This window comes from Cornus florida, unplaced genomic scaffold (assembly GCF_030987335.1).
Source record: "Cornus florida cultivar Cherokee Brave unplaced genomic scaffold, ASM3098733v1 CherokeeBrave_3.0.0_Hap2_Chr09, whole genome shotgun sequence".
Lineage (NCBI taxonomy): Eukaryota > Viridiplantae > Streptophyta > Magnoliopsida > Cornales > Cornaceae > Cornus > Cornus florida.
The window spans coordinates 60,625,370-60,697,458 of NW_026775579.1; the positions used below are offsets into that span (position 1 = coordinate 60,625,370).

General features: G+C 38.3%; 2 protein-coding genes across 2 annotated transcripts; both read right to left on the bottom strand.

The window, feature by feature from the left end:
* Positions 1–818: 818 nt before the first annotated feature.
* On the bottom strand, positions 819–1,853 carry LOC132272683 (uncharacterized mitochondrial protein AtMg00810-like). Its single transcript, XM_059773783.1, has 4 exons — positions 1,756–1,853; positions 1,535–1,596; positions 1,359–1,435; positions 819–1,175 (listed from the first exon to the last, which is right to left on the bottom strand). Exons 1-4 carry the CDS (start codon positions 1,851–1,853, stop codon positions 819–821), a joined length of 594 nt encoding a protein of 197 aa, XP_059629766.1.
* Positions 1,854–14,916: 13,063 nt separating this feature from the next.
* On the bottom strand, positions 14,917–16,275 carry LOC132272684 (uncharacterized). The gene is made up of 2 exons (XM_059773784.1): positions 16,045–16,275; positions 14,917–15,864 (listed from the first exon to the last, which is right to left on the bottom strand). Exons 1-2 carry the CDS (start codon positions 16,273–16,275, stop codon positions 14,917–14,919), a joined length of 1,179 nt encoding a protein of 392 aa, XP_059629767.1.
* Positions 16,276–72,089: the final 55,814 nt, after the last annotated feature.

Sequence of the window (72,089 nt, forward strand, 5' to 3'; positions counted from 1 at the left end):
GTAGAATGGTTCTCACACTTCCAGAAGGCTAAAAGAGTAACTTTACCAGGACCCTCAACAATTCTACCTCATAAATGAAGAGATTGGAGAGAGAACTTAGAAAGGAAGATCCTCTATTAACTTTCAACAAGTTCACTAGAAATGAGTAGAAATATAAAAAAGAAGAAAAATGAGAGAATTGTGTTAAGGCTTGAATGAGATGAATTACTCATTCATAACTTTACTATTTATAGATAAAAAGAGCACATGCTCATGTTACAAAAAAAGTAAACTAAATCAAATCAAAATCAAATCACAGCATATTCTATAGCATAATAAAATTTCTGTTAATATGGTAAGTCATTCCATAAATCGTGGCTATCATATATATGCTAACATATGCATAATCAAATCTCTGCAATTATGGTTAGTCATTTCATAAATCGTGGCTATCATATATGCTAACACTCCTCCTCAAGTTGGTGCGTGGATATTTGAAACGCCCAACTTGGACAATGCAATCTCAAACACAATCTTGTTGACGCCCTTTGTCAGAATGTCTGCAAGCTGCTGAAAGCTTATGAAAATGGAGTGCAAATTTGACCAGAGTTAATCTTCTCTCGGATGAAGTGACGGTCCACCTCTATATGCTTAGTCCTATCATGTTGAATGGGATTTGCTGCTATGTTAATGGCAGACTTGTTGTCGCAGTAGAGTGAGAATGGAAGCGACATTGGAAGGCATAAGTCTGTTATCAAGGTTTTCATCCATAGCAACTCACATACCCCAAAAGCCATGGCCCTATACTCTGCATCTGCATTAGATCGAGAGACAACATCCTACTTCTTACTGCACCAAGTAACCAAGTTACCACCAATAGTGTTACAATAACCCGAAGTTGACCTCCTATCTGAAGCCGATCCTGCATAATTAGCATCTGTCCAAGCCTCAACACGTAAGTGACCATGATTGGCAAACAAAATACCACGGCCCGAACACCCTTTTAAATAGTGAAGGATACGAATAGTTGCATCAAGGTGAAGGGTATGAGGAGAGTGCATGAATTGACTCACGACACTCACGGCATAAGCAATGTCAGGTCGAGTCATGGATAAATAGATGAGTTTCCCCACAAGTCGCTGATACTCACCAACATCTGACAACAACTCCCCCTCAGAATCAGCCAATCGATGATTCTACTTAGTTGGAGTATCAGCAGGATAAGCGCCAAGTTGACCAGAAGCAGAAAGCAAGTCAAGAACATACTTGCGTTGAGAGATGAAAATGCCAGCCTTGGAGCGAGCCACCTCAATGCCCAAGAAGTATCGTAGGGGACCAAGATCCTTAATCTCAAAATGACGTCCAAGATAACTCTTAACCTTAACAAGTCTGGTAGTATCATCTTCGGTAAGAACAATGTCATCGACATACATAATGAGAGCAACTGTCTTATCACCTGAATGACGTAAAAATAAGATATGATCTACTGCACTTTGATGGAAACCAAACTTGAGCATGGCAGTGCCAAGTGATCGACAAAGACGACATACCATACCAGAATGAGCAGGAGAACGAAAGTCCGGAGGAGGAACCATGTACACCTCCTCCTGCAAATCGCTATTGAGAAAGGCATTCTTAACATCTAACTGAAATAAAGGCCAAGATCGAATCGCAGCAACGGAAAATAATACACGGATAATATTCATCTTGGCAATAGGGGCAAAAGTCTCCTAATAATCTATGTCATAAGTCTGAGCATAACCCTTGGCAACCAACCAGGCCTTGTAACGAGCAACTGGCCCATTTGGAGTATGCTTAACTGTAAACACCCAACGATAACCCACATCCTTTCGTCCAATAGGAAGCGGAACCATGTCCTAAGTCTGATTTTTTTCAATTGCTTGTAGTTCTTCTGTCATAACATCATGCCATTGTGGTTATGTTAGTGCATCTGCAACACTAGAAGGAAGAGGAATCAAGGCAACAGAAACAAGAGAACTCCGATAGGAGGGTGAGAGAGCACAATCAGAAACAAAATTAGAAATAGGGTATGTACAAGAACATTTACCCTTTCAAAGAGGAATGGGGCGATCATTAAGCGAAACAGTAGCTTAAGAAAGCGGAGCTGGGAAAAAAAATTGTATTCTTGACAATTTTTTAAAGTGTATGCTATGTTTGACTTTTCTCTCTTCTCTCTCTTCTCTTTTTTCTTTCTTTTTACGTCGGAGTCTTTCACTCCGGTGTCAGCCGTTTTCGTTCGAGTTTGAGCTACTGGATTTCCGATTTGTTGGTAAGGAACCGTGATATGCATCGATCCTATCTCAGTGTTGCGACTTTACCACGTCCCAACCTTCATGGAGAAATCAAAAGCTGCTCTATAGGCAACGATTTGGTTTTTAGGGTTGATCATCAATGCATCAAGGAGCGAGAATCTGCCTTGCGATCATGTCTGGTAGGTCGCTTTGATAGATACGTGGGGGTACTGATGGGATTGAGGCTTAGGCGTCGAAAACTTGGAAGGTATCAAGCGGGGTAAAAGTTTCTCCTTTGCCCGATGATTTGCTATTATTCAGGTTTCCATCGGAAGCTGAGGCCTTAAGGGTTTTGGATGAAGGGAGGAAGAGATGGGGCGAAGCTTTGTTATCCATCGACATTTGGTACTTCGCGGCTGGATGTTCTGTTGTAAAAGAGAGAATAATAGGAAGGGTGATCTTGTTTGGTTTGCCTCTTCATCTTTGGTGTAACAAGCTATTTGAAGCAATTGGGAACTTATGTGGTGGATTTCGAAGAGTCGAGGCAGATGTTTTGGGGAATGGACAACGAATCCTCCTCTATGTTTCCATTGGAAAAGTGATACATGAGTATGTTTTTGTTGAGGACCAACGTGTGGCCTTCAGGGTTAATCTGATAGAGGAAATCACACCTCGCATCCTTCTAAAATCCTGCTATGGTATTGGAGAAAGCCCTCACATCCTGGCTGTTGCAACTAAAGGTAGTCGCCGGAAACCATAGAACCACCAAGGCGTTGAAGGAAAGAGGCGACTGCCTTCTCACGTGCTTCTAGCCCTCAGTCATCGCCTTTTGTTCCCTCGTAATATCCGCGCTAACGGATACCAACCACGTGGCCATAATCGTGGCATTGAAGGTGATTTTTATGTTGCAGATTCAGATGGGCCTAAACGTGGATATACAAAGGTCTATGGGCAAAACATGACAAGTGGGTCGCTAATTAATCACAACCCACAGGAGTTTAAGAGGGCTGTTCAACAGGGGCCTGTTTCCTTTCAAAACAAGCCCAGCCTACATTCTTTAAGCAACTTGAAGAGAAAGGTTTTACGGGGGCCCAATAATAAAATCTTAGTTTCTCTTATTAACTCCAAGCCTAGCCCACCTACTTCTACTGAAATAAGCCATTCACAGAGCCGTCGTCTCAACGAAACCTTTGCAACTTTCTGGAATTCACCGGAGAAGAGATGGAGGAATTTATCTGTTGCCGCAACTGGTGGAGGTCTTATTAAGAAGGGATCGCGTCACTCTCAGTGTTGTGCAGGTATCTCATCTTCATCCCTCTCTGATTCTACATAGACGAAGGAACGAATCTTTGGATCTTCTTCTCGAGACTTTCACAGTGGTGTTAGATGGTCCCGAAAAGAAAAGCAGAAGTGGACTTCTTCTCTCGTTCCAGGTATGCCTTCAGCTTCACATTCTCAGAGTTTTAATATTCCATCCTCTTCTTCTACCCCTTCTAGTGAGGTGTCGAGGAGTGTCGGCGTTGTGATTGAAGTGGAAAAGAGGCGTGGGCTATCGGTAACAGACATTGGAAATGGCCTTTTGCATGGGCCGAATACAGAAGGAAAGGAAGATAGTGTTTCTGGTGTTTCTAGGCAGATGGAAATCACTGACTGTGCAGTCAAGAAATTTTATGAAGGGGTTACAGTCTGTAGCTCTGTTCAATGGGATTCGATTAAATGCAGCTTTGAAAGGCCTTAACTGCATGCCTTTTGCAACGGTTGAGGGGAATGATTTTGCTACAGAATCATATTCTTTTTATGAGAATGACAAAGAGTTTGAAGAGGAGGCGGTTGTTGATTCTGGATTTCTCCAACAGGTTAGTTCCAAAGAGCTTGCACCCTGGATGGAGAATGGTTTTGAAATTCTAGAGGAGGAACCACTGGCCATGGTGCGACCTGATGAAAAGGTTGCTGATTTGGGGAAAGATTGGGTAGTTGACAATATTGGAGCCACTAGTGAGCTGTTGGGAGTCTCTTCAGAAGGTAATAAAGATCAGATGTTATCTATCCTTGAAGCGATTGTGGAAGGGAGAGCGGTCGTAGTCACCAATGAAGTTATGAACATGAGGCCTTTATCGTCTTGGAAAGGGGCAAAGGAGATAAAAAATCTTATTTCTGAAGTCAACTATGAAGGGAAAAGAGGAGTGGTGAAGGAAAGGGGAAGGACCAGGAGTAGAGTCTTAGGAAGGGTGGAGGGGAGATAATGTTATCAAGTTTTTAATGAAACTACGAATCATTACATGGAATGTTCGAGGTCTCAATGATCCGAACAAGAGAAGGGTGGTGAAGGTTGCGGGTGCCCAGGTTGTTTGTTTACAAGAAACCAAGCTGGCATCCATTTTTGATGGGGTGGTTAAGAGTTTGTGGGGAGGAAGGTTTGTGGAATGGGAGGCTTTGAATGCCATAGCTACTTCGGGTGGGATCTTAATCATGTGGGACAGCAGATGATTATCTAGAACGGACGTGTAGATTGGGAGATTTTCTAAGTTTTGTCTGTTTAATATGTAATAGGACAGTTTCAGATGGGTCTTTACTGGAGTCTATGGACCGGTTATTGATGATGAGCGACCCATCTTTTGGGAGGAGCTTATTCATGTCCAAGGATTGTGGTCTCTCCCTTGGTGTTTGGGAGGAGATTTCAACTCTGTCAGGTCCCCGTCAGAGAGGTCTACAGGGGGAAGAATGTCATTGGAAATGGATCAATTTTCTGATTTTATTGATGGGCATCTTCTAGTTGACTTACCAATGGAAGGTGCAACCTAGACTTGGTCGAATGGCAGGGATCCAATCACTCTTTCAAGACTAGATAGATTTCTAATTTTTGGGGCGTGGGAAGAGAAATTCTCGAATGTCATTCAGGCGGTGTTAGCAAGGGTTATCTTTGATCATGTTCCTTTGGTCTTGGATTGTGGGGGCTTGTGTTCTCGAAGAACCCTGTTTAGATTTGAGAATATGTGGCTACGTGCAGAGGATTTCCAAGAGCAAGTCAGATCTTGGTGGGAGGGAGTCATTGTTTCAGGTTTGCCCAGTTTCATAATAACAAAGAAGTTAAGAGCTCTCAAATTCGCTCTTAAACAGTGGAACAAGGTTGTTTTCGGGAATCTGGAATGGAGGAAGAACATAGTCCTTGCTGATTTTTCCGAGATTGACCGTCTTGAGGAGGCGGGTGGGGATGTGGAGTCTTGACGTTCTAGGAGAGTCTCCTGTCAGGTGGTTCTTGCTGAGATTGCTTGTATGGAGGAGATCTCATGGAGAGACAAATCTCGAGCTCTTTGGCTAAAAGAAGGGGATAGGAATACAAAATTCTTCCACAGATTAGCTAACGCTCATAGGAGGATTAATCATATTGGAAGAATTCGGGTGGAAGGTGTGGAGCTGTGGAGAGAGGAGGAGGTGCGTAACGGGATTGCTTCTTTTTATCAGAAGCTTTACACCGAGCCTTTAGTTTGGAGGCCCAAACTTGATGGTCTCCATTTTGAGGCTATATCTGAGTTGGATAGATATAGGATTGAGAATCCTTTTACTAAAGAAGAAGTTTTAAAGGCTTTATCAAGTTGTAATGGGGACAAAGCTCCAGGCCTGATGGTTTTACTATGCGTTTTTTGTTGGAAAGTTGGGCGATAGTAAAATACGAGGTAATGGGTACTTTTCAGGAATTTCATTCTTCTGGTGTCTTTGAGAAGTCGCTTAATGCTTCATTTATTGCCCTTATCCCCAAGAAAGGAGGCGCTTCTGACATAAAGGATTTCCGTCCAATTAGCTTGGTGGGTTGTATTTACAAACTTATTGCTAAGGTGCTTGCTCTAAGGATGAGGGAAGTAATGGATGGGATTTTATTTCGGACTCCCAGAACGCCTTTGTTGGAGGACGACAAATTCTTGATTCAGTTCTTATTGCTTGCGAATGTGTGGATTCCAGATTGCGAAACGGTATTCCTAGAGTTTTATGCAAAGTTGATATTGAGAAAGCATACGACCATGTGAACTGGAATTTCTTACTTTATTTGTTACAAAGAATGGGGTTTGGAAGCAAATGGAGGAAGTGGATCGAGACTCGTCTTTCATCTGTTAAGTTTTAATTCTTGTGAATGGCTCTCCCGCTGGTTTCTTTGGTTGCACCCGGGGCATAAGACAAGGTGCCTTTGTCATCTTTCCTCTTTCTTCTTGTTATAGAGGGTTTAAGCAGACTTATGTGCAGGGCAGAGGACCTTGGCTTTATTAAGGGATTCAGAGTGGGTAGAGATTTAGTCCATCAGATGGAGATTTCTCATTTACTTTTCGCAGACGACACCCTGGTTTTCTGTGATGCTGATGTGTCTTAACTTCGTTATTTGAGGTGCAACCTAACTTGTTTTCAGGCGGCTTTCGGGCTAGAGGTCAATGTGGCTAAGAGTGTGCTTGTCCCAATAGGGAATGTTCAAGATATCTCCTCCTTAGCTACAGTTCTTGGATGCAGGGTGGGCTCTTTCCCTATTTCTTATTTGGGGTTGCCCTTAGGGGTCTCTTCAAGGATAGTGGGGAGTTGGGATTTAGTGATTGACAGTTATGCGAAGAGATTAGCAGAATGGAAAAAGCAATATTTGTCCAAGGGGAGTAAAGTTACTCTTATTAAGAGTACGTTATCGAGCCTTCCCACTTATTTTCTTTTTATGTTCCAGACCCCTTGTTCTGTTGCAGATAGGATTGCAAAAATTCAAAGGGATTTCCTATGGGGAGGAAGGGGAGATGAGTTCAAGTATCACCTTGTCAGATGGGAGCAAGTTTGCAAGCCTGTGAAATTGGGTGGACTTGGCATAAGACGAATAGGTCCTTTCAATCAAGCCCTCCTGGGTAAATGGTTATGGAGATATGGGAGGGAAAGACACCGTCCTTGGCACTGGTTAGTTTCCTGTCAGTTTGGGGAAGAAGATGAAGGCTGGTCTACACGTCCGGTTACTCTTGTAGGAGGAGTAGGGATGTGGAAGTCTATTCGGAAGGGTTGGGACACCCTTTCTGCTCATATCAGATTCAAAGTTCGTGATGGATGTCGCTTTCGGTTTTGGGAAGATCTGTGGTGTGGTGATCAGCCACTATCTCATTCATTTCCTAGATTATTTAGTATTGCAGTTGATAAACACGCCTTTGTAGCTGATTGTTATTGTCTTGATAAAAATGACTAAAACGCCCCCAAGATTAAACTACGTCAAAGAGATAAAAACATGTTATAAAATGTCATACATTCCATACATAAAAAGTGTTTGGCCCTTGGCCTCATTACATACAAATTAAAGTAGCATTAAAATAGAGTACTTAATTTCATATTACACATCCGAAAGGAAGCAAGGCATGCTTCTAAACAAGTTATACATAAACAACTTCCGTAGAGAGTTAAATCATGCCAAAACTTGCATGTCAAAAATATATAAGAAGTCCAAATGAAACTTAAGCCAAGCTAGGGATGTTGAGCATCCAAATAGAGAGTCTCCCTGCCTGAAGAACAAATATCAACTAAGGTAAGTAAACGAATTACTCAGTAGGATGAAGTATGCGTATACCCTAAAGTTTCAATGGTTTTTGTAAGTGTAATATAAACCAAACACATGTCGATCATGCCTCCTAATGTCTAGTTTCAAGGGGGAAGCTAAGGGATCATCCTAAGCTATATTTGAAACATTTTGAAAGCAATCCACGATAGATTATGTACTTAACAATATTGGAATCTCCAATGAAATACAATAAGTTACAAATCCAAAGTAATGTCAACTTATAGATTGAACGCGAAATCAAACAATAGGGAAAACTTGGAAACGGCGTCCGGTTATAACCTTCAGAACGCAAAACAAGTAGTTGTTTCGGACTTTTACCCCACAAGAATCACTAGAGAATTTAATTCTCTACTAAGTGAAACAACAACTACACAAGAGATTAATCATATACAAGTCTTGCACAAAATGAAACCCTAGGTTAGATATAACAACATTCATCTAAATACAACCCTAGAACTTTATATAACAAGCATAATGTATATCAACCTCAAAGAACACAAGATACACAAAGAATATAAACATAAGGCAACCCCTACCTCACTAGAGAATTGTATCTCTAGAAACCTTAAGGAAATGGATGCAAAATGGGAAGCCAAGCAAAGGTGTGGTAGAGATGGATGTGAGGAAGCTTTTGTATTTAAAGTGGAAGACCAAAAGCCAAAGGGAAGAGGCTTGAAAATGAGCTATAAGGTCTAGGTTTTCTGTCATCAATGGAGTTTTGGTGAAGAAGACAACAACTTTTCTCTAACTTTCCACTAACTAAACACGATGTCCATCACATATACTACGCTAACACTATCTCATACACACTCACACACACACACACACACACACATCCACCCTCCACTTGTCTCCATCCTAGGCCTCCTCACAAGGCTTTAATCACAACCTTACACTTATCAAAATCCTAGGCTAACAAGTGTTCCAATGGAAAGTCAATAAATGGGCCAATGACTTGTCACATTTTCTCAAAATTGTAAGTTAGTCCCTCTTCTAAATATCTCAAAGAATAATTGCAAAAAAGTCCTTAAGACAAAATATTTCAAAAACATAATTACGCAAATAACCCCGAAAAACGAAAATATTTCCGAAGAAACTATGCATTCGTACCCCTAGAATTTATAATTAAACGAGCATGCTTTTCTATGAAATTAAATTATGCATTGACAGTAAAAAATAAAATATTGCAATGCGCGTGGTGCCGAAAATCGGTTCCGGACACCGAACCCTACCTCGGGTTTGACAAAACCTTAAGGCTACGCGAAAAAAGAATAAAACAAATAAATAAGTAAAATAAAATAAATAATGGAAAAAATGAATGTGGAAGAAGGGAAAAAGGAAAAAGAAGACGCGGTCTTCACAACAAATATTAAAAATTAAACACACTTTTATAAGGGGTATAGATATAGGAACGTGACGTCATATTAGCTTCGCGAAAGGCAAGCGATACATGCATCAATACACACACTAACGATTGACCATCGATGAATGAAAACTAGAGACCTTAGTTTGATCAGAAGCTAGTTCATTGACTTTTATCAGAATCTTTTTGCTAAGAAAACAGAAGATCTTCCAGAGGTTATTACCACTACTAAAAAGCTGCAGACTGAAGAAGTTGAGGCTCTTAACAGAATAGCGAGTGAAGAAAAAATTAAGAGTGTGGTAATGGGTAGGGGTGCACAAAAGAACCGTGGAACCGGAACCGTGGGAACCGGAACCGAATTTCTTGTTCCCACGGTTCCGGTTCCTAAAATAAGGAACCGTTGAGACCGGTTCCGGTTCCGATTCTTGGCTCACGGTTCGGTTTCGGAACTGGAACCGATATATATATATATATATATATATATATATATATATATATATATTATAATTACACTTGTGGGCTACTAATATTGGACTGTGGAGTCAGGAATGTGGGCTGTGCTTTTTCAGATTTTAGATTATCAGTTTAAGCGATAGACACTAGACAGATATTGGATAAAATGTAAAAAATTAAAATCCCAAAACTCAAAACTTAAACCTAAACCTAAGTTTACCAATTTACTTAACCTCTCAAACTCACTCCGCGGCTTTGCCTCCCCTCCTCTCCTCTCAGCCTCTTGGCTAGGGATGTCAATTTTTACCGCCCCGCCGAGGCCCCGCCCCTTTAATAACGGATATAGGAACACTTGTTATACTATTGGGGCGGACATGGATACAAATTTTGTACCCGTCGAGGGTCACGGGGCGGGTAAGGGTTCAATATACATATCCTAGGGGCCCCGCCCCGCCCCGCCCCGCATATAACTATATTTAATATATATATATATATATATATATATATATATTAATAAGTTATTTTAGCGGCTTACCCAATTACCCATCTCTTACAATCCTAATTTGGGATGTAAACTTGGTATTAAATTTACTTTTGTTTTGGTTATGGTGGAAGTTGGAGCTTAGAACTTTTTGTGATTTGGTTGTATTAAACTTTTATTTTTGTTTATTATGTTCTCTGAATTATGTTATGTGCATGTTATTTTTTTTATTTTTATTAGGATACATAATTTTATTTATATTGTGTCATTCCTAGGCTTTGCACATTTAAATAGCTGGAGTTTAAGTTCCAAAAAGTGGGAGAAAAAAATTTGTTAGTGGGCCGGGCACGGGGGCAGAGTATTTCCTAACGGGGCGGGGTTGGATATGAAAATCCAACCCGTCGCGGATCTCGGGGCGGGTATGAACTTGACAAAAATTAAAAGGGGTGGGGCGGGATTTAGGGAAACCCGCGCCAAACCCGCCCCGTTGCCATCCCTACTCTTGGCCCTCTCAGTCTCTCTCTCTATCTCAAGTCACTACTTTCTATCTTTGATTCTTCTCAGAACTCAGAAATCTCTTCGGACTCGCCTCAGATTATAGTCTCACGACTTTCGTGGCGCAGAATCTGATTTAGTGATTCGTGAATTCGGTCGGATCGGTCTCTGTCTTCTCAGATTTTCGGCTTCTGGTCTCAGTTTGGTAGGTATTTTGTAGCTCTCTTATCTTCTCAGATCTTTTTCTTTTAGATTCATGAAAATGGATTGTGGATACAAATTTCTTATATGTGACTGCTCTACTTGGGGGTTTAGGGTTTGTCATGAATGCAACTCGCTTGTTTGTTCAAGATACAAAGTAATTAGGAAATTTAGAGCTGTTTTGTTTAAGTAAGCTACTTATAGAAAAATTCATGTGTTTTCTTTCGGTAGTTAAACGTTCGTGTTTTAGTTTGCCAGGGTCAAACAATTTTGTGTTCTATTTTACATAATTTATAGAGATAAGATAGAAGCCAAAAGAAGAAAGGAAGATAATAATTTGTGTTCTTTTGTTTGATACTTGAAAGAGAGAAATTGGAGAAAAAAATAAAATAAAAGAAGAATAAAGAAGGAAAAAAAAGGGAAGTAAGTGTGGAGGGTGGTTTAAAAATACTAAAGAGAAGCTTGCAAAATATGTAAAATTCTCATTACCTAGTATGCATTTGACGGAAGCAGAGAGCGATTTCACTGCATCTTTATGGGTAAATAAAGAAACTAACAGAATAGCATCTCTTGATGAGTTGATGATGTTAAACTTGATACTTTTACAAGACTAATAATGCTCTGGAAAAAAAAAGATCCATATACAATACAAGTATTATGGGATAGATTTGATAGAAAGGTACTTCAAAATTTATGTTTAAATTGTACTCGGTTTTACTTAACACATCACAATTACATACACAGGTACCGAGTGACACCCACGTCCAGAGAGAAATCTTTCAAAGAAGAAGATAAAACCCATAAAATCTTAATACTAAAAGCAATGTCATTAAAATCATACACCAACAATACTACAACACACCCCATTTCAAAAATTCATATTCTAAGCTATTAGCAAACGAGAGCACGGCTGGGTTAAAATCTAAAAGACCCAGGTGATAAAGAATGTGTGGCTTTTGGAAAAACTAAAACCACTTCTTTGTGGTATCTCTATGAAAAGTGTATGAATCGTTTTAAGGCTCCAGATATCGCTGATAAACATAATAAAAGTTCACAAGAAAAGCAAAATAGCATTCACATCTACAAGTTGATATCAAACATACCCTTTTCCCAACCTCTCTCCAAGCCATTCATAAGTATGTCAAGCCCTGCATGATAAAAAGGAAATATTAAAGCTAGTGCCAAAAGGATAATATTTGCATAACAATAACAATAACAATATAAAGCAGTGCTTAAATTGAAATTAGGGACACTATGCAACTAATTTTTCATTTTATAGTTACCATTTCATTTTAGAAGTCAACTCATGTATACCAACATTCTGTAATATGTTGCATGCTTAGAACAATTTCATTTCGAAAGAGATGACATTAATATTCTTGAGAATTCAACACCTTATATTCCTATCTCAACAATATATATATATATATATATGAAAGGAAAAGTTTTTTTGGCTGGTGACAAGGTCAAAATTTTGTGTGAAAATGTGTGTGTGAGTGTATATATATAATGTAACTTTTGGGGACCAGATTTCGCTACCTAAGAAGAAAGGTCCAGGAACTATAAAGCTCAGGCTTAAGATAAATCAAAAGGCCAGTGTGATGCCAGTACTCGATTTTTGAGTTCTACTTTATATACATTCTAGTTACAGAATGTATCAAAATTGACATTCTCATAAGAAACTTTGAACTATCTCTCAAATCATAAATGTAGTAAATACTCTAAAAAATAAGTACGCAAAAATGGAAAAAATATAAAAACTAAAAAATCTATTAGAGCAATTCATTGCTTACTTGTGTCTTAGACAACAACTGTAAAGAAAGAGGGATGAAAACTGCCAATTCCTAATCAAAAACCCACTTTCGGAGAAATTATACTCGAAAACAAGTAGTCCCATATTGATATTTACATATGAATCCATGTGGGTGCGTTTTACTTTGACAAATTGAGCAATATATAGACAACATATTTCATAGATAATAAAGATGACGAAAAAAAAAAAAAAAATGGAAATGAGAGAAACCCATCAATAAAATAGAAATTTAAAACTACTTTTGGGTAGAAGAGTGTACCTTCGTTTTTTTCCTAACAAGTAGAGAACTGTGAGGAGGAAGAAACTGATCTCCTTATGGGGTTATAGGTTTTTGGGTACGTTGTCCATACAAGCACGTGAGAGGAGAGATTAGGGAAGATACAGAGGCTACTTTTATGGACCCGTACCATTGGCCCATACTCGACTCGTTCAATGAGAAAAGCCCTTAAAATTACAATTCGTGAAATAGGGGGAAGATTGGGAATTTGGGAGCGGATTCCCAGAGATACGTGGACCTCAAAACGGTAAGTTGTATTTAACTTGCCTTGTAAATATATTTTACATACATTATAAGGGAATTAAAGAAAAATTCAGCAAAAATGAATTAATAAATTGATATAATTATATTAATGTAAGATAAGTAAATGCTAAATTAATAAAATTTTATGAATGTAATATAAGTCCATGCTAAACATATATATAATATATAAGCGATCTTTACGGTTTTCAATTAATTTTCATCATTCTATATCAATGTTATCAAGAATTTTTTTTTTTCTTTTTTTATGACCACTTAATTATTTGTATTTATCAATCTAGCAACTCTCAAAAACTAATTGGATTGATTGACAATTTTTTCAAATTAATCACAAGACCAACAACTATCACTGTTCACAAAAATTCTAGGTCCAAAATATTCTTCTAAACTTTTTAAGTCAAGTACTCCCCATGTCCTAATTTATTAAAATGCCCCCAAGCAGCCCAAAATGCAAAGACTCATCTTTACATTTAATAACCGTTACGAATGCAACTTGGGCTAAATAACCCGAACCTAACATAACCTGAGCCCTCAATTTCTCGTAGGCATTAACAACTTTTTTTACAGTTAGGTTGGGTATGAGTTGAAAATTTTCGACCCAAACTTAATTGGGGTGGGTTTGGATTGATGTGCTAGCAACCCGAGTCAACTTGAACCCAAATTCTAATATAATTTTTATATAATCTAATATTCAAGTTATGATCACTTTTTTTCTTTTCAACTTACTTTGTTTAAATTTTAATTGATTATAATATGTTGAAACTTTGGAGAATTAATTTTCTAAGAATTTGTTTATAATTTACTAAAAAATTGTAATAAGTTTTTAAATCTTTTTATGTCTAAAGGTCACGTTAGGATTGAGTTATGGTTGAACATGTCATATATAGGGTTGTGCTGAAGTTTACCTCGCTTGAATTCCAACCCTACTATAAAAAATCAAAATAACCTATATCCATCTATCGACCAAACAACGTTCGGTTACTCTCTCTTATACTTTTTTTTTTCTTTCATAATTGTGGTTGTATAAAAGAAGAAAAAAATATGTACAGGAGCACAGAGGGCATTCCCCCAGTAAAGTAAAAAGCACCTAATAGAGCTTGGATACAGGCATCCAATCCCTAAATCTTAAAGTTAAAAAACTAAGGACGGTGAAACAAACTCCAATACCCCAGCAAAATAGGAACATAGTAATCTAAAGAGCAATAGAAGCATTGTGTATATCCAACATCTCTAACAATAAATTTCTTGTAACCACTTCAGGTTCAGTGTCATGTCCATAAAGCCTAGCATTTCTCTCATGCCAAACACCCCAAAGAGCAGCAGCAAACAGAGTCGTAAGATATCACACAGCATAACTATTTTTAAACCAGTTAAACAGGTCATCTGTATTTTCTACAGCAGCAAATTGTTGCATATTCCATTGTAACAACTCCCCTAACCGGCTCCAAAATTGTTGAGAAAACCTGCATCCTAGAAATATGCTCAGTTGTATCAATAGCATTGTGACACAGAGTACACCTAGGCACCAAGCAAACCTTTCTTCTCTGAAGATTCACCATGGAAGCCACTTTGCTTAGAAGAACAAAGACAGCAGTAACAGACCATCTAGGTCCTGTTCTTCCCCAGCATAAATTATACCAAACAACTTCTTCTACCTGAGTTTTACACAACTGCCAAGCTTTTTTGAAAGAAAATTTTCCTTTATCCCATAAGAATTTATCTATAGAATCATGAACAGGCACTGAACTCAAAAAATTTCCTTCTTGCTGCAGGTTTAGTCAATTCGAATCCCAAGTACCATTTCTCAGTAACCTGCTCAATGTAGCAGTTTTAGGAGTATTTAGAGACCTTAACACTCTATGTCCAAATCTTTGAGAAAAAGTCAGACCATCACACCGAGGATCTTGCATATTAAACATCAGACCATTCCCAATACAGAAATTGACATGCTGCAACATAGGATCTCTAATCTCCAGCATAGCTTTCCAAATAACAGAATGAGTGATCTTAGGAATGACATTCCAGTAATTTGATTGAGAAGTGTATTTATTCCTGAACCAAGACACCCAAAGTCTATCTTTACTTGTCAAAAAATCCCAAGTAAGAACAACTTTTGAAGCAGACTGAATATTCACAAGTTTTCTCAACCTAAGCCCACCTTCAGCCTTATCTCTAGTAATCATATCCCAACTCATGAGATGTAGTTTTTTGGAATGATCAGTACTACCCCATATAAAATTCCTACACATTTTTTGCAGTTGATTGATCACAAAAACAGGAACAGTATATATACTGCACCAATACAGAAAGATAGGATTAATAGTGGATCTAATAAGTTCCACCTTACCAGCAACAGAGAGCATCTTGGTACACCAGCAGTTAATCTTCCCTGAGACTTTATCAATTAAACATTGACAGTTTGCTTTCTTCAATCCATAAGGGCTTAGAGGCAACCCCAAATACTTGATGGGAAACTGTTCTTCAGAGCATTTCAAAACTCTAAGCAATGTTTGTTTCCTTCTCACTGCCCTTGAAAATATAACAGTGCTTTTCTGTTGACTGATTTGTAACCCTGATAACTCCTCAAAGTTTTTAAATAAACCAACTAAAGCTTTAGCATTAGGGACAGAAGCTTTATAGGCAATCAAAAGGTCGTCAGCAAAGAAAACAAGATTCATTGTAGGTTGAGTTTGAGCAGCAGCATGTGTCACTGAAATTTCTTCTCTCTGAACAGCAGTATTGATAATAGAGGAAAGATGTCATGTAACTAGTGTAAACAACAGAGGGGACAAGGGACACCCTTGTCTAAGTCCCCTACCTGGCTGAATATAACCTTGAGGGGAACCATTAATCAAGACAGAATACCTAGTAGAATTAAGAATTGTGGAGATCCAGGAAATCCAAACAGCACTGAAACCATACCCCTTCAGTATCTTTAGCAAAAAATCCCATGAAACTGAATTATATGCTTTCTTTATGTCCACCTTTAAAGCCATGGAGGCATGTCTTGGTCCTTTAAAGTCCTCAATCATTTCATGAGCCAAAATTAAAGCATCTTGAATTTTCCTATCTTTCACAAATACACTTTGCTTAGGACCAACCAAAGTATTTAGCACCAAAGACAATCTGTTAGCCATTATTTTAGTAATGGCTTTATATATCAAATTACACAATGCAATTGGTCTAAATTCCCCAAGTTTTTTGGCATTACCCACCTTAGGGATTAAAGTGAGAAAACAGCTACTAACTCCAACTGGCATGATGCTATTTGAGAAAAAATATTGCACTGCTGCAACAACATCCTTGCCCACAATTGTCCAATTAGAATTGAGAAGGAAAACCATCTGGCCCAGGAGACTTATCAGGATTGAAACCCATCAGTCACTCGGGTTGCTAGCACATCAATCCAAACCCTACCCCAATTAAGTTTGGGTCGAAAATTTTCAACTCATACCCAACCTAATTGTAAAAAAAGTTGTTAATGCCTACAAGAAATTGAGTTTGGCTCAAGTTATGTTAGGTTTGGGTTATTTAGCCCAAGTTGCATTCCTAACGATTATAAATGTAAAGATGAGTCTTTGCATTTTGGGCTGCTTGGGGGCATTTTAATAAATTAGGACATGGGGAGTACTTGACTTAAAAAGTTTAGAAGAATATTTTGGACCCAGAGTTTTTGTGAACAGTGATAGTTGTTGGTTTTGTGATTAATTTGAAAAAACTGTCAATCAATCCAATTAGTTTTTGAGAGTTGCTAGATTGATAAATACAAATAATTAAGTGGTAAAAAAAAAACAAAAAAAAAAAATTCTTGATAACATTGATATAGAATGATGAAAATTAATTGAAAACCGTAAAGATCGCTTATATATTATATATACGTTTAGCATGTACTTATATTAAATTAATAAAATTTTATTAATTTAGCATTTACTTATCTTACATTAATATAATTATATCAATTATTAATTCATTTTTGCTGAATTTTTCTTTAATTCCCTTATAATGTATTTAAAATATATTTACAAGGCAAGTTAAATACAACTTACCTTTTTTAGGTCCACGTATCTCTGGGAATCCGCTCCCAAATTCCCAATCTTCCCCCTATTTCACGAATTGTAATTTTAAGGGTTTTTCTCATTGAACGGGTCGAGTATGGGCCAATGGTACGGGTCCATAGAAGTAGCCTCTGTATCTTCCCTAATCTCTTCTCTCACGTGCTTGTATGGACAACGAACCCTAAAACGCATAACCCCATAAGGAGATTAGTTTCTTCCTCCTCACAGTTCTCTACTTGTTAGAGAAAAGACGAAGGTACACTCTTCTACCCAAAAGTAGTTTTAACTTTATTTTATTGATGGGTTTCTCTCATTTCCATTTTTTTTTTTTTTTTCATCATCTTTATTATCTATGAAATGTGTTGTCCAGATATTACTCAATTTGTCAAAGTAAAACGCACCCACATGGATTCATATGTAAATATCAATATGGGACTACTTGTTTTCGAGTATAATTTCTCCGAAAGTGGGTTTTTGATTAGGAATTGGCAGTTTTCATCCCTCTTTCTTTACAATTGTTGTCTAAGACATGAGTAAGCAAGGAATTGCTATAATAGGTTTTTTAGTTTTTATATTTTTTCCATTTTTGCGTACTTATTTTCTATAGTATTTACTACATTTATGATTTGAGAGATAGTGCAAAGTTTCTTATGAGAATGTCAATTTTGATACATTCTGTAATTAGAATGTATATAAAGTAGAACTCAAAAATCGAGTACTGGCATCACATTGGCCTTTTGATTTATCTTGAGCCTAAGCTTTATAGTTCCTGGACCTTTCTTCTTATGTAGCGAAATCTGGTCCCCAAAAGTTACATTATATATATACACTCACACACACATTTTCACACAAAATTTTGACCTTGTCACCAGCCAAAAAAACTTTTCCTTTCATATTATGGGTATGGATCCATATCATTTCTTCCTTTCATATATATATATATATATATATATGTTATTGAGATAGGAATATAAGGTGTTGAATTCTCAAGAATATTAATGTCCTCTCTTTCGAAATGAAATTGTTCTAAGCATGCAACATATTACAGAATGGTGGTATACATGAGTTGACTTCTAAAATGAAATGGTAACTATAAAATGAAAAATTAGTTGCACAGTATCCCCAATTTCAGTTTAAGCACTGCTTTATATTGTTATTGTTATTGTTATGCAAATGTTATCCTTTTGGCACTAGCTTTAATATTTCCTTTCTATCATGCAGGGCTTGACATACTTATGAATGGCTTGGAGAGAGGTTGGGAAAAGGGTATGTTTGATATCAACTTGTAGATATGAATGCTATTTTGCTTTTCTTGTGAATTTTTATTGTGTTTATCAGCGATATCTGGAGCCTTAAAACAATTCATACGCTTTTCATAGAGATACCACAAAGAAGTGGTTTTAGTTTTTCCAAAAGCCACACATTCTTTATTACCTGTGTCTTTTAGATTTTAACCTAGCCGTGCTCTCGTCTGCTATTAGCTTAGAATATGAATTTTTGAAATGGGGTGTGTTGTAGTATTGTTGGTGAATGATTTTAATGACATTGCTTTTAGTATTAAGATTTTATGGGTTTTATAATCTTCTTCTTTGAAAGATTTCTCTCTGGACGTGGGTGTCACTGCTTGGTACCTGTGTATGTAATTGTGATGTGTTAAGTAAAACTGAGTACAATTTAAACATAAATTTTGAAGTACCTTTCTATCAAATCTATCCCATAATACTTGTCTTGTATATGGATCTTTTTTTTTCCAGGGCATTATTAGTCTTGTAAAAGCCTCAAGTTTAACATCAAGAGATGCTGTTGTGTCAGTTTCTTTATCTACCCTTAAAGATGCGGTGAAATCGCTCTCTGCTTCCGTTAGATGCATACGAGGTAATGAGAATTTTATATATTTTGCAAGCCTCTCTTTAGTATTTTTGTGTTTCTGTTTGGACTATCACCTGGGCTTACAGGTTGTTCAACATGTTATTTTACATATTTGTACTCGAAACCATCCCTTTATATGTCAAATTAGGGATGCACATGATTCTGATCAGATTGGTTTTTTTTGACAAGTAATATTTCATAAAAGGCGATCAAAAGGGGTGTGCTCCCAACAGAATACAAAGAAGCCTAAAATGGCACTATAATTTCAAGCTATCCTCAAAATCTAAAAGGTGCTCCAAAGATTTACAATTTGCCCCATTGACCCAACAAAATGGAGTAGAAAGAATATTGTATTTGAGAGACCAAATAAGGGACTCCTCTCCATCAAAGGATCTCCTATTTCTCTTATGCCACAGAGCCCACCATAAACAAAGGAGTGTGGCTCTCCACGTATCCCTGGCTCGGCTTTCCACTATACACCCTCTCCAAGCCTCTAGCATATCAACTGTGGACTCGGGAAACACCCGAGCCATGCCAAAAGAAATCAAGAAGAAGGACCACACATCCCTTGCCATTGGATAATGAAAGAGAAGGTGGTTCACTGATTCGTCCGTCCTTTTGCACATACAACACCGGTTAACGGCTATCTGGCGTTTCCACGATATGTGAGATAATTATAATAAATCACTCTTAACAATAGCCACTCTCAAAGTTTTTCACATCAAACTTTCATACAATCCTTAATACATAACTCACACATTACAAAACAATGCTTTATTCTGACAGAGGTAAAAATGTAATAATTTCCAACCTGATTTAGTTCAACCAAGAACAAATATCAGTAGTCGAAACAATCTTGACTCTCAGAGTCTAAACCTACATAACATTAGAGGTTCTTATATTCCAAATTATATACATTACCATAAGTCTATAATATATAAGAAGGCACTACAACGTGTCTCATAATCACACTATCTATAACTTTAACTAGTCCATACCACCTCAAGACATAGCAGTCAAATTTACTATCTCAACTAGCCCAAAATACAAGCCAAGTCCCGAGTCATACATCTCATGTTCACACTTCTATTCTTCTCCACAGATTGCTCACCAAGATTAGAACCTGAAAATGATTGTCAAAAAGAGTGAACTCAAAGAGCCCAGTAGAGAAAATCGAAAACTACCACATTGAGATTTTTCCAATGGAATACTCAATTTTCAAGAAGATCAATTTTCAAATATTAATAGCATTTCTAAAAAGATTATGGAGTAAAACCATTTGGCTTTCGAGTATGAGTTCAAACAAAATATCAGGTTTCATTTCACAAGCTGATATTGTGTCAACCAAACATGGTAAATTAGCTCATAAAATTTATCCGTAATTTTTATTTTTCATTTCATCAAGTAAGTGCAACTATCAACCAATGGTGGCTCTCCAAGAGGAATCCACTGGCCAACTTTCGCATCGGCATGGCCCCAATCCTCAATTACCCGCACAAGGGGTATACCATGTGGTTTCAGGTCATTTACCCAAGCAAATGGTGGTTCTCTGAGAGAAACCCACCGGCCAACCTTTTCACCGGCGTGGCCCTAACCCTCAATTTCATCCTGATTTAACTTTGTTGCTTAATCATTAATAAAAAAACGATTTCTATGTTAATAGCTTTCATATAACATTTCCCGTTTTCAAAATCCAGCATTGGAGCATGGTGATCAACCTATCTTATTGAATTAAATCAAATCTTCAATTTAATTATACCATTCTGAGAAATCTAACTCTAATAGGCATTAATAGGCTTCAAATAAAAATTTGGGGTATCACATGAGGTGTATGGCAAAAAATGTTCTAACCAATCTAATAAAAACACATGACCATATACTTGCTTGCTGGTTTGGTTCGGTTCAGGGTGGCCTTTTTGCTCCCCAATTTGCAAAACAAACTGATTCCAAAGATTTCCTTAATTTTGGAACTGGCTAAACTGCTGACCCTTTGCATTGGATTGGTTTAATGGTTCATTTGTGCACCCCTAGTCAAAATGCAGTTGTCTGTGTGCAATTTAGCACGGATTTGAATGATTGATCAATTAACTATGGCTTGCGGCATGAACACTTTTATGTGCAATATCTGCTTATTCTACATCTTCTGCATCAATCATAATGGTTGAAAGATAAATGTAGAGCAGTATAAGGGAGGTTTAAAGTATAATCCATATTGCCATCACTGCTAATGTCAAATTTGTGCTGCAGAATTCTCCATCAGCTCAACAATACAGGATGCCGACGACTGCAAGTTCTTGATCAGGCGACCTGTAGTACGGTAAATCAAAATATTTCTGACCTCCATCTATTCATGTCCTTTTAGTTGGTGAAACAGTTTCTGGATTTGATGATTATTGCTCTTTAACTCTTTCACTAGCAATCCCTTGGGAGGTGCAGGTGTTACCATTAAGTACTTTGCTCTAGATTAGTTCGCTAGATAGCCTAATTAAATAATTTTGTCCATATATTGTGTTTGAAGAAAAATGTTGAGGCAGCACATGATTTCTTTTGAGGCAGGGAACAAGGCTCAATGCGTGAAGGATAATTTTATGTTTTGAATTCATTTATCGAAAAATTTTAGTGTAGTGAAAGATAATGAACTGAAGAGTGGAAGAATATAAATAAGAACCTTGCTTTATAGGGAAAAAAAAAAAAAATTGTTAATTAAAATTTTGGTATATGTAGTTTGAGCATTCTAGACACATTGGTATTACTTAAACAGTGAATGGACATGTGAGGTCCTAAATTACTTTCCTCTAGCAAATTTTGAAATTAATTCAGACACTAGAAATTAACAAAATGAGATCATACTTCCTCCATATTTTGTAGAAGTCTTTTTCTTTTAAAATCTCTGTTTATATAAAGAGCCCTAAAAATTCAAAGTTCTTTTTACTTTCATTTATTCAATTGAGGCTTTTTTTTTTGGAATTGTTGACTTTTACTTTATTTTTATTGCAGAACTTTAAACATAAATTATACTATAACCTATGGTTAATTTTTAAAGTGACCATGATAAGCCGGGGAAAAAAAGTCTATGCTTGAATAGTCAAGGGTGAAAATGCTATTTTGTGCTTACAACAATTTCTTACATGCCTAGGCATGCTCTTGACTGTTTCCATCTTTGAACATCTAGATGAATTATGGGCTGCCCCGTTTTCATGCCTTGGAACACTTCTAAAATTGTCCCTGTCAAAGAACTCCTGTAGAATGGTTCTCACACTTCCAGAAGGCTAAAAGAGTAACTTTACCAGGACCCTCAACAATTCTACCTCATAAATGAAGAGATTGGAGAGAGAACTTAGAAAGGAAGATCCTCTATTAACTTTCAACAAGTTCACTAGAAATGAGTAGAAATATAAAAAAGAAGAAAAATGAGAGAATTGTGTAAAGGCTTGAATGAGATGAATCACTCATTCATAACTTTACTATTTATAGATAAAAAGAGCACATGCTCATATTACAAAAAGGAAACTAAATTAAATCTAAATCAAACCACAGCATATTCTATGGCATATTCTATAGCATAATAAAATTTCTGTTAATATGTTAAGTCATTCCATAAATCGTGGCTATCATATATGCTAATACTCCTCCTCAAGTTGGTGCGTGGATATTTGAAACGCTCAACTTGGACAAAGCAATCTCAAATACAATCTTGTTGACGCCCTTTGTCAGAATGTATTTAAGCTGCTGAAAGCTTGTGAAAATGGAGTGTAAATTTGACCAGAGTTGATCTTCTTTGGATGAAGTGACAGTCCACCTCTATATGCTTAGTCCTGTCATGCTGAATGGGATTTGCTGCTATGCTAATGGTAGACTTGTTGTCGTAGTAGAGTGAGAATGGAAGCGACAGTGGAAGGCATAAATCTGTCATCAAGGTTTTCATCCATAGCAACTCACATACCCCAAGAGCCATGGCCCTATACTCTGCATCTGCACTAGATCGAGAGACAACATGCTGTTTCTTACTGCACCAAGTAACCAAGTTACCACCAATAGTGGTACAATAACCCTAAGTTGACCTCCTATCTGAAACCGATCCTGCATAATTAGCATCTGTCCAAGCCTCAACGCGTAAGTGACCATGATTGGCAAACAAAATACCACTGCCTGAACACCCTTTTAAATAGTGAAGGATCCGAATAGCTGCATCAAGGTGAAGGGTACGAGGAGAGTGTATGAATTGACTCACGACACTCACGGCATAAGCAATGTCAGGTCGAGTCATGGATAAAAATATGAGCTTCTCCACAAGTCGTTGATACTGACCAACATCTGGCAACAACTCCCCCTCTAAATTAGCCAATCGATGATTCTACTTAGTCGAAGTATCAGCAGGACATGCGCCAAGCTGACCAGAAGCAAAAAGCAAGTCAAGAACATACTTGCGGTGAGAGATAAAAATGCCAGCCTTGGAGCGAGCCACCTCAATGCCCAAGAAGTATCGTAGGGGACCAAGATCCTTAATTTCAAAATGACGTCCAAGATAGCTTTTAACCTCAACAATTCTGGTAGTATCATCTTCGGTAAGAACAATATCATCGACATACATAATGAGAGCAATTGTCTTACCGCCTGAATGACGTAAAAACAAGATATGATCAGCTGCACTTTGATGGAAACCAAACTTGAGCATGGCAGTGCTAAAGCGATCAGACCAAGCTTGAGGAGACTGCTTGAGGCCATACAGAGAACGACAAAGGCGACATACCATACTAGAATGAGCAGGAGAACGAAAGCCCGAAGGAGGAACCATGTACACCTTCTCCTGCAAATCACCATTGAGAAAGGCATTCTTGACATCTAGCTGAAATAAAGGCCAAGATCGAATTGCAGCAACGCAAAATGATACACGGATAATATTCATCTTGGCAACAGGGGCAAAATTCTCCTAATAATCTATGTCATAAGTCTGAGCATAACCCTTGGCAACCAACCAGGCCTTGTAACGAGCAACTAGTCTGTCTGGATTATGAACTGTAAACACCCAACGATAACCCACATCCTTTTGTCCAATAGGAAGTGGAACCATGTCCTGAGTCTGATTTTTTTCAATTGCTTGTAGTTCTTCTGTCATAGCATCACGCCATTGTGGTTATGTTAGTGCATCTGCAACACTAGAAGGAAGAGGACAACAGGAACAAGAAAACTCCAATAGGAGGGTGAGAGAGCACAATTAGAAACAAAATTAGAAATAGGGTATGTACAAGAACGTTTACCCTTTCAAAGAGCAATGGGGCGATCATGAAGCGAAATAGTAGCTTAAGAAGGTGGAGTTGGGAAAAAAAATTGTATTCTTGTCAATTTTTTAAAGTGTGTGCTATGTTTGACTTTTCTCTCTTCTCTCTCCTCTTTTTTTTTTTTCTTTTTGACGTCGGAGTCTTTCACTCCGGTGTTAGCCGTTTTCATTCGAGTTTGAGCTACTGGATTTCCGATTTGTTGGTAAGGAACCGTGATATGCATCGATCCTATCTCAGTGTTGCGACTTAACCGTGATATGCTCATGTCTGGTAGGTCGCTTTGATAGAGACGTGGGGAGTACTGATGGGATTGAGGCTTAGGCGTTGAAAACTTGGAAGGTATCCAGCGGGGTAAAAGTTTCTCCTTTGCACGATGATTTGCTATTATTTAGGTTTCCATCGGAAGCTGAGGCCTTAAGGGTTTTGGATGAAGGGAGGAAGAGATGGGGCGAAGCTTTGTTATCCATCGACATTTGGTACTTCGCGGATGTTCTGTTGTAAAAGAGAGAATAATAGGAAGGGTGATCTTGTTTGGTTTGCCTCTTCATCTTTGGTGTAACAAGCTATTTGAAGCAATTGGGAACTTATGTGGTGGATTTCGAGGTGTTGAGGCAGACGTTTCGGCGAATGGACAGCGAATCCTCCTCTATGTTTCCACCGGAAAAGTGATACACGAGTATGTTTTTGTTGAGGACCAACGTGTGGCCTTCAAGGTTAATCTGATAGAGGAAATCACACATCGCATCCTTCCGAAATCTTGCTATGGTCTTGGAGAAAGCCCTCACATCCTGGCTGTTGCAACTAAAGGTAGTCGCTGGAAACCATAGAACCACCAAGGCGTTGAAGGAAAGAGGTGACTGCCTTCTCACGTGCTTCTAGCCCTTAGTCATCACCTTATGTTCCCTCGTAATATCCGCGCTAATGGATACCAACCACGTGGCCATAATCGTGGCATTGAAGGTGATTTTTATGTTGCAGATTCAGATGGGCCTAAACGTGGATATACAAAGGTCTATGGGCGAAACATGACAAATGGGTCGCTAATTAATCACAACCCACAGGAGTTTAAGAGGGCTGTTCAACGGGGGCTGTTTCCTTTCAAAACAAGCCCAGCCTACATTCTTTAAGCAACTTGAAGAGAAAGGTTTTACGGGGGCCTAATAATAAAATCTTAGTTTCTCTTATTAACTCCAAACCCAGCCCACCTACTTTTACTGAAATAAGCCATTCACAGAGCCGTCGTCTCAACGAAACCTCTGCAACTTTCTAGAATTCACCGGAGAAGAGATGGAGGAATTTATCTGTTGCCGCAACTGGTGGAGGTCTTATTAAGAAGGGATCGCGTCACTCTCAGTGTTGTGCAGGTATCTCATCTTTATCCCTCTCTGATTCTACACAGACGAAGGGACGAATCTTTAGATCTTCTTCTCGAGACTTTCACAGTGGTGTTAGATGGTCCCGAAAAGAAAAGCAGAAGTGGACTTCTTCTCTAGTTCCAGGTATGCCTTCAGCTTCACATTCTCAGAGCTTTAATATTCCATCCTCTTCTTCTACCCCTTCTAGTGAGGTGTCGAGGAGTGTCGCCGTTGTGACTAAAGTGGAAAAGAGGCGTGGGCTATCGGTAACAGACATTGGAAATGGCCTTTTGCATGGGCCGAATACAGAAGGAAAGGAAGATAGTGTTTCTGGTGTTTCTAGGCAGATGGAAATCACTGACAGTGCAGTCAAGAATTTTATGAAGGGGTTACAGTCTGTGTGGGCAGAGATTTGCATTTTCAGTTATCCAATGATGAGGCTGTAGCTCTGTTCAATGGGATTCGATTAAATGCAACTTTGAAAGGCCTTAACTGCATGCCTTCTGCAATGGTTGAGGGGAATGATTTTGCTACAGAATCATATTCTTTTTATGTGTATGACAAAGTTTGAAGAGGAGGCGGTTGATGATTCCGGATTTCTCCAACAGGTTAGTTCCAAAGCGCTTGCACCCTGGATGGAGAATGGTTTTGAAATTCTAGATGAGGAACCACTGGCCATGGTGCGACCTGATGAAAAGGTTGCTGATTTGGGGAAAGATTGGGTAGTTGACCATATTGGAGTCACTAGTGAGCTGTTGGGAGTCTCTTTTGAAGGCAATAAAGATCAGACGTTATCTATCCTTCAAGTAATTGTGGAAGGAAGAGAGGTCGCAGTGACCAATGAAGTTATGAACACGAGGCCTTTATCGTTTTGGAAAGGGGCAAAGGAGATAAAAAATCTTGTTTCTGAAGTCAACTATGAAGGGAAAAGAGGAGTGGTGAAGGAAAGGGGAGGGACCTGGAGTAAGAGTCTTAGGAAGGGTGGAGGGGAGATAATGTTATCAACTATTTAGTGAAGCTACGAATCATTACATGGAATGTTCGAGGTCTCAATGATCCGAACAAGAGAAGGGTGGTGAAGGTTGCGGGTGCCCAGGTTGTTTGTTTACAAGAAACCAAGCTGGCATCCATTTTTGATGGGGTGGTTAAGAGTTTGTGGGGAGGAAGGTTTGTGGAATGGGAGGCTTTGAATGCCATAGCTACTTCGGGTGGGATCTTAATCATGTGGGACAGCAGATGATTATCTAGAACGGACGTGTAGATTGGGAGATTTTCTAAATTTTGTCTGTTTAATATGTAATAGGAAAGTTTCAGATGGGTCTTTACTGGAGTCTATGGACCGGTTATTGATGATGAGCGACCCATCTTTTGGGAGGAGCTTAGTCATGTCCAAGAATTGTGGTCTCTCCCTTGGTGTTTGGGATGAGATTTCAACTCTGCTAGGTCCCCATCAGAGAGGTCTACAGGGGGAAGAATGTCATTGGAATTGGATCAATTTTCTGATTTTATTGATGAGTATCTTCTAGTTGACTTACCATTGGAAGGTGCAACCTATACTTGGTCGAATGGTAGGGATCCAATCACTCTTTCAAGACTGGATAGATTTCTAATTTTTAGGGCGTGGGAATTGAAATTCCCGGATGTCATTCAGGCGGTGTTAGCAAGGGTTATCTTTGATCATGTTTCTTTGGTCTTGGATTGTGGGGGCTTGTGTTCTCGAAGAACCCCGTTTAGATTTGAGAATATGTGGCTACGTGCAAAGGATTTCCAAGAGCAAGTGAGATCTTGGTGGGTGGGAGTCATTGTTTCAAGTTCGCCCAGTTTCTTAATAACAAAGAAGTTAAGAGTTCTCAAATTCGCTCTTAAACAGTGGAACAAGGATGTTTTCGGGAATCTGGAATGGAGGAAGAACATAGTCCTTGCTGATTTTTCCGAGATTGACTGTCTTGAGGAGGCGGGTGGGGATGTTGAGTCTCTACGTTCTAGGAGTCTACCCTGATAGGCGGTTCTTGCTGAGATTGCTTGTATGGAGGAGATCTCGTGGAGACACAAATCTTGAGCTCTTTGGCTAAAAGAAGGGGATAGGAATACAAAATTCTTCCACAGATTAGCTAACGCTCATAGGAGGATTAATCATATTGGAAGAATTCGGGTGGAAGGTGTGGAGCTGTGGAGAGAGGAGGAGGTGCGTAACGGGATTGCTTCTTTTTATTAGAAGCTTTACACCGAGTCTTTAGTTTGGAGATCCAAACTTGATGGCCTCCATTTTGAGGCTATATCTGAGTTGGATAGATATAGGATTGAGAATCCTTTTACTAAAGAAGAAGTTCTTAAGGCTTTATCAAGTTGTAATGGGGACAAAGCTCCGGGCCTGATGGTTTTACTATGCGTTTTTTGTTTGAAAGTTGGGCGATAGTAAAATATGAGGTAATGGGTACTTTTCAGGAATTTCATTCTTCTGGCGTCTTTGAGAAGTCGCTTAATGCTTCATTTATTGCCCTTATCCCCAAGAAAGGAGGCGCTTCTGACATAAAGGATTTCCGTCCAATTAGCTTGGTGGGTTGTATTTACAAACTTATTGCTAAGGTGCTTGCTCTAAGGATGGGGGAAGTAATGGATGGGATTTTATTTCGGACTCCCAGAACGTCTTTGTTGGAGGACGACAAATTTTTGATTCAGTTCTTGTTGCTGGCGAATGTGTGGATTCCATATTGCTAAGCGGTATTCCTGGAGTTGTATGCAAACTTGATATTGAGAAAGCATACCACCATGTGAACTGGAATTTCCTACTCTATTTGTTACAAAGAATGGGGTTTGGAAGCAAATGGAGGAAGGGGATTGAGACTTGTCTTTCATCTGTCAAGTTTTCAATTCTTGTGAATGGCTCTCTCGCTGGTTTCTTTAGTTGCCCCCGGGACATAAGACAAGGTGATCCTTTGTCATCTTTCCTCTTTCTTCTTGTTATAGAGGGTTTAAGCAGACTTATGTGCAGGGCAGGGGACCTTGGCTTTTTTAAGGGATTCAGAGTGGGTAGAGATTTAGTCCATCAAATGGAGATTTCTTATTTAGTTTTCGCAGACGATACCCTGGTTTTCTGTGATGTTGATTTGTCTCAACTTCGTTATTTGAGGTGCAACCTAACTTGTTGTCTGGCGGCTTCCGGGCTAAAGGTCAATGTGGCTAAGAGTGTGCTTGTCCCAATAGGGAATGTTCAAGATATCTCCTCCTTAGCTACAGTTCTTGGATGCAGGGCGGGCTCTTTCCCTATTCCATTTTTTTGTTTTTTTTGATAAGTAAAATGTATTAAAAGGCGTTCAAAAGGGGAACGCGTCCCAAGCTATACAAAAAACTGAAACTATGATCTCAAAGAGCCCAAAAAGTCCACAATATCCTTAATGGAGGAAAAATCTCTCCCCCAACCCTAACAAAAAAGAGTACAAATAATGGAGAATTTCAACACCCCAATAGGGGACTCCTTTCCATCAAAAGATCTTCTATTCCGCTCTTTCCAAATGCTTCACTAAACACAAAAGGGGGTTACCCTCCAGAAGACTCTCGCCTGAGCCCTCACCCATTGGCCCCTCCAAATATCCAGCAATTCCCGAGATGTCCGAGGCATAACCCAATGAATACCAAACAAATAAAAAATGAGACTCCAACAATCATGAGCCACAGGACAATGCAGCAACAGGTGATCCACTGACTCCCCATTCAACTTACAAAGACAACACCGATTAACAATAATATGTCTTCGCTTCCTCAAGCTATCCAAAGTCAAAATCCTGCTCCAAGCTACAGTCCACACGAAAAAGGCCACCCTAAGAGGTGCCTTAGACAACCACACCGTCTTCCACGGGAAGGAAGCGCCATGAAAACCAGAAAGGCATACAAAAAAAGGCCGGACCTGGAACATCCCCTGAGAAGAGTGCACCCAAAACAGGGAATCAACACCAGTGCCCTCCACCTCCTGTCTGTACAAGAGAGCCAACAAGCCAGTGACATCATCCAACTCCCAATCCTGAAAAGATTGCCGGAATCGCACATCCTAAGATAACCTCCCACTATCAAGGCGAAGAGATTAGCACGATGGAAAAAGCAATATTTGTCCAACGGGAGTAAAGTTACTCTTATTAAGAGTACGTTATCGAGCTTTCCCACTTATTTTCTTTCTATGTTCCGAATCCCTTGTTCTGTTGCGGATAGGATTGAAAAAATTCAAAGGGATTTCCTATGGGGAGGAAAGGGAGATGAGTTCAAGTATCACCTTGTTAAATGGGAGCAAGTTTGCAAGCCTATGAAATTGGGTGGACTTGGAATAAGACGAATAGTTCCTTTCAATCAAGCCCTCTTGGGTAAATGGTTATGGAGATATGGGAGGGAAAGACACCATCCTTGGCGCTGGTTAGTTTCCTGTCAGTTTGGGGAAGAAGATGAAGGCTAGTCTACACGTCCGGATACTCTTGTGGGAGGAGTAGGGATGTGGAAGTCTATTCGAAAGGGTTGGGACGCCTTTTCTGCTCATATCAGATTCAAAGTTCGTGATGGACGTCGCGTTCGGTTTTGGGAAGATCTTTGGTGTGGTGATCAGCCACTATCTCATTCATTTCCTAGATTATTTAGTATTACAGTTGATAAACACGCCTTTGTAGCTGATTGTTATCGTCTTGATAGCAGTGGGATTACGTGGGATGTGTACTTTTGGCGCTCTTTTCAGGATTGGAAGATGGATAAGGTATGTGTTTTTTTTGATCTTCTGTATCGGTAGGAGGGTGTTGGCAGAGATAATGATGATTTAATTTGGGTCCCTTCTTCCCACGGTTGTTTTGAAGTAAGATCCTGTTCTCATGTCTGTCTCATTTTGTTAATCATGATTTCCCGTGGAAAACTATTTGGCAATCCATGGCTCCAACTAGGGTGGCTTGTTTTGTTTGGACTGTTGTTTGGGGAATTTTTTTTGACAATTGATAATTTAAGGAAAAGGGGCAATTGGATTGTTAATCGGTGTTTTCTTTGCAAGAAAGATGGGGAGTCTGTTGATCACCTTCTTGTGCATTGCCCTGTGGCGAACGACTGTTGGAATCTTATTTTTGGATTGTTTGGCATGTGTTGAGTAATGCCACGATCTACTAAGGAATTGATTCATGTATGGAGAGGATGTTGTGTGAGAAGGGATGTACGCGATTTTTGGAGAGTTGTCCTACATTGTGTTTGGTGGTGCATTTGGAATGAGAGAAATAGTAGAATGTTTGAAGATAAAGAGTCGTCTACGGCAATGGTGAAACAAAAGATTGAATCTTTGAATGAAAATGAGAGTTTTGAGAGAAACTTATTCGAGTTCCCTTTGACGTTCTGAAGAGTGTTTTAATGATCAAAGATTGAATCTTTGAATGAAAATACCTCAATCAAGGTACCTGTTATTTCACTAAACCATTTTAATGTGTAAAGATTGAATCTTTGAAAGAAAATGGGAGTTTTGAGTTAAACTTATTCGACATCCCTTCGACATCACGAAGAGTGTTTTAATGAGAAAAGATTGAATCTTTGAATGAAATTATCTCAATCAAGGTACCTATTATGTCACTGGACCTTTTTAAATGTATAAAGGTCGAAGAATAAGTGCGTTGAATTGAATCCCAAATCTGCTTAGCAGTCTTCATAAACATATAGCCAACAATTATGTTTGGTTGCATCGAATTGACTAGCCAATACATAACCATAGCGTTATTTGCAAACCACTATGGATATGCCTTCTCTAACTCAGCTGATTCTTTCTCAGAACCAGTAATATAGCCAATCTTGCCTTTGCTACCAATGAACATCTTGGCAAAATGTGCCCAAATCAAATAGTTGGAACCATCCAACTTCACTGTGGTGATTTAAAGTCCTGGATTTTCTGATGAGTTGGTGAGAAAAATGGCACCACCACCCACAAAATTTGTGTCAAGAGAATTAACAATCGAGGATCTTGAATCTGCCATAATCTGTCATATGACAATAAAAAATTCCAAAAACATCACAAATTATGTTAATAAATCAAAGGGTCTCCTCAGACCATAAACAAAAACAATGTCTCCTCGGATCATTCCTGAAAAATCCAAATACATACTTTTTTTTAAGGAGCGCTGCCCGGTTTCATATAGCTAGACAACCTCCTTCTTAATATCCGGAATCTCTTTGTAGAGTAATTGTTTTTTTTACCCAAGCTCTTCTAGGTGTTGGAGACCAACTATCTCAATTTACCCAACCTTAGAAGAGTAAAAATAAATTGTAAAACTTAAAAATACCTGATCACAAAACAGCAACACAGAAAAACGTGTAGGCAACGTTACACGATATCACAAACTGCCTAAGGTGGCTGTCGCACAAGTAGCAAGGCTGCTGAAAGGTGTGGAAAGGTGTTGGCTCTGAGACCAAGTAGAAATATAAAAAAAAAAGAAAAAGGAGAGAATTGTGTAAAGGTTTGAATGAGATGAATCACTCATTTACAGTTCTAGTATTTATAGTAAAAAAAGAGCACATGTTCATATTATAAGAAAGGAAACTAAATCAAATCTAAATCAAATCATAGCATATTCTATGGTATATTCTATGGCATATTCTGTAACATAATCAAATCTCTGCTAATATGGTAAGTCATTCCATACATTGTGACTATCATATATGCTAACATGTGCATAATCAAATCTATGCTATTATGGTAAGACATTCCATAAATCGTGGTTATCATATATGCTAACAAAATGTAATGTGTAGGTTTCCTTTTGACTGCACCACCTCTTGGCCTAAACCGAGGAAAAAGATATTTCTCTTCTTTTGTCCTCTCTTCTTTTCTCTTGTTTATATTTTCTTCTCTTTGCTGGCTGTATACTAAACAAAATGGAGTTGTAGAATTGAAAAAGCTACCCACTTCCTCTTCCCCTCATCTGCATGCTATCCTTATTATTTCTCCATTCTCGTCCTACTCTCCTAGTTGCCTATGTCGGTCCACGCTTATGCCTTCTTCCTCTTATCCCCCAATGTAGTGGTAGCGTTTAAAATGGTTACCTCCTGGGTAATTCTTTTCACTACAGAAGACTCGTAAAAAGTTCCTGATTTGCTCCGTTCTTTTCTTCCACTAATTCAGTTATCTTTTGACATGTGGATAAATGTTTTTCTCTACGTTAGTAAGGAAGATGAACGAATTTCCCATTTTTTTACTTGATATATTTTTCAAAATGATATATATAGAGTTTATGGGGCAATTACTTTATACATATTTGTTTGATCCTTGCATCTTAGAATTGGGAGTTCTCCATCACTGGTTTAAAGAATGTATTACATGACACGTTAAATATGGGAAGTTCAAAATATATGTTGGTGGAGTCTTTTAATAAACCTTACTGATTAAGGAACTATATATGATCATAGCTCCTGGAGTCATTTGCGTCTTTGAAGCCAGGTACTCGTTTCTTTTTCTTCTTTTGTTCCGTTTTTTTTTCTACCAAAAAAAAAAAAAAAAATTATTTGGGCAGGGTGGGGGAAAAAGATATTAAAAAAGGAATCCTATAATACGACTTTTTTCACCCTTTGGGGCTTGGAAAAACAGATCCCAAACTTCTAGAGCCAAAAGGCTGAATAATAGATCTCCCATTAAACCAAGGATTATGGAATGAGGAGAACTTAGAACCGTTGACAATCTGAAAACCAATATACTCTTTAAGGATTCTCTAGCATTTAAAATATCACACAACATGTCAGAAGCAGTTCCTCTAGCATTACAAGTCTTAGAAGTTTAAGGTATTTGTCTCTGAACCAAGCAGGTTTTCGGCAACTCAAATTATGTTTTTGATTAAACTATCTACAAAAGAGAGTTTTGGACTGAATAGTTCTTGGAGTTCATTGGTCCATTTATTGAGGTTTACTTTTTCTTTTATGTCTTCCTTTAATAACTAAATCTGATTCAGATATGTCTTTTGTTTATGGACCTGGCTTTAGAAGTTCTTGATTAATTAGTCATGTTCTTACGTTTGTTTACTTTCTGGCTACTCCTACGTAGTTGAAATCAAGTCTTATTCTTAGATAGATAATTTGGGTTAAATCGAGGCTTAAGTAGGCTCTTTTCTTAAGTTGGCTCAGGAGTTTTCTTTTTTCATCAACTTGGCTTTTATATTAATGTGAAAATGTAACACTGGAATCATTTCGACTGATGTGTTAAAGAATCTGATGATAAATGTGTGTGTGTTTGTGTATGAATGTATTCATATAAGTGTGTGTACATGTATTGGGCTAAAGGGAATAGGAAAGGTGACAGCAGGCTCTAGACTAGTGTACCATTCCTTGTTTATGTACTTATGTAACGCGTGAAATATGGTAATTTTACAAATGATACAACCATTATTATTCTTGTGGGAAACAGCTTGGTAAAGTGATAGTTGTTTATGTGGGTTCTGTAAAAGAATCTGGGATCTAGACACAATGTTGGACTGATTTTAATGCTTCAGGCATACTTGAGAATATCATACATGAATGTTGGGATGAAATAATATCTTTCAATCTTGGTTAGGTGTTTCCATGCGACTTCAGAAGTATTCGCTAGAAGAAGAATTGACGATCCAATTCCCAAAAAGACTCCCAAGAAGAGAGGGAGGTTCAAGAAAAGAGCAACTCAAGCACCTGTAGAAGCTCCTTATGTTCCTCCTAAATTAAAAGAAGTTGGTAAATCCTCACCAGAGAGAACCATTGACATATTTGAAGGCATGACTATTGTAGAGATTGCCAAGCGTAGCGGAAAATCTCTTTCTGCATTGCGGGAAATTCTCATAAATGTTGGGGAGAAGGTTGACTCAGATTTTGACCCTCTCAGCATCGACGTTGCAGAGCTGGTTGCAATGGTATCTGCTCTTTTTAGTTATAATGTAACTAAATTGTTAATATCAGGATGTTGTCATACATTGGTTAAACTAATTAACAAATAATATCTTATTAGAAATGGAGAAAAAATATATATATAGTTTATGTTAGACTTACTAAACTTGGCGTTCAGTTGATGTGCTATTTAGTAGTGTGGACATGCAGTTAAATTGAATAGCTGGTTTATGCCTCAGAACATATCTGGGGAGAAGTATTTCTTTTTATTAAATTATGTAATTTAAGCTATGATCTATTCTTGGTCCCCTGCTTACCTCCTTTGCTTTCATCACTGATCTTACCATTTTGACATCACTGTCAGTCCGCCCTGTTTTTCTCATTACTGTGTGTGTTACTATTTTGTATGTTAATCATTGCATTATGGCTGCTGTGAAAACTTTATGGTTTTTATTTAGGGTTCTCCCATCTTTTCAGGAAGTTGGGGTTAATGTTAGGAGGCTGCACTCTAATGAAGGTGCTGAAGTTCTACCCCGGCCTGCAGTTGTAACAGTCATGGGACATGTTGACCATGGTAAAACTTCTCTCTTAGATGCTCTACGTTTTACGTCCGTGGCTGCAACGGAAGCTGGAGGCATAACTCAGCATATTGGTGCTTTTGTTGTCAGCATGCCATCAGGAGCATCTATAACATTCCTTGACACTCCTGGCCATGCTGCATTTAGTGCAATGCGAGCAAGAGGTGCAGCAGTCACAGATATAGTTGTGCTGGTGGTGGCTGCTGATGATGGGGTGATGCCACAAACCCTTGAAGCAATGGCCCATGCAAACGCAGCTGAGGTACCAGTTGTAGTTGCAATCAACAAATGCGATAAACCAGCTGCAAACCCAGAAAGAGTAAAAATCCAGCTTGCTTCTGAGGGTTTGATGTTGGAGGAGATGGGTGGGGATGTCCAGGTTGTTGAAGTTTCTGCGAAAACTAAAGTTGGACTGGAGAAGTTGGAGGAGGCTTTGCTTCTTCAGGCTGAGTTGATGGATCTAAAAGCACGTGTTGATGGACCTGCTCAAGCTTATGTGGTTGAGGCAAGACTTGACAGGGGTCGTGGTCCTTTGGCTACTGCAATAGTGAAGGCAGGTACTTTAATTTGTGGGAAGCATGTTGTTGTGGGTGGTGAATGGGGTAGGATTAGGGCTATTAGGGATATGTTTGGGAGGTTGGCAGAGCAGGCTAGACCCGCAATGCCTGTTGAGATTGAAGGGCTGAAAGGGCTTCCAATGGCTGGCGATGATATTGTTGTTGTGGATTCTGAGGAGAGAGCAAGAATGCTCAGTGAAGGTAGGAAAAAAAGGCTTGAGAAAGATAGGCTTAAAAAGCTCGAGGAAGATAGACTTAGGGAGATGGGTGAAGAAGAGAAAGAGGAGACAGAGACTCCAGATCCATCAGAGGGGAAAGAGAAGAAAGGGACTGCAGATCCAGCAGAAGAGATGCCCAAAAAGCCCAAAAAGCCCAAGAAGGTTGAAGTGGCTATCATAGTAAAAGCAGATGTGCAGGGCACAGTCCAAGCTGTCACAGATTCCTTGAAGAGTTTGAATAGTCCGCAGGTATGAGAAATTATTTTAATAGCCAAAAACATTAATGTTTTTCTTTTCAGTTGTTGACAACGCAATCTTGTTACCATGTGGTGGTTTTTTCTTCCTACACAATGTCAAAAGCAGTATCAGTTAGTATGTAAAAAATCTGATTCCTTGCCCTTGAGGAATGCACCTTTTATAATATGTTACCACTTCAATTCACAAATTAAAGTTACAATCTTATTACCAGGTTTTCGTAAATATTGTCCATGTTGGTGTTGGGCCAATTTCTCAGTCTGACGTTGACTTGGCACAAGCCTGTGGTGCATGCATAGTTGGATTCAATATCCGGAGTCCTCCTATTACTGTCAGTCAGGCAGCAACTCAAGCCGGTATAAAGGTACTGACCCTTCATTGCTAAAAATTTTAACTCTTTAAAGAAGTTGAGAATCCGTTTTAACTCCTTTTTTCGCCCTGGGCTGTAGGCTGTAGAAGTTACACTGTAAAAACACCGGTGTATAAAGACAGAAAACTAATTACTATGTTTGTGCTTGTGTGGCCATAGATAAAAGTACATCGTGTCATATATCACCTTTTGGAGGACATTGGGAATCTGGTCGTAGAGAAGGCCCCTGGGACACTTGAGACCCAGGTAGCCGGTGAGGCCCAGGTGCTGAGCATCTTTGAGCTCAAAGGACGGAGTAAGGCCAAGGGAGACGATGTGAAGATTGCTGGCTGTCGGGTGACAGATGGCCGTTTCACTAAGTCAGCAACCATGAGGCTTTTACGGAGTGGGGAAGTGGTATTCGAAGGATCTTGCTCATCCCTCAAGAGAGCAAAGCAAGATGTGGAGACAGTTGGGAAGGGGAATGAGTGCGGACTCGTGATCCAAGACTTCATGGATTTCAAGATCGGAGACATTGTCCAGTGCTTGGAGCAAGTCAACAGGAAGCCCAAGTTTATTTCATCAGAGAGTGGGGCTGTTCGAATCGAATGCTGATAGAATTAGGGATAGTGATTGTAACAGATGTCCAGATACTTGTACACAATTTGTTGCCCCTGCATTTTTGTCAAGTAGATGAAAGTTATTGTTTTTGTCTCGGTCACTCATCTTGATTGCTGCAGCAGGGCAGTCATTTTCCCAAGACCTGCTGCCTTCATAGTCCTGCCATATAACTAGTGTAGTAATTATATATATTAGCTTGTAATTTTGGGGAGTGAATGTTTTCATTAGGGGTGCCGAGATACAATTTTGTAGTACAAATTCTGGCTTATTTATGACTTGAACTTTTTAATTGTATACTGGATGTTATACGAATCGATTTATATTGTTTGTTTGATCTTATTTTTGTTTGTTTGATCTTATTTTTGCCCAAAAATTTATACCGGATGTTTGTTTGTTTGACCCAAAAATTTATCATCCTATAACCTGCATCTTTAGCAAGCTTATTCATGCTAGGATCAACAAGCAATTATTATTATTATTATTATTTTTTACCCCAAAACTATAATTCATGAATTGAAGTTAAACTTCTTTTTTATGGCATTGTAATGATTCGACACATTTTAACATAAAAGTTTACAGATAAATCTATAGGCACCCAACAGAAAGGGTATACCCAAGCAAGGATTCTTCTTCCAAAAGTAGAAACACAAAATAAACAGGTCAATCAACCACAGTTTCATACCTTTCAAGGACCTAATACTTGATTTTCCAAAGTAGAGAGGAATGTGAATCATCGATTGCATACTGCAGCGCAAATGACTCGCCTTTTCCCTTTTCGTGTGCCCTCGATATAGACTGCAAAAAGGATAGCAACTCCTTGTGTCGTGATTGTTTTCTCTTCAATACTCGGATGTAAGCGAAAAATCCAAGCCATACAATCTCTTCCTTCTCCACTTGAAGATTTGGATGGAAATTAGAATCGATTTTAACAGAATGCATCCTTCTCTTTATGAGCTTGTGCATATATCTGACAATCAACAAACCGGAATAAGAGTTTAACCGGGCAGAAGAAGAGTACAAGATGAAAAAAAAGAAAAATAGAAATATTTTGCTAGTTCAGCTCTCCGACTTAAGAGTCTAGAAATGTTCTTATTACCAACAAGAACTCGAAAGATACATATGAAGGAAAACAAATTTCTTACTTTTTTTTTTTATGGATTTTGGTGCGTCGCTTGCCGTGGCACCAAATTGTATGCAATAGGAGTGTGGCCAAGTTTAAATTTATGAAGTGCCACTATTACCTCTAACTACTAAAAATAGCTAGGGTGAGTAGGGATCGTTCTAAGGGATTGGAGGCTTGTTTTGGGTTGGAAACAATGTTGGATTAGTAGGTCAAGTGATCAAAAGTTGGTTTGATTGGTTAATTAGACTACAATGCTAAATGAATTCAATTTAAGACAATTAAAGTAAATAAAGAGTAGAGAACAAGATAGAGAGGTCTTGGGACTTGGATGTTATAACTAAACATCACCTTTCTAGATACTTAATGTGTAATGAATGAGGGGAAATATATGTTGCAACACTAATGTGTGTGAGTGATTGAATCAATAAGCATGGATAACAATTTAAGCATACATTGTTTAGACAATCTAATGAATAGCATCATATATCAAACTAAGCCATTAATCCTTCCTTTAAGCTTGTAGTCAAACATATCAATAAATTAGAGAATTAATACTACTTGCATTCATAAGCATGAAACACCAAACAACAAGCATGGATTGTCCTTCCATCTATGAAATTAAGGCAACTACACTACAACTAAGCTAGGGACATGAAAATTAAACTAATTAAACTAAGGGAGAGGCACAATCCATCAAGAAATGAGTATGAACCATTAAACAAGACACAAGAGTATTCCATTTAAGCACTATGCCTTGATAATCTTTAGATTCATAGCATCAACATACATAGACATGCATCAATATCACAAAACCAAGATATAAACACATGAACTTCTATTCTAGCATACTTAGACATATGAATAGAATGAAATGATCAATTGATAGTATTAAATAACACAAACCATTGTAAGAACAAGATTCATATATAAATCAAATGTCAAGATAAGAATTACAACATAAATCCCTTCAAAATACAAAATATCAAGGTCTAGAAGGCATGCTTAGGGCTAACTCTAGCCCCAAGAAGATGTTTAGATACTCATTGATGTAGCCAACCAACCCTCAAGGGCTATCTCCCTGGTAAAATTGATCTCCTTCTCCTTGGTGGAAACCCTAGATGAGTGGAAGAGCTCTCAAATGGTGTGTCTTTCTAATCTCTAGACTCCTCTTTTTCTTCCTCTCTAAGCTCTTTATTGTTCTATTTCTAAGATTGTATACGAATGTATGTGATCTATGAGATATAATGGCTCAAAATCCTTATATAGGTAGCTCAAGCGTCACACCCAATGGTTAGGTCTCGTGCATTAGGGCCCCTTTAATGATTGCACCACGAGCCATCTTTTAATAAGCTGGACTCTGTTTTATCTTGGATTTGAGGAGGTTCAATCGATCGAATTCTAATGAGATCGATTGAAGTATAACCAGATCGATCAAAGTTTGGCCGGATCGATCAAACCTTGGCGGCGCCTTTTTGGAATAGGACAAGTCTGAGATATTTTTGGGATATTTTGGGAAAACAACAAAAGTGATAGGTGGGGATAAGATCAAAGGATTTCGATCGATCTAAGGAAAGTTGGATCGATCGAAGATGGTGATTTCTTTTGGATAAAAACAAGGGGTTCGATCCATCTTGATGAGGCTAGATCGATCACTGTGAGATCGATCGAAGATATGTGAGATTGATCGAAGATGTTGTTTTTCCACGACTTTGCTTCTTTTTGCTCATTTTCTTACATTCAGCTTGAAATAGCTTCTTTTATGCTTTAATTTGGTTGAATTGACTTATTTTGAGGATAAACACATGAAAATGACAATAACATGAAATTAGTCTAAGACGAGAAAATAAGATAGATAAAGGTTCTAGAATACTTAAACTTAAGGGGTTTAAATGCGCACTTTTCAGCGCTCATCAGATTTAAGCAAGACTGGTACTTCATAAAGCATAAATAGAGGTGTTTCACATTACCAACCCAAATTTAGTGATGCTACTAATATCAGGGCAGCATTAAGAAGATGTACCTTATAGACTTCTCTATATGTTTTCACGCTAAGCCTGCAGGTGTTTGACAAGTCACTGACATAACAATGGAACTTCATCGCACATAGCAAAAAAGCTTGATAAATATTTAATCTGACAACCCCAACTGAATTGATATTTGAATCATAGAATATGCGATGGCATTTAGGTCACATAACTTTGCCTTCAAACAGCGACCGGGTTTCCCTTGCCAGCACACAGTAAGAGTTGACCTTAGATGTGTATTAAGATACCTGGCCAGTAGAGATGAGCAGTTACTTAGAGGGTAAAAAATATGTAGATGGCGGATAAATTTCTCATACAAATTGTTGACAGTATCATCATCGTCGTCTTTGTTTTTATCCCGTATAAATGGGGTTGGCTGACAGTCACATTATAATTGTTATACATTTTCCAGATTCTTAAGAGGAGGCAACTAGCAGAACAAAATGACAACAGTGATGTCTAAACCAAGATGCCATTTTCTTTTTCTTCCTTTTCGGTGGGTAAAACCAGGATGAAAAGTTCATTGAATAAAATAAAAAATCTATTTGAACAACATCCCAAGATAATAATTTCGAAATTTCATTTTTGTGTTTAGAATTAGAGACTTGGCATTGACAATTTGTAGTTACCATATTAATAGATTAAATCTGATCTGATCAAATTGACATACAAAACAGTATCAAAATTTGACAAACTTTGTAACTTAAACCAATCTTGGCATTAGTGGAATCTAACTTCTGATTTTTACAGACCCACCATTGAATCAGAACAATGGAATTTCAGCTTTCACTGATTATCTTGCTTGCAATTAGTGGCAATACTTGCAATCTGCAGAACCTATAGACTTCCCTATATCTCCTTTGTGTTCACCTCACTGACTGGTCTTTTTTCTTTTATTTTTTTCCCTTGTTTGGTGGGGGTGGAGACATTTGATGTCTCCGTGTCTGGTCTTGGTATACCTTAGAATTAATCATCCACTGCAGAAACAGAACACTGTAGCAAATCTAATTTCTCTTGAAGACCATTATTTGGAATGTCCCAATTTCAGTATGTTCCGATGTCAGCACATGAAATTTTCAGGACTAATTTGTGATTAATGATCTGGCAAACTTCATTATTATGCAGATTTACATATCATTTGCTAATGTAGAATATAGAATAAAGAAGATGATGAATAATAAAGAAGCATGTCCAACTCCATCAAACTTCCCTAATACTGTATTTAATGTCCTTAAAAGTTTGCTGTCATAACAGAAATTGCAAGAATCACAAAAATTCATTCAAATACAGCATCAACTATTGAAAATTTGATCAAAGAGCTCTGCTAACTTCATCTTATTTCGGGCATGAAAAGCCCACATAGAAAGAGGAAGCAATTATTGTACCTTCACTATACTTCTTTTGTTGTGAAACTCGCCAAGAAGGCATGGAGATGTGTTTCTGGCAAACTACTACGAATAACAAAAAAAAAAAAAATAAAAAAAATAAAAATAAAAAAGGAAAAAGAAAAAGAAAAAACTTGGAAGAATAGTTTTTTCCTCATCTACACCCAAATTATTCTAAGCTTAAAACTTTGAAGAATATGTTCAACTCCACCCTCACTATAAAGAACCGTATATCATATATGCTAGTAGAAAAATAAAAAGAAGAAAAATGAGAGAATTGTGTAAAGGCTTGAATGAGATGATTCACTCATTCACAACTCTAGTATTTATAGATAAAAAGAGCAAATGCTCATATTACAAGAAAGGAAACTAAATCAAATCTAAATCAAATCATAACATATTCTAAAGCATATTCTATGGCATATTTTATAGTATAATCAAAACTCTACTAATATGGTAGGTCATTCCATAAATCGTGGCTTTCATATCTACTAACACTCCCCCTCAAGTTGGTGCGTGGATATCTGAAACGCCTAACTTGGATAATACATTCTCAAACACAATCTTGTTAACGCACTTTATAAGAATGTCTGCAAGCTGTTGAAAGCTTGTGACAAATGGAGTACAAATTTGACCAGAGATGATCTTCTCTCGAATGAAGTGACGGTCCACCTCTATATGCTTAGTCCTGTCATGCTGAACGGGATTTGCTGCAATGCTAATGGCAGACTTGTTGTCGCAATAGAGTGAGAATGGAAGGCACAAGTCTGTCATCAAGGTTTTCAGCCATAGCAACTCACATACCCAAAGAGCCATAGCCCTATACTCTGCCTTTGCACAAGATCGAGAGACAACATTCTGCTTCTTATTGCGCCAAGTAACCAAGTTACCACCAATAGTGGTATAATAACCCAAAGTTGACCTCCTATTTGAAATTGATCTTGCATAATCAGCATCTGTCCAAGCCTCAACACGTAAGTGACCATGATTGACAAACAAAATACGACGACCTGGACACCCTTTTAAGTAGCGAAGGATCTGAATAACTGCATCAAGGTGAGGGGCACGAAGAGAGTGCATGAATTGACTCACGACACTCACGGCATAAGCAATGTCAAGTCGAGTCATGGATAAATAGATGAGCTTCCCTACAAGTCATTCATGCTGACCAACATCTGACAACAACTCCCCCTCGGAATTAGCCAACCGATGATTCTGCTCAATCGGAGTATCAGAAGGACGAGTGCCAAGTTGACCAGAAGCAGAAAGCAAGTTAAGAACATACTTACGTTGAGAGATGAAAATGCCAGCCTTGGAGCGAGCCACGTCAATGCCCAAGAAGTACCGTAGGGGACTAAGATCCTTAATCTCAAACTGACGGCCAAGATAGCTCTTAACCTTAGCAATTTCGGTAGTATCATTGCCGGTAAGAATAATATCATCGACATACACAATGAGAGCAACTGTTTTATTGCCTGAATGACGTAAAAACAAGGTATGATCAGCTGCACTTTGATAAAAACCAAACTTGAGCATGGCAGTGCCAAAGCAACCTTGAGGAGACTGCTTGAGGCCATACAGAGTACGACGAAGACAACATACCATACTAGAATGAGCAGGAGAACGAAAGCCCGGAGGAGGAACCATGTACACTTCCTCCTGCAAATCACCATTGAGAAAGGCAATCTTAACATCTAACTAAATTAGAGCCCAAGATCGAATTGCGACAATGAAAAATAATACACGGATGGTATTCATCTTGGCAACAGGGGCAAAAGTCTCCAGATGATCTATGCCATAAGTCTGAGCATAACCCTTGGCAACCAATGGGCCTTCTAATGAGTAACTGACCCATCTAGATTATGTTTAATTGTAAACACCCAACGACAACTCACAACCTTTCGTCCAATAGAAAGCAGAACCATGTCCCAAGTCTGATTTTTCTCAAGTGCTTGTAGTTCTTTTGTCATAGCATCACGCCATTGAGGTTATGCTAGTGCATCTGCAACACTAGAAAGCAGAGGAACCGAGGTAATAGAAACAAGAAAACTCCAATAGGAGGGTGAGAGAGCATAATCAGAAACAAAATTAGAAATAGGGTATATACAAGAACGTTTACCTTTTCAAAGAGCATTGGGGTGATCATCAAGCGAAACAATAGCTTCAGAAGGCAGAGCTGGTGCAGAAAGAATAGGGCAGTCGATCATGGGAGTAGAAGCTTGTACCTGTTGTCTCTGACTATAAACCCGTGAAAAGGGAACAATTCCCCCTGTTGAAGGGGTATCACGAGGAGGAATAATAGAAGGCGAAATAGGTAACGGTAGAGGAGTTGAACATTCATGCAAATGCATATTGCTCTGGCTAAGTCAAGGATGTGGCAATTCTTTCTCTCAAAACGGCCATTCTGTTAAGGAGTTTTAACATTAGCCATCTGATGCTTAGTCCCAAATTCTGTACATAACCGTTGTACCTCCCAATAAGTGTACTCCGTACCCTGGTCAGATCTGAATTTTTTAATGGTACGACCATATTGAGTCTGAACCATTGTTATAAATTTTTAAAAAATGGTGTATACCTCATTTTTGGTTTTCATAAGATAAACCCATGTAACATGACTATGTTCATCAATGAACAACACGAAATATCGAAATCCAAGACTAGAATTAACTGGGCAAGGACTATGTGAAGAGATGAATCCGAATGAAGTTGGAGAGCGAGCAGGAGAAGGGTCATCCCAACCAGATAAGGTTTCATTGGGATAAGGCCGAGATAGAGAGATTGATGATAATCCACAAGTACCAGTGGACGATGTCCTATTAGTAGGGACTCTAACGTCAGCTTTTCAGAATTTAGTAAGTACCACAGCTCCTCAAGTGATACCACAACCGGCTATTCAGCCATAGGAGATGGAGATGGAGAGGAATCTTCGGTACCTTATCCACTTTGACAAACTCATGAAAGTAGCCTTTGAGGGAGGTCCATGCCCATTGGTTGCAGACGATTGGGTAGAACAAGTTAAAAAGCATTTCAGGGCAATAGTTGTACATGATGATCAGTTGAAAGTCACTTTAGCCACGTATAAGTTTTTTGGTAACGCGAAAATATGGTGGAAGACCAGGACTAGCACGCACGATATTAGCACGCACGATATTGACAGTATAAGTTGGGATACATTCAAGAATCTTTTCTTTGATAAGTATTTCCCGCAGTCTAAGAGACGGGAATTGAGGGTGTAGTTTGACAAGCTTGAACAAAGTGACATATCAGTGACTGAATATGAGAATAAGTTCACTTCTCTTTCACGTTTCACTACAGATGTGCTAGAGAACGAGGGGGAGAAGATATGACAGTTTATGTATGGCCTAAATAATTCTATTAGGCCAGGGGTAACGCTTTTCGGGTGAAAAAGTTACTCGGAGGCAGTTACGAGAGCACTAATAGCAGAGGCAGAAGCCAAGGACTGGCAAGAAAGGAGTGGTATTATGGGTTCTCAGGAACGAGGTATGAGTGTGGGTACTTCTTCCAATAGTCAGGGTAGGAAAAAGGCACAGAGGTGTTTCATTGATTTCTCAGGAGCAGCGGATGACACATGCTACCCCTACGGTTGGTGTGTCTTTAGGGTCCTCTAGGATGAATGTGGTATGTTATCATTGTAGGCAGCTAGGATACCGCAAGGTGGAGTGTCCTCCTGATAGACCTAGTTCCGGAGTTTGTTTTCGGTGTGGTCAGCCAGGCCACATGAAGAGGGACTGTCCACAGAGGAGATAAGACATTACTATGATTGATTCTCTTTATAACGGGGGATACCTGTGAGATTAGGCGGATGCCTGTGCACTATTGTTCTGGTTGTAATGGGGGCTACCTGTGAGTTTTGTAACAGAGGGTTACCTGTGACTTTGTGGTAATAGGGGCTACCTGTGAGTTGTGTCGTGTTGTAACGGGGGACACCTATGAGTCGTGTCGTGTTGTAATGGGGGACATCTGTGAGTCATTTTGTGTTGTAACGGGAGACACTTGTGAGTTGTGTCATGTCATAACGGGGGATACCTGTATGTCGTGTCGTATTATTGTTTGTGAGTTGTGTCGTATTGTTGTCTATGAGTCTTGCCGTGTTGTTACTAGTGAGTCGTATATGTGTTATTGTGATACCCCTCGATTTTAGAGTCACGGGTGATCAAGTCCAAGCACAGATCCAAGGGATATCAAACAATTAATATGTAAACAAGCAAAATACAAAAGAATTAAAAGAAAATAAAATAATAAGCTGAAAAGAATTCTAAATGTAAAAAAATCCTCCAAAATAAAAGTTTAATATAATTTAAACCTTCCAATTTTTACAACTCGGGAATTCATCTAGTGAACCCCTCATAAACCCAAATGAAAATAAATTACAAAACCAAAATCCAAAGCTAAAATAAAAAAGCAAATCCTATGTAGTCGAAAGAGTGAGTGTCTGTATTTGCATCATCACGATCAAGCTTTAAGCCTAATATTGACGAACACCTGAAAAATAAGAGTGGGTTAAGCCCACATGCAAGTTCCATCCTACTACAATCCATACATAAACCCGATATGCATATACATCCTAGATAGCTCGGTAATATCTAAAATAGTCCATATAGATATAGATACACACTATAGGACGCTCACTAACCTATAGTCATCACACCTGAGTAGAAGGTAACACGCAAAACGCACGTAGTGTAGTCTTGCACACCTAGACCTACCAGGGAACATCATTAGGTCCAGTTATCCATCTAAGGCAATATACGCACCCTAACTGTGATCAGGAGACTCAAGCTCATATCACAGTACCATAATGATATATATAAATCTTTCCTAATACAGAAAAGTAAAGCAAACATTCGTTATGTCGTTCAACTGTTTTAGTTGACAGGGTATACATCCATGTAGGATTTAACTGTTTTAGTTAATCCATTCCGTATGTATGAATAGGTAGGAATTAGCGTTTTGATCTAATCCATCCCCAATATGCCACTGTCCCATACCGGTGCATACAATGCAAATGATCCATAAATGATGCACACTCAATTGAACATCAAATACATCCCCAATATCTATATAATTGACAACGCCAGTATTTAATGGTTCATCAATTAAAATCCAGCACAATATACATGTAATTGACAGACATATTTTAATAGTTCAGCAATTAAAGTCCAAATTAATAATCTAAGTAATTGCCGAATTAAGTTTAATATTCCAGTAATTAAATTCCAAAACCGTAATCCATGTAATTGCAGACTAAAGTTTAATATCTCAGCAATTAGAACCCAAAGTAAACATAAACCAATTTCGATAATTAAATGACCCTATTACGCATCCAGAACATGATTTATAAATCATACTACAGTCCATTAAATTGTTACATATAAACCAAATAATTTAATCCCGTCTATCTGTTAACAGTATGCAAGATCGGTTAAACTTTCCTACTGTTAAATCCAAGAGCACAAAGACACTAATTATGCGATGCGGGTTATATTACAGCATAATGTAATGTTTAGAGTCCACACTACAGTCCACTAAATTGCTAAAACAAGTCATAGCATTTACATCGTCCATATAGTCCATAAATTGATATAATTAACAGCAAATAAATACCAATTTATTCTAAACCAAACATAGTTAATTTCAAGCAATTCACTATACTTATAACTCTGTTTAGATATAATTAAATAGTATTAAATTATATATAACAGAAGCTCCAAGTTCCAGCAAGTAATTTAATTAACCACAACAGTGTGAGTCTACAGTTTTTCTCTAAATCCATCTTGCTCCATTCCTTAGTCCAATTATGAGTTAATGTTTCCCCATATTATTACAGGTCTATAACAGTCCCATACACCATTTACAACAGTTTAAACGAAATGAGAAAACCCTGTACAGTCCAAACAGTGCCCTAAAACCATATATACATAATTCTGGGCGAGAGCAGGCTTCAAACAATTGAGAGCCTTCTCCATTGCAATGAGAGCTGGCTCCCCACCATTGGGATCCAGCTCTAAGGTGTTGGGAGCCGGCTCCCTACATGTGGGAGCCAGCTCTTGCCTTATGAGAGCTGGCTTCCTCCTTTTGGGAGCCTGCTCTTTCACCCGTAAGAGCCGTCGTTCGTTTTCCTCTGTCTTCTTGGCCTCTGGCGATTCCCATGGCCTCTGTAATTGTTTTAATACTTGTTCTAGTATTCATTCAACATCCCAGATTAATTATAAGACATCAATATGCATCAATGATCTCAAATAACCAAAGCTTAAGCGCAAAGACAGTAGGAACCCGTTAATAAAACTTTTAGAATTTGCAAACCAGATTAATTCAACGGGATTAAATATAGTTTAAACATGCATAAAAGATTTGTTTTAGCATTAATTAACCCCTGGAGACTACCTAAAATGCACAGAACACAAGTTTACAGGAAGGAGATAGAATAAAACTTGCCTTTAGGTTTCGGTTTGAAACCTTACAACGTCGTTTCTAAATTTCAAAATTCCAAGACTGTTCTCCAACTCAATTCACTATTCTCCTCCTCTGTTGCCTTTTGGTTCACCCACGAGCAACTCCCTTTCTTCCTCCTTGAGCCTCTATATGTTTCGCTCAAGCCTCTCTGTTTTCTCTTTCAAGTTTCCCTCTGTTTTACCTCTCTAGTCGTGAATAGGGTTTTCTAACCCTAGCAGACGTAAACAAGAATATATATATATAAGTGTCTAAACCCTATGTCGGATTTAACGGTGTATATACATAAGCTTCCACTAAAACCTAATTCTAAACCCCAAACTAAATTATAAGTCGGCGACCAAAATTACATAAAAATTAAACCCTAGCATACACAAATTTAAAACAAATAAACCATATAAGCTACTATATAAAACATGTCAATTAAATCACCAATTAATCAAATAATAATTAAACAATTAATTTAAACAAATAACCAATTTCAATTAAACAATTAATTTAAAAAAAAACATAATTAACCAATTAAGCAAATAAGCACATAATTCAAAAAAATGAAATTAAATTCCAATTATATCTTTTTGAGAATTAGGGGTATTATAGTTATGTTATAACAGGGATACATGTGAGTCTAGTAACGGGGATACCTGTGAGTTTTGTAACGGGGGACACCTGTGAGCTTTGTAACTGGGGATACCTGTGAGCTTGGGCGGATGCCTGTGATTGTGTAACCGGGGATACTTGTGAGATTGGGCGGATGCCTGTGCATTATTGCTCTGGTTGTAATGAGGGCTACTCGTAAGTTTTGTGCAGTATCTGGTTCATCTGTGCCAGGATGGTGGACAAGTCCCGTAATGTGGTTCCGGATTGGGGTGATGTTGATGATGGTTAGTGTATGAGCCTTGGGGCAGGTTATAGTTCGAAATGTTTTGTATGGGTTTCATTTTGTAATGTTGTACTGGTTGTGACCATTATGTATTAAAGCAATGACATATTTGTATAACTATGTGTGTATTCACAGACAGTTTTATTAGATAACGATGTATATTCTATGAGCAATTGATTGCTTGTTTCTATGAATGGATGGTCTAGATTTTCACTTGTAAAGCTCTTTTTTGGATAGGATGGGATGTGATGTCCTAGGATTCGTTGTCTAGCCCCTGGCGTTTCGGAAAGGGGCACTGTTCTATGTCATGTATGGATGATAAATGTATGAGTTACAAATCAAGTTGTTTCGCCTCCGTATAGTTTCTCTTTCTTAGCATTCGTATGCAAGGTATCGATAGGTGAGTGTTCAGTTTTGTTGCGAGAAAGGGACTTGTTTTTCTTTCTTCTTGTTTTGGTCCTGGCAAGGACTTTATTGCTGTAAGTTTCGTATCTCTACATAGGAGTTGTGTGTGTCAGCAGATGGAGGAACTTTATAGAGTTCCCTCTTTTGTTAGGGATCCTGAGTGAGGGTTTGATCTGGATCGTTCGACTTACCTCCACGGCAGGAGGTGAAGTCCTTGGTTTTGTGGGATTCGCTTAGTGGGGCTACGATTGATACGGCGTGAGACGCGACTTGTTAACCATTGTGTATGTTTTCTTAGGGTCTTGGTGCTAGCAGCAGTATCTAGCAGTTGTGATGTGACTCATATGTTGGGGATGGTTAGACCGCGTATCATGAACTATGTATCTAGAGTTAGACATAAAGATTGACATGTGTGTATACTTGAGGATTGGACATAAGGACAAGAACGACGTTGCTGTTGAGGTCGGATCGACGATGGGAATGGCATGACCAACCATTTCTCGAAGTCGGTCTCTCCTTAAAATAATGTCTAGTCAAAAGTCAACGATCATTATTTTTAGTGTGATTAGTGACAGTCAGAGTACGGTGTTGCACGTTGAGTACGTATGGTTGTACGATCCCATTTTAGAGTAAGTCTCACTTGGGATTAATGGTGTTCTTTGTGCTTGTTCAGCTTTCTTGTCGTGGATGGTGGTGTACTTGGTACGGGACTATGTGTCCCATGAGCTTTAGTTGTTGGATCAGTTGGTTTTTGAGGTATGCTGAGGGGTTGTTTCCCGGTTACCGTTGTGGGTGCTCACCTATGATATAGCTATTGAGGATAGTAGTTGTCGGAGATGGTCTTAGGGGTATCCTTGGGATCACGAGTTAAGCTCGCATGTTGGTTCGTTGAGCAATTTTGTAACCACTGTTCTTATAAGCCTTAGGGTGTTTAGTGTGGGTTGTGTGAAGCGCTGCTAGTTGAACCTACTTCGTATGGGATCCAACAGCTTTCTGGTGGAATGTCTTGTGTGGATAGCGTTGATGCGATTTTATGTTTAGGATCGGTTTTGACCTGGGATGAGTGTTTTCCCTTAAGCTCATGTGGGGGAATAGATGGTTAAGTATTGTGGTGACTTAAATTGAAGGATTCTTTTTGTGATGTGGATATTCGTGTAGATTGATTGGAATCATTGTGCACGGACTTAGTGTCGCTCGTGGTGTGTTCAGGTCAAGAGGATGACGATCCTAATGGTTTTGAGCGGTTATGACTCGGTAGAGTCACGGAGTTTGGTTGGGGGCTTGTGCTTCTTATGCTTAGTATGTGGCGGTAAACTGTGGCAAGTGACGATAGAGAGTTTTGTTCGGCATGGGGTGTGCTTTTACATTTAGTTAGTTATTGTGGGGGATGAGATTACGTGTGACTGTGGTCACTGTTCGGTCGATGTTGTGTTAGGTCACAAGCACAGGGTTGCAAGTGACATGGGATGTGGGATTTTTCGTGTTGAGATTTTTGGTGTAGCGTGTTGCGTGGGGTACTTGGAGACATACTCCGTTTTTGGTATCCTTTCCTCCTTCGCTTGTGAAGTGGGTTGATTTCGGGGACGAAATCCTTTAAAGTTGGGGAGATTGTGACGTTTCTAATTTTTCCTATTTTTCATTTTTGGGATTTTTTAATTTTTCGGATTATTTATTTTCTTCGCCTCGTTTTACGTGCCGGACACCATAGGGTGTGTCGGATGAGTTCCGAGAGTTGATTGGAGCATTTGTTCGAGTTCGGGACTCTTAGAAATGCATCGTTGCCCATTTAAGCATTTTTCAATTTTTTGGTCTGAGAGGTCCCGAGCGGGACCCACAACCGATTTTGTCGTGCACGGGGATTATTTTTCGAGACCGTGCATTTCATACATTATTATTTGATGCATTTTTATATGGCTATGTGCTTGGATGTGTGGTTGTGGTGTGATTAGTGTTTGTACATGTCTAATGAATACCAAAAATGATATTTTGGCCCCGTGGGACCTGTTATTGGTATTACACATTTTAGATGACCAAATGGTCATCTACCTGACCATTTTCTACTTCATTTCCTGCGCAGCTCTCTCTTTCTTTCTATTTTCTATTTTTTTTGCCATACAAAAGGCTAGATCTCTTCTTTACCTTTGAGATTTTGACTTTGCCACTGAAGGCAAAGTCAACGAGCATGACGACAGCTTCGATTTGATCGGAGTAACGTTGGATTTTGGTGATTTTGGTGCATTTCAAATTTGGGGCTTTTTCTTCAAATCAAGGTAGAGTTGTCTAATTATCAAATTCCTTGAAATTGGTAGATAGTTGTATGTTTTTGCCCCCTTTTTGCATATCATTTTGATGCTTAAATCGGATGATTTGATTATAGGGTTTGGCTTATGCATGAGTTTTGTCTAATTGATAAATTAATATAATTATATGTTGGTTTTGTGTATAAATTGCAAAGTCATGCAATTAAATGGGCTAAATGATGAATCATATATTTTTCTCATATGTGGTGTTGATGTTTGTGGTTATATACATGCTAAATAATATTTTAATGTTTGAAGCATGCTAAAAATGTGAATTAATCTCTTTCTGGTTATAGGATTGCCTATTGTGTTATGGAAGTATAGTGAGTTGTGATTGATTGTTATTGAAACATTTCTATATGCATGGCATAAGGGTATTCACGAGCATTAAGTTATGTGGATGAGGGACTTGTGTGTGGATATACGAAGGTGTGGATGTGATATGTGGATACACGGAGATGTGGATGTGATGTGTGGATACACAAGGGTGTAGATGTGATACATGGACATGTGAGCTATGTGGGTCTAGTGTGTGGTTGCATTAGGGCATTTTATGCATTGTCTTGCACATGGATGGTATGATGATATTTGAAAAATGGAAATGTTGTATGTGAATCCCTCGCATGATCCCTAGCTCTTTTTCCTATTCATTGTATGAAAGGCATGCAATTACTTACCTTACTTGAAGAGATGCCACTTAGGCAATCTTTACTGAGCCGTTGTGCTCACTCCCCTACATTTTTCAAGTTATAGGAAAGAGTTGGTGGATGTTGATCTTCCACATGCATGGACGGGATTAGAAAGGATTTTCATTTGCCATTTTGTATTAGATGATGCATTTTGTAAAGTTTCGGCAAATTTCATGTAATGGCTTTATAGTTATAACTTTGAAAATGTAACCATATTCTTTTGAGACATGTTTAAATCTGTTTTTGGGACATGTATATATATTGGACTGGACTTCTGCAGTTAAATGTAATTAATTATATTTTCACATTGGAAATAACTGTAATACCTTAGAAGACCTCGGGTTTGGGTAAGGGCCCGGTTAACGACTCGAACCCGCAGGTTCGGGTTGTTACAACTTAGGAGTATGCATCCTCAAGAGTAGGGAATGAAGATAAGCCCAATAAATGAACACAAACATACTTAAACTCGTCGTTTAACCCGGTAAGAAACTGAAACACTCGATTATTCTCCACAATCCATGCATATAAAACTGCATCATCTGGATCCTTCCAAGAGTGCAAGGAATCATAATATGACATCTCCTCCCAAATAACAAGAAGCTTGGTGATGTAACCTGAAACTGTCAAGTCACCCTAAGAAATCTTGGTGATATCTCGCCCCAGCTGGAAAATTTGTGCATTATTCTGCCTCTAATATTAAGTTCATTGAACTGAATCCCAAATCTACTTAGCAGTCTTTATAAACATATAGCCAACAGCTATGTTTGGTTACATCGAATTGACTAGCCAAGACATAACCATAGTGTTATCTGCAAACCACTGTGGATATGCCTTCTCTAACTCAGCTGGCTCTTTCTCAAAACCAGTAATATAGCCAATCTTGCCTTTGCCACCAATGAACATCTTGGCAAATTATGTATAAATCAAATAGTTGGAACCATCTAACTTCACTGTGGTGATTTGAAGTCCTGGATTTTCTGATGAGTTGGTGGGAAAAATGGCACCACCGTTGACAGAACTTGAGCCAAGAGAATTAACAGTTGAGGACCCTGAATCTGCTATAATCTGTCACACGACAATAAAAAACTCCAAAAATACCACAAATTTTATTAATAAATCAAAGGGACACCTCAGACAATAAACAATAACAATGTCTCCTCAGACCATTCTCGTAAAATCCAAATATATACTTTTTTTAAGGAGCACTGCCCGCTTACATATAGCCAGACAACCTCCTTCTTAATATCCGAAACCTCTTTGTAGACTAATTGTTCTTTTTTACCCAAGCCCTTTTAGGTGTTGAAGACCAGCTATCCCAACTTACCTAATCCTAGAAGAGTAAAAAAGAAATTATAAAACTTAAAAATATTTATTTTCGATCACAAAACAACAACACAAAAAAATATGTGTAGGCAACGTTACTGATGTCACAAACAGCCGAAGGTGGTCGTCGCACAAGTAGCCTGGTTGCTAAAATGTAATAACCCCCACCCTAGCCAGACACAATATTGTCCACTTTTGGCTCACCCGGACCAAAGACTTCTTAAGGCCCATCCTGGTACTACTCCAGGTTAAGTACACTTAACTTTGGAGTTCTAGTAGGTTTACGGTTATCACGGCTTTAAAACGCGTTATGTCATAGAAAGGTATTGAATGTACATATAGCACTTTCCCCCATCCACACCTTGGCAATATGGGATTGTGCACCTATAGCTTACCCAGTTTGGTAGCCTACTGGTGCCACCTGCACACACTCACACTCACTTACCCACAAAGTCACCACAATCACCCCCTTTGGGGCCTAACGTCCTCGTTGGCCACATTTTCGGCTAGGTTAGGCTTTGATAACATTTATAACAATCCCCACCCTAGCCAAACATAATATTGCTGCTTTTGGCTCAGCTAAACCAGAGACTTCCCAGGGGGTCACCCATCCTGGTACTACTCCAGGTTAAACACGCTTAACTCTGGAGTTCTAGTGGGTTCACGACCATCATGGCTTTAAAACACGTTGTGTCATAAAAAGGTGTTGAATCTATATATATCACTTGCCCCATCCACACTTAGACGATGTAGGATTGTGCACCTGTAGCTCGCCCAGTGTGGTAGCCTACTGGTACCACCTGCACACGCTCACATACACCTGCCCACAAGGTCGCCATAATCACGCCCCCTTTGACCCAACATCCTCGTTGGCCACACTTTCGGTTGGGTTAGGCTCTGATACTATTTGTAACAACCCACCACCTTAGCCAGGCACTTCCGACTGGAGTAGTACCAAGATGGGTGACCCCCTAAGAAGTCTCTGGTCCGGGTGAGCCAAAAGTGGACAATATTATGTCTGGCTAGGGTGGGGATTGTTACATGAAAGGTGTGGAAAGGTGTTGGCTCTGATACCAAGTAGAAATATAAAAAGAAGAAAAAGGAGAGAATTGTGTAAAGGCTTGAATGAGATGATTCACTCATTCACAGCTTTAGTATTTATAGATAAAAAGAGCACATGCTCATATTATAAGAAAGGAAACTAAATCAAATCTAAATCAAATAATAACACATTCTATAGCATAATCAAAACTCTGCTAGTATGGTAAGTCATTCCATAAATCATAGCTATCATATATACTAACATATGCATGGTCAAATCTCTGCTATTATGGTAAGTCATTCCATAAATCGTGGATATCATAAATACTAACCGTACCTAAGATCAATGCTTTTTCTAGATCCAAGGAAAACTACATATGTATGATAGGAAATTGAAGAACTCAAAAGCAATGGAGCACAACAAAATTCATTGACACATGCTCTTAACTTCTAGCGCTTTATGCTGAGAGAATAACTAGAACCTATCTCTAGTATGCTAGCTTAACCTCATGTCTATGCTAAAACCTAAAATTGTAAGACGATGTTTGGTCATGAAGAAAGTGGTTATCCAATGGACAAGAATCTTTCCGGAGCTTTAAGAATAAGCCAAAACAAATTCAAAATAATAAGATAGTAGGAGACGTCAGGAGGGGAGGTAGAAAATTCATAACATGTAGAATTATGTGCAATATGTCAATAACAAGTTATGTATGCTTGACGGAAAAGATGCTGGATTATTGTATTTCATCTATCTAATTTATATAATTCTCTTTATAGACGCAATACTTAAGCTACCTATCATCGTTTTAGGTGATAGACAATACTAATAGCATCGAAATAACTTGACCTATTACTGATCTGGAATTTGATTCTCAAATCCCCCTACACGGACAAAACTATAATTTAATGTGTTTCTTTTATGATTAAAGTGCTTCAGTTAGCGTAATCAGTAACAAATTAAACTGGCCACCCCCTAAGGTTTAACATAATTACTGGGACCTTCCCTCTTGTTTCAAGAATAAAATTGACCTCCATTGTGAGATAATTATGTTAAATGGAGTAAGGAGATTGTCGTTTTACTATTTTACTCAAAAAAAAAAATATATATAGTGAAACTCTTTGTTTCCCTTCATGTTTGTATCCATGCTTCATAGGTCTACTAGCATTGAAAAGATAAATTTTAAGAATTTATCTTATCTTAAAAAATAGGATACGAATACACAAAAACACAAGAATATATATATTTTTATGAATTTATATGCATAGAAATCAATATATATATATATATTGATTTCTATGCATATAAATTCATAAAAATATATATATTCATGGAGAAATTAAATAACAATTGTTTATGTTATAAATACAGTTATTAACATTTCTTTATATAATATTACAATTAACAAAAAAAAAAGTTTTTTTTTTTTTTTTTGAAAGGTAACAAACAAAACAAGATATTATGTCTACTTCTTTGATGCAGCTGGTTTATACTCTGTCTACTTAAAGTCTCATCTCAGTCTTCTTTCACATTCACATATGCCCTAGCCAGATTTTTCTCTCCTTTTTTGACTTTTATATTGATCGTCATTGATCACTCATCCTATTGTACCTTATTGTTCTATTTGTATAAATAAAATTACAAACCCATTCAAGAAACAAAAAAAAAAAAAAAAAAAGAAAAAAAAGAAAAAAAGAAAAGAAAAAAAGAAGACAACAAAGATATTATGATATTATATCTCAAAACAAGAGTTGAGAGTTATATTGCACAGATAAATTTTGGACTAAATCATGATATATATCTCAATACTTCTTTTTGAACAAATTTTAAACTTTTCTTAACAATTATATTATGATATTATTGTTGAAAGAGTTACATTTTAATATTCAATACTAGTTAAATATGTGTTCTAAAATATATGAGAAGCATCGGATATGTGGTCGAAGTATCTAAGAAGTATCGAATACATGTTAGAAATAATATATTTTAAAAGTAAGAATAAGTTTAGGAAGTACTAGATACGTATTGGTGAGTATCCGAGAAGTATCGGTATCAGACGTAGATACGATATGGGCACGTCACTCTTGTATAAATATCCGTGCTTCCTAGTTGTAGACGAACGACTCATGAAACTTTGACAAAAGTTACAACCCAAGTTCTTGAGTAAGAAATTGCCAACACATGACTTATATTCCTAATATTCTCCCCCTTTTGGAATTGTATAAAAAAGCTTAAAACAGAACATTCAGAAGACTATTGACAAAACCAAAAACCAAAGCATCGTTACATGTACGTAAATAGGAATAGATAAAAATACTTAATCTTTTGCAAGATCATCTTGATAAACTTCAGTTATGCCCTGCTACGTTGCCAACAAACATGGCAAACATACCCAAGTGTACTACTGTGCAACAAAGAATATAAAAACATGATGTATGTATAATAATGCGAATACAGAATAAAGCATGAATAACAAAGCTTTATAATGTTTAAATGCTTGAAACATTTCTCACATCTCTCCCCTTAATGAAACTGTAATGACCCGAACCTGTAAGTCCGAACCGTTAGCAGGGTCCTTAACCGAACCCGAGGTTAACTAGGGACAACACCATTCTTTCCTACGTCAGTACATATTATACGTGTCATTCTAGGTTTATAAAAAAAATAAGTAATAATAATAATAAAATGAGATTATAGTTACAAAGTATGTCAAAACGGTCTATAACCCATCGAACCCTGTGGAGGAGCATCGTCCGCCACCTGCCATCCATGTCCTAAAAAATGTTAAATATAAGGGGTGAGCAAATTGCTCAGTAGGTGGTGCCTAAGACACACCTCTTGTGACCCCGTGAATCCACACAATGAATAAAAATAGGGAATAGGGATCATACTATGCCGGAAAGGAATACAACATTAATTTCAATTTCATGATAAACAATGCCGTGCCATGATATGCAATGCCATGTATGTCGCTCCCCTTACTTAAAAACACTTCCATTCTTTACTTTTCAAACCGTTAATATAACCCCCTTCGGTAACCCCGCAGCGACGAGAGAATGATTGGTTACTGTCCTTAACCCTTGGTACCCCTGCGGCGTCGTTTGGGCCCAGATAGCTCAACCATGCTAGGGAGATTTCCCTAATTCCCTCTAGACTACATTAACGCCACGGACCCTCGGTACCCCCTTAGTGTCCGAGTTTTCACAAAATTCTTTTCTCAATTTTATTTTTATTTTTATTTTAATTTTTTTTCGAAACCCCTTTTTCATTTCAAAACATTTCCCTTCCTTCATGCCCCATGACATGCATGTATATCTTATGCCTTCAATACTATGGAAATGGAAAAAATTTATTATTTCACAATTAACAAGCTTCTTCATATAAGTTTCTAGCAAGTTAATAAGCATCATAGGCACGGAGAATTAGCATATAAAGCATGCTCTTTCATACAATTCAATTAAATACACATACTCACATGCTTCATATACACAATCAAGTCAATTGAGGAGCAATTAACACGGTTTAGCAAAATTAAACACAATAGGCATACAGATTCACCACTTAAACATGCTTTTACATACCACATCAATTAATTCACATAATTGCATGCTTTAAATACACAATTAAGTCATTTAAAGGAATATTCAACACAATTGAGCATGCTATATAGTAAAACACATAGAAAATCTCACAAAGGAGCAAGAAGTTATGAATTAAAAACCCCTACCTCTTAGGATGCAAAAACCCTCCAAATGGGTCTCAATTTTCAAACTTCCTAGAGTGGCCAAAAGTTGAAATTGCTGTTATGGATTTGAAGGTCTTGTTCTGAGCTTTATTTTGCTGCAAATGGCACTCAAAAATTCCAAAGGATGAAGGAGAAATCTTGGATTAAAGTTTGAAACCTAAAAGAAAAAGAAAAATCCAGAAGACGATGGAGAGAAAGAGAGCTACTGGAGAGTGAGAAGAAATGAGTGACCAAGTGGTCTCTAGACCACTTTAAATGGTTGTGGGCCCCACCTAGAATTCTATTTTCTTTTTCGTTTATTTTTAACCTCATTTTACACCACACACATATATATACATACACATACACATATTAAATTACCACCATAAAAAATGCATTAAATAAAAATGATTATGGTGCAAATGGTCCTAACTAAAATCCCTGTATGCAATAGTTCCGGTAGCAGGTCCCACACGGGACCGTTTGGCCTGAAAAATAGAAAAATGCAAAAATGACCACCCTTACATTTCAAAGAGTCCTGGACTCAATGAAATGCCCCAATCAACTCTCGGACATAACCGGTACACTCCACGGTGTCCGGTACGTAAAACGGGAAAAGACAAAAATGCCCCTACAATGACAAAATTCCAGAAAATTGGAAAATGGTGAAAATCAGAAACATCACAATCTACCCTCCTTAAAGAGATTTTGTCCTCGAAATCTACCCTCCTTAAAAGAAGGACGCTCACAGCCACACACTTTCCGAGAACACCTCACAAAACCCCGAGACTAAGAACTCAACAACCACATTGCCTTTGACATCGGCGCCAACAACTAATCACACTCTACTACTAGAAAACCCAATGATCACCACCTTATGAGGGTACTCATCACTCATAATATCATACACAAAACCCGCTGAATTCTACACTCGACTTAAAACCAACATTGGTCCCCGCTACACTACTACACAAGGCTCGAAAGAAGAATGGTCGCAAGACCCCGGAACATGACAACATCCTATCTTAACCCATCCCTTTAAAGGACACACAAATCCCTAACAAGGAACCCTATCCACCACACAATCAGACTCAAACTCAGACCTACACCTCTCAGTCAAACCAAAACTTGCATCCAACATACGGTTATACGACTACATAATCATATAACGACCTCCAACCACACCAACTGGCAATTATTTTATTGATCAACCTCAAGGTAACTAAATGCTGAATCTCTCAACAATTATACAATCAAGAGCCACCAAACCGATAGAGCGTACCCTCCTGTGCTCAGGACTCAAATCCTCAAAACTAGATCTTTAATAATCAAACGGATTAGGCACTTGGTTCCACCTAACACACCTCGTCACCTGAGACAACTTCCTGAATCCAAACCCTCACACGGACACAACACCCAATACCACACTTTCACTATTTAAGACAACTTGAAACAATCATTGACCTTTGACCCGACATCGTGTTAAAGAGGGATTGATTTAAGAGAAATGGTTGGCCAGGTACTCTCATCATCGATCTGATCTCAACACAGATATCATTTCTGTCCTTAGGTCAAAACCTCAAACATAGTCTCACACAATCCACAAAACAACTATAAGATTCACTCACTATCCATCCATTGCTATACACAACCTCAATAACTATACAATCATATACCTATTCTCAGAATACCAATTATATCTCAATCACATAATCATAATAAACAAAAAAAAACACAGCACCAAATGTCTCAATCATCGACCAACAACAAAGCTCTCTAATCTTCTTATAATACCCATACCGGGTAAACAACTTCAAAACATCATTCGATTCAATTCTGACCTCGTCAAAACACACAATACAACTATCTCATACTTGAGATCTCAAAACTAGAATCAATTATTCCAATTATCCTCAATGGAATCCCATAATCATTCTCTAACTGCATAACATTCAACAATACCAACACCTATCCCCAAGACATTGCTAGAATCAATCACCTATTAAAACATCTGAATACATGAGTCACATCACATCACCTAATCATCCTCAATCTTTCATTCATGACAAATTCCTTACCGCCACCACCAGTACCTGACATTGAAAACATACAATCCATATTAAACAGTTCGTGCCTCACACACCACCAGTAAAAACCACACTCAAAACGGGCACTACAGGCTAAGACTCCACCTCCCTCCGAGGGAGTGAGTCAACCTCTTTTAATCAGAGCTTCTACCGTTGAACCCTAACATCATAACAAACTACATACAGGTCCGTCCACCCACGGACGCACACTACTCCTAAAGGGAGAACAAGACTTATGACAAACGATGTCTTTGCCAGGACTAGAACAAGTGGAAAGGGTAGCGAACCCCACTCTCACAAAAGACTGACAATTGTACTCGAATGCACTCGACACCCTATCACACGTTGCTCACCAATCGCCCAACCATGGACACCCAATCTCACCTGAGATAAAGTGAACTTCCTATACACAAGGAAAGAACTAACTGAAAACACATACGGGACTACGATCCCGATTCTAGGCGACCTTGCCACTAACGAACCGTCATACTCTATCAACACAGAAACCTTGCACACTCTTTTCCGCAACACTATGCTAACCAAGTCCAATCAGATAAAAACACCAACGCCCTCAACATACTACACTAGGAACCATCATTGCATGTTGGACACCGCGTCCCATCCTACCCAATAATCTCCCAATGAGAAACTTTATGCGATACAACGACATATGATCACTCGTTCCACCTCTACCCTTTGAAAGCGACACTGCCTCGATCACCATGCACACAAGACCCGTGACCTCAGTCACAACAACGTACTGACTATTCAAAAGAAAAAGATGCCTATAAGGCAACACCGCTCTCACTGGTTCTGAGGACTAAATTATCTGCAATCACCTAAACTAGAGCACAATCCCATCACATACCTGTCAGCACACAACAAACAATTCATAATCTCCAAGCCATATTCGGATCATACTTTAAACCGTTCTGCTCTTCAGCACTAAACACCACACTATTACAGCTTCACTGTTACTAATTCCAACAACGGTTAATACGTATCATTCCACCGAACTATCAAGCCACTACCAAATGATTCTCCCTCCAACATCCTTAAGACAACACCATCATAACAAGAAAATAACCATTACTCTTGATACTCCCCCATAACAACCACTATTCACCACTAAGAAGGAACTTCAATACTACAATTCCATTCCGACAAATCCTTAAACAAAAATAAGCAAAAAATCCAGAAAGCTCAACACCCATCTATTCCCTTAAAACCACCATCGATACAGTCAATCACTGATTCCTTCTCGAATATTGGGGTCACTCCTAAACTGACTTACTCCTCAATACTAGAATTTAAAGTTCCAACACCACCATGATCATCCTTCCCAAAATAACTGCACAAACTCCAATCCTTTGGAAATAACAAGCCTCCACTACCAACCGCTCATTCAAATGTGATACCAACCTGACATGAAACACACATTATTTGTGATACCCGACACCATAGTCAACAACCTGTTACAAGAAAATAAGAATCCTATGCGGCAACGCTACAGGAATAATCCCTAAGGGGAACAACGGACACCATGCCAAATGGTCAACCACACAAACTACACTCTACGACAGTTACAAAACAATGGTCTCTTATTGGTATCACCCTGGACACTCAAATCATTCCTACAGCTGACCTATCCGACCAAATAAAAGGGTATACAACTCTTACGCCCCTAATACTATCATTTCCCAACCAATTGCTATAACTACCATCCAACACAATGGAATGTCCACATCGATTCCATCTGAGTTGTGTGCCTGCAGCTAGCCCAATGTGGTAGCCTTTTGGTGCCACCTGTACTCGCTCATGCACACTCGCCTACAGGGCCACAAATTAAAGAAATCAAATAGAACAGGCCATCAAGCCCAAAAGTTCACTCCTCACACTGGCTCAACACAATCTGTGACCAACACTTTATGGGCACCAAACAACATCACACTAAGCTTCTGCTTTCCTTACTGGAGATCAAAATAAAAGGTGCAACCTACCCATCCCGTTGCCAACTTAAGGTCAACCTCTACTCTTACTCCCAAAATGACAATGTAAGAGACAAACTCGCAACCTTAAACGTCGTCAACTTCTAAATGAAATTCCAAATACTAATCTTGCTCAACCCGCATAACACCTGAACCTCATAAGCCATACACTACATACTACCTCACATCTTATGACATCTAATCAACTTTACTTACATGAAAGGATTCCATGACTCACATATCATTCCCTACTAATCCATCATCCCAAGAGTCCACTCACTACACTGAGGAAACACAACACAACTCTCGCCCGTGCAAGAAAACGAAAACTTCCTTCCCAGATGACGCCTAAGATCAAACCTTTCCACCGTTACTAGTTTATAGGGAAAGAATCTTAATAAAACAATGCGTCCAGATCAAACCGGACTTAAAAGATCATGCTATTCACATCACTCATACTCACAATTCTGACACCTTTCCCAATTATAAGGGATAACTCGTAGAGCTAATACAACATAATAATGCGCCTGCTAAACAATTACATACTGAAAACATAACACCTACTCATGGATTATTTAAGTCAGTACTTCACACATATAACATATAAACATGTGATTAAACAACCAAATAAACAGGTAAGTAAATAAACAAGTAGGCATGCTTCTCAAACATTTAAACAAGTTAACACATAGCACATAATCATGCAATTCAATTTCCCCATGCAATCCCAAGTAAGCCTCTACCTATTGTCCTAATGGTATTCGAACCATTGCTCTGATACCAATTTTATAACGACCTGAATCCGTAGGTCAGAACCATTAGCCGGGTCCTTAACCAAACCCGAAGTAAACTAGGGACAACACCATTCTTTCCTACATTAATACATATTATACTATTCCGGGTTTATAAAAAAAAATAAGTAATATTAAATAATAAATAATAATAATAATAAAAAAATGAGATTATAGTCACAAAGTTTGTCAAAATGGTCTACTAACCCATCGAACCCTGTAGAGGAGCGTCATCTGCCGCTTGCCATCCGTGTCCTGAAAAATATTAAATATAAGGCGTGAGGAAATTGTTCAATAGGTGGTGCCAAAGACACATCTCTTGGGACCCCGTAAATCCACACAATAAATAAAAATAGGGAATAGGGATCATACTATGCTGGAAAGGAAAACAACATTAATTTCAATTTCATGATAACTAATGCCGTGCCATGATATGCAATGCCATGTATGTCGCTCCCCTTAATTAAAAACACTTCCATTCTTCACTTTTCAAACCGTTAATGTAACCCCCTTCGGTAACCCCTCAGTGGCGAGAGAAGGATTGGCTACTGTCCTTGACCCTTGGTACCCCCGCGGTGTCATTTGGGCCCAGATAGCTCAACCACGCTAGGGCAGCTTCCCTAGTTCCCTCTAGGCTACATTAACACCACGGACCCTCGGTACCCCCTTGGCGTCCGGGTTTTCACAAAATTCTTTTCTCAAATTTTTTTTTTTTTTTCAAAACCCCTTTTTCATTTCAAAACATTTCCCTTCCTTCATGCCCCATGACATGCATGTATATCTCATGCCTTCAATACTATGGAAATGGAAAAAAATTTATTATTTCACAATTAACATGCTTCTTCATATAAGTTTCTAGCAAGTTAATAAGCATCATAGGTATGGAGAATTAGCACATAAAGCATGCTCTTTCATACAATTCAATTAAATACACATACTCCTATGCTTCATATACACAATCAAGTCAATTAAGGAGCAATTAACATAATTTAGCAAAATCAAACACAATAGGCATAGAGATTCACCACTTAAACATGCTTTTACCTACCACATCAATTAATTCACATAATTGCATGCTTTAAATACACAATTAAGTTATTTAAAGGAATATTCAACACAACTGAGCATGCTATATAGCAAAACACATAGAAAATCTCACAAAGAAGCAAGAAGTTGTGGATTAAGAACCCCTACCTCTTAGGATGCAAAAACCCTCAAAATGGGTCTCAATTTTTGGACTTCCTAGAGTGGCCAAAAGCTGAAATTGCTAGTATGGATTTGAAGGTCTCGTTGTGAGCTTTATTTTGCCACAAACAACACTCAAAAATTCCAAAGGATGAAGGAAAAATCTTGGATTGAAGTTTGAAACCTAAAAGAAAAAGAAAAATCCAGAAGAAGATGGAGAGAAAGAGAGCTACGGGAGAGTGAGAAGAAATGAGTGACCAAGTGGTCTCTAGACCACTTTAAATGGTTGTGGGCCCCACCTAGAATTTTATTTTCTTTTTCTTTTATTTTAACCTCATTTTACACCACACACATAAATATACATACACATACACATATTAAATTACCACCCCAAAAAATGCATTAAATAAAAATGATTATGGTGCAAATGGTCCCAACTAAAATCCCCGTATGCAACAGTTCCGGTAGCGGGTCCCATACGGGACCGTCCGGCCCAAAAAATAGAAAAATGCAAAAATGACCACCCTTACATTTCAAAGAGTACTGGACTCAATGAAATGCCCCAATCAACTCTCGGACATAACTGGCACACTCCATGGTGTCCGGTACGCAAAACGGGAAAAAACAAAAATGCCCCAACAATGACAAAATTCCAGAAAATTAGAACATGGTGAAAATCGGAAACATCACAATCTACCCTCTTTAAAGAGATTTTGTCCTCGAAATCTACCCTCCTTAAAAGAAGGAGGCTCACGGCCACACACTTTCTGAAAACACCTCACAAAACCCCGAGACTAAGAACTTAACAACCATATTGCCTTTGACACCGGTGCCAACAAGCAATCACACTCTGCCACCAGAAAACCCAATGATCACTACCTTATGAGGGTACTCATCACTCATAATATCATACACAAAACCCGCTGAATTCTACACTCGACTTAAAACCAACATTGGTCCCCGCTACACAAGGCTCGAAAGAAGAATGGTCGCAAGACCCCGGAACATGACAATATCTTATCTCAACCCATCCCTTTAAAGGACACACAAATCCCTGACAAGGAACCCTATCCACCACACAATCAGACTCAAACTCAGACCTACACCTCTCAGTCAGACCAACACTTGCCATCCAACATGCGGTTATATGACTACATAATCATACAATGACCCCCAACCACACCAACTGGCAATTATTATATTGATCAACCTCAAGATAACTAAATGATGTATCTCTCAACAATTATACAATCATGAGCCACCAAACCGATAGAGCGTACCCTCCTATGCCCAAGACTCAAATCCTCAAAACTAGATCTTTAATAACCAAACGGATTGGGCACTTGGTTCTACCTAACACACCTCGTCACCTGAGACAACTTCCTGAATCCACACCCTCACACTGACACAACACCCAATACCATACTTTCACTATTTATGACAACTTGAAACAGTCATTAACCTTTGACCCGACATTGTGTTAAAGAGGGATTAATTCAGGAGAAATGGCTAGCCAGGCCACTCTCATCATCGATCCGATCTCAGCACAGACGTCGTTCATGTCCTCAGGTCCAAACCTCAAACACAGTCTTACACAATCCACAAAACAACTATAAGATTCACTCATTATCTATCCATTGCTATACACAACCTCAATAACTATACAATCATATACCTATCCTCAGAGTCCCAATCATATTTCAATCACATAATCATAATAAACAAAAACAACACAGCACCAAATGTCTCAATCATCGACCAACATTAAAGCTCTCTAATCTTCGTATAATACCCATACCTGGTAAACAACTTCAAAACATCATTTGATTCAATTCTGACCTCGTCAAAACACACAATACAACAATCTCATACCTGAGATCTCAAAACCAGAATCAATTATTCCTATTATCCTCAATGGAATCCCATAATCATTCTCTAACTGCATAACATTCAACAATACCAACACCTGTCCCCAAGACATTGCTAAAATCAATCACCTATTAAAACATCTGAATACATGAGTCACATCACATCACCTAATCATCCTTAATCTTTCATTCATGACAAATTCCTTACCGCCACCACCAATACCTGACACTGAGAACATATAATTCCTATTAGACAGCTCGTGCCTCACACACCACCAATTAAAACTACACTCAAAACGGGCACTACAAAAACCCAAGACTCCACCTCCCTCAGAGGGAGTGAGTCGACCCCTTTTAATCAGAGCTTCTACCGTTGAACCCTAACAACATAACAAACTACACACAGGTCCGTCCATCCACGGATGCACACCACTCCTAAAGGGAGAACAAGACTTACGACAAACAATGTCCTTGCCGGGACTAGAACAAGTGGAAAGGGTAACGAACCCCACTCTCACAAAAGACTGACAATTTGTACTCGAATGCACTCGACACCCTATCACACGTTACTTACCAATCGCCCAGTCATAGACACCCAATCTCACCTGAGATGAAGTGAACTTCCTATACACAAGGAAAAAACTAACTGAAAACACATATGGGACTACGATCCCGATTCTAGGCAACCTTACCACTAACGAATCGTCACACTCGATCAACACAGAAACCTCGCACACTCTTCTCTGCAACACTATGCTAACCAAGACCAATCAGATAAAAACACTAACGCCCTCAACATACTAACACTAGGAACCATCATTGCACGTTGGACACTACGTCCCATCCTGCCCAATAATCTCCCAATGAGAAACTCTATGCAATACAACAACACATGATCACCTGTTCCACCTCTACCCTTTGAAAGCGACATTGCCCGATCACGGGGCACATAAGACCCGTGACCTCAGTCACAACAACCCAATGACTATTTAAAATAAAAAGATACCTACATGGCAACACCGCTCTCACTAGTTCTAAGGACTAAATTATATGCAATCACCTCAACTAGAGCACAATCCCATCACATACCTGTCAGCACACAACAAACAATTCATAATCTCCAAGCCATATTCGGATCATACCTTAAACCGTTCTGCTCATCAACACTAAACACCGCACTATTACAGCTTCACTGTCACTCATTCCAACAACGGTTCATACCTATCATTCCACCGAACTATTAAGCCACTACCAAATGATTCTCCTTCCAACATCCTTAAGACAACACCATCATAATAAGAAAACAACCATTACTCTTGATACTCCCCCATAACAACCACTATTCACCACTAGGAAGGAACCTCCATACTACAATTCCATTCCGACAAATCCTCAAACAAAAACGAGCAAAAAATCCAGAATGCTCAACACCCATCTATTCCCTTAAAACCACCAACGATACAGTCAATCACTGCTTCCTTCCCGAATATTGGGGTCACTCCTAAACCAAATTACTCCTCAATACAAGAATTTAAAGTTCCAACACCTCCATGATTATCATTCCCAAAATAACTGCACAAAATCCAATCCCTTGAAAATAACAAGCCTTCACTACCAACAACTCATTCAAATGTGATACCAACCCGACATGAAACACACATTACTCTTGATACCCGACACCATAGTCAACAACCTGCTATAAGAAAATAAGAATCCTATGCGGCAACGCTACAGGAATAATCCCTAAGGGGAACAACGGACACCACGCCAAACGGTCAACCACACAAACTACACTCTACGACAGTTACAAAACAATGGTCTCTCATTGGTATCACCCTGGACACTCAAATCATTCCTACAGCTGACCTATCCGACCAAACAAAAGGGTATACAACTCTTACGCCCCTAATACTATCATTTCCTAACCAATTGCCATAATTACCATCCAACATAATGGAATGTCCATATCGATTCTATCTAAGTTGTGTGCCCGCAACTAGCCCAGTGTGGTAGCCTTCTGGTGACACCTGCACTCGCTCACGCACACCCACCTACAGGGCCACAAATCAAAGAAATCAAATAGAACAGGCCATCAAGCCCAAGAGGTCACTCCTCACACTGGCTCAACACAATCTGTGACTAACACTCTGTGGTCACCAAACAACGTCACACTAACTTCTGCTTTCCTCACTGGAGATCAAAACAAAAGGTGCAACCTACCCATCCCGTTGCCAACTCAAGGTCAACCTCTACTCTTACTCCCAATATGGCAATGTAAGAGACAAACTCGCAACCTTAAACGTCGGTGAACTTCTAAATGAAATTCCAAATACTAATCTTGCTCAACCCGCACAACACCTGAACCTCACAAGCCATACACTACATACCACCTCACGTCCTATGGCATCTAATTAACTTTACTTACATGAAAGGATCCCATGACTCACACACCATTCCCTACTAATCCATCATCCCAAGAGTCCACTCACTATACCGAGAAAACACAACACAAGTCTCGCCCGTGCAAGAAAACGAAAACTTCCTTCCCGGATGACGCCTAAGATCAAACCCTTCCAACGTTACTATTTTCTAGGGAATGACTCTTAATAAAACAACGCGTCCAGATCCAATCGGACTTAAAAGATCATGCTATTCACATCCCTCATGCTCACAATGCTGACACCTTTCCTAGTCGTAAGGGATAACTTGCAGAGCTAATACAACATATAACGCGCCTGCTAAACAATTACATACTAAAAACATAACACATACTCATGGATCGTTTAAGTCAGTGCTACACACATATAACATATAAGCATGTGATTAAGTAAGCAAATAAACAGGTAAGTAAGTAAACAATGTTGTGTTTAGTAACGTTTTCGTTTTCTGTTTTTGCAGTTGCAAAGAAACAGAAACATAATTTTGTTTTTCGAAGTAAAAACAGAAAGCAAAAATAAGGTTTAGCAACTTTTGCTGTTGCCACAATTTTAATAACAAAAAAATAAAAAGTCGTGTTTAGTAAAACATTTGTTACAAATTTTTTTTTTTTTTTGGAAATTTTTTTAATTTATTTTTTTATCCATCTAGCAAAATCTAACTTTCAATCATAATAAAAAATATAATCTAAAAAGGAATATATATATATATACACACACACACAGGGCAAGATAAACGTACAATTGTATAATGTATACATATATAGAATATAAAAATAGAATTTATATATACATATATATTAACAAAAAATCTAAAAACAAACCACAACCAATATATATATAACAATCGGAAAAAGGAAAAAAAAAAAAAAAAAACATGGCGTACAGTTGTATAATGGATATATATAGAATATAAAAATAGATTTTGTATAATGTATATATATATAATATAAAAGTACTAATAGAGTAATGTCAGTGGTTGTGTATTAATGGAAGAGTAATGACAGTTGTTGCATAAAAAACGAGGGAAGCAGTGGTGAAAACGTTTCCTCTGCTACAGTGAAAAAACACAGGAAACATCATTTTAATGTTTTCTCTTTCTTTCATAAACATGAGAAATGTTTTTCATTAAGAGAAAACAAAAACAAATTATTGAACATGATTTTTGTGTTTGTTTCTCCTTTTTAAGGATTCACAGCAGAAAACAAAAAATGTTTTGGGTTATTAAACACACCCCAAGTAGGCATGCTTCTCAAATATTTAAACACTTTAACACGTAGCACATAATCATGCAATTCAATTTCCTCATGCAATACTAAGTAGGCCTCTACCCGTCGTCCTTTGTAACACACTCCAAATGCTCCGGTTTCGTAACTTGAGGTTCGGGGCGTGACATCTTCACCCCTTACAAGGGATCATCAAAGTTCCACATTCCATTTTTCCTTCACACGCTGTACTTCCATTTAGATTCTGATTGAAAAGTGATAGGATGATCGAAAAATGAGAAATTCTGTACATCTCCCTTTCTGATGATTCTTATTACCAGCTATATTTTGAATTTAAATTTCAGTTAAGTTAGTTTTAATCCAAAACGTTGTTTAAATTTGGTAATTAGTTCTACGAGACCTATTCACCACCCCTCCTCCAGGTGTAGATCAGGACCTTGCACAACTCTTCATCTGAGCCTCAAGTACCTTGTTTGTCCCATCAATTTTAATACCCATCTCAAAGTGAATTAATATGGTACACTTATTTGCAATGGCATAATTCGTAATTTAGGAAAAGAAAAAAATGAATAGCACTACTCTATATATATATATATATATATATATATATATATATATATATGTCACTGTCCAATTTGCTCCAGCCACTAACGGGAACAAGAGTACTTTGGTTGTAAACCCAACTGTATATTTTAATCTTGATTAATTACCTAAGACGCCTTGCACCATTTTTTTTTTATTTATTCACCAACCAAGATTGTGATGCCCATCCAACAATCAGGAAGTACGTCACACAATTTTTTTTGGCACCGAATCTAAAATCATATTTGTAGATGACAACAATTAGAAATCTCACTGAAACACACATTAGATGCATGCGGAATACTGAAGACTACCTTCTAACTCGTAAATCTCACAAAAATAATCATCGGACAAAACAATATTAATGGTACTCACATAAGTGCTAAATGTTTGAACGTACGGCTAAATAACCAAGATAATGGCACAGAAGACAAAAGGTAGTGGAATAATAATTAATTAGTTGTAGCCCAAAAAAAAACCGTAACTATAAACAATTTAATTCTTTTGTCTAAAAGTAACTCAAATGTATTACCTGGTCAACAATGACGCAGTGCAATGAAGAACTACAACTAGAATTTGTGAAATTTGTAGATCCAGCACTGGTATCTTGGTTCATTGATATTAGCTTCTGCTGAACCCACAATGATTTCTTCCCACAGACAACGTGATGAGACTTTTTCAGAAGATATTGACCATTCGGTATGACATTCTTCATTACGCTAAGCAGCTTATCCTGATTAACAGAATCAAAAGCTTTTGATACATCAGCTACGACAAAAAAACACTCTAGGCACAGTATTCGATCCACTCTTCAGCACAGAAAAGAAAGGGCATAGCTTTCTGTACACATCATTATAATTGAATACTGATGAGCCTAAATTCCCTGGTTCTTTCATCTGCAAACCTTTTAAGACAGCATGCAAATCACGAAGGACACCATTTACAGACTTGAAATACTCATAGATAGTATTCTTTTTATAAAAAGGATGCTTTCTCTTCAGCCCAAAAGATCGAACAGTGAAAGAAGATCCTTTAGCTGGTATTCTTGATGCCGCTTTAAGATTTGCTAGTGCCCTTACCTCATTTCCTTTTGGAAGAAGTCGGACCCTTGAAAAACCAAATGATCTGTTTCTTATAACTTTTCTAACATACTCATTGTTTAATAAATGATAGCTCTGTTTTTTAAAGCAAGTGACAACTCTGTTCATCAGCTTCTCCAAAATTGACTTCCGATAATAAAATGCATCTTGTTTACCATGTTCACTTTCAGTCACATAGAAGTTGGCTCGCACCAAGGGCACCACTAGACAAGAAAAGAACCAAAGGATCCAGCTTTCTAGAATTTTATGCTTCACTGCATGCATGTCATCATTCACTTTGCTGCATCCTCCTTTTCCATTGTTCAAAACATGATCACTCAAGCAACATGAAGAATGTTTATTT

Excerpts from the sequence above, each read along its gene's own strand:
- LOC132272683 (XM_059773783.1), bottom strand. The coding sequence starts at position 1,853 with ATGGTTCCGCTTCCTATTGGACGAAAGGATGTGGGTTATCGTTGGGTG. Across the intron at positions 1,436-1,534 it reads TCGTTCTCCTGCTCATTCTG|GTGATAAGACAGTTGCTCTC; the intron begins GTATGGTATGTC and ends TACGTCATTCAG. Across the intron at positions 1,176-1,358 it reads ATACTACCAGACTTGTTAAG|AATCATCGATTGGCTGATTC; the intron begins GTTAAGAGTTAT and ends CCAACTAAGTAG.
- LOC132272684 (XM_059773784.1), bottom strand. The coding sequence starts at position 16,275 with ATGGCTAACAGATTGTCTTTGGTGCTAAATACTTTGGTTGGTCCTAAG. Across the intron at positions 15,865-16,044 it reads AGGGGTATGGTTTCAGTGCT|AGAGAAGAAATTTCAGTGAC; the intron begins GTTTGGATTTCC and ends ACTGCTGTTCAG.